We start from the raw sequence: 60,797 nt of genomic DNA on the forward strand, positions 1-60,797 counted from the left end.
TTATTTATTCTGTTTTTATTTATTATTATTATTTTTTTTTATATATATATTTACATTTTTAATTTATTTTTTAATGTAACATTTTTACTTATAATTTAAATGTATTATTAAATGTATTATTTATTTAATTTAACTATTACTTATATTTTTTAAATTTTAGTGTTCATATATTTGAATTAAATTTTTGTTATTTATATTTTTAATCTAATATTTTTCTCATTTATTTTAATAATTTTCCATTATTTATTTAAAGCTAATTTTTATTATTTATATAATAATATTTATAATATTATAATTCTAATATTATAATATTATTATATAAATAATAAAAGATATTAATATTACAATAATATTAATAATATATAATATAATAATATTATATTATATAATATTATAATATAATATTTATTTTATAATTTAAATATTTTTTTATTATTTGTTTTATTTTATTTATCATTTGTACTAATTACAACTATTAACATATTTTCCCATTATGTACCAATATCTATTAATTTCAAAAAAAAAAAAAAAAATATGTTTCTATTATTTATTTTAATCTTTTTGTATAATTTGTATCTATTTATTTTAATTGTATTATTTATATTTTAACGTATTTTTCATATTTATTTATTTTTGTATATTTTCCCATTATTTATTTCTTTATTTTAATACATTTTATATATATTTTTTTTATTGTTTTTTTTATTTTTTTTTATTATATATATATATTTTTTTTATTTAAAGCTTCTGAAACTAATTTCTGAAATGTTTATGGTACAATATAATACACTAAAATAATGTTATGTACCATAGTTATATTATAATATATCTAATATACTATGTTGTTATGTAATTATTTATGACTTGACAGTTATATGATGTGACAGAAAGAGTTTGCTGTGGGAGAACACTATAGCGATGCTCTCTGAGCACTGAGACTTCAGCAGAAACACACACACAGTCAGTCCATTCTCTCAGACTGTGGCTCTGTGTTAGTGTGTCTGTCTGACCGTGGTGGATTTGGTGCTGGAGGCCGACGCAGGACGAGTGCTCTCTGTGTTCGGTGACAGCGATCGGCTTTGCTCTTCAGCTTCATCATCATCTTCCTCGCTGGCCTCGTCGTAGTTCATGCTGCCAGACAGTCCTGAGAGAAACAGAGTTTATTGAGCTGGAGATGAGAAACAACAGCTGCTGCGCCGAGACGAGGACTGCCATTTACACACAATCTCCTGAGACACACACACACACACACACACACACACACACACACACACACACACACACACACACACCAGACTGTGTGTGCTGTTCTTGACATTTTTAAAAATGTCCCCAGTAGACATTCAGTAATATAATTTATAGTAATGAACTCTATTATTGTTCTTTATAGTTTTGTGTTTTTTACACTGTTTAATTTATACATTTTGTGTGATGTTCAGCATATAAATGTCCAAAGTCCTTTTTGTTATGTTAAAAAAAAGTTTCTGTAACTTCCGTAATAAAAGCTTTAGCAATTATCATGATATGAAAAGTCCCCAGTCTCTAGCAGTGTTGTTTTAGTATCATCGATATACTATTATAGGTTTTGTTAAAAAAATTTCATTAATTTAATTCTTCTATTTTCTTTTTCCACTTTAATTTAAATAAAATTTTTGATTATTTTGTTGTATGTTTTTATTTTTTATTATTATTTTATTCTAAAGTATTTTTATTATCATCATTAAAATAAGTATTCATTTTTTTTTATTTGTTGTAGTTTAAGTAGTTTTAGATTTTAACAAAAAGGAGAAATGTTGTCTTGGCAACCAGCTGAATTTTTTTTTTCATATTTTAATTATTTCTATATTTAAATCTAATTATCGTTTAGTTATTAATTTATTTATTTTAATCAAATATTGTATGTTTATTTATTTTCATCTTTTTTATTATTCATTTATTTTAATAATTTTTTAATATTTATTAAGATTTTTTATATTTTATTTTATTTCAGTTAACATTTATTTCAAGTAACATTTTTAAAATAATAAAAAAAATTTTAAGGTTTTATTTTTAGTTAACGTTAGTTTTATAGTCCCCAGAAAAGAAAAAAAAATCAGTATTTGAAAAAATGTCCTGAAGTCTATGCAAATTAAAAAATATATCTAAAAATGCCAAAACATATTTTATTTATGTATTTATTGACTTGAATTAAACATTATTATAGACCCCTTTTTATAGTCCCCTTTTTCAAGTATTATTTATTTATGTTAACATTTTAATTATTCATTTTTTTTTATGTTTTATTTTAGTTCAGTTATTTATTTTATTTTTTTTTATGTTTTATTTTAGTTCAGTTATTTATTTTATTTCAAGAAATGAAAATGTTTTTATGGTTTTATTTTTAGTTACTGCCCAGAAAAAAGGTGCCTTATAAACCGTGTGTGTGTGTGTGTGTGTGTGTGTGTGTGTGTGTGTGTCTTACCGCGTCTCTGCAGCAGTGTGTGTATGTCAGTTTTGGGCTCCAGCAGTGTGTCGGTGTCGGCGTCTGTCTCCGGCTCTTCTGCGGCGGGCGGCGAGGGCTGCTGCGGTGGACTGACCGACAGAACCTGGATCTTACTGCCCAGATCTGGAGCTTCTGAACCCAGCAGAGCCGCAGGCCCATCGATACCTGACGGACAAACACACACATGTTAAATCATTCACACACAAAACACACAAACAGCCGCAGGGCGAGATAATGAATGCAAATCAAAGCACAATATTCAATTCTAGATCTATTCAGCAGGCGGAGAGATCATTTTAGTTTGATACTGGAAACTAAAAAAAGCCTGACTGCAAATGAACGAAAAACCTTCTCAGAGAGAGTGAAGGACGAACAGCAGATATGAGTCCTGAGAAACAGATAAGAGAAGGCAAAACTATTACACAAACGACATTGAAGCAAAACAGTGAGATGAATAACAAGCATACTGAGGAGAGTCATGATTTAAAGACATAGTTCGCCTAAAAAATAAAAAACCTTCACGCCATCCAAGATGTAGCTGACTTTTTTTTTCTTCAGTAGAACAGATAAGAAGATTTTTAGCAGAAACCGTGCTCCTTGGTGATTCATATAATGCAAGTCAATGGGTGCCGGCACATTGAGAGTCAAAAAAAGCAAGTACAGGCAACATAAGATTAATCCCTGTGGCTCCTGATGATATATTGAGGTCTGTGCAAGAAACTGAACATCATTTACAACATTATTACCAGTAATCCAGAGCCTCAGGGCAATTGGGAAGTACGATTCTTTTCTGTGAACTGCTTGTTTTAGACAGTTCATTTCAATAAACTGGTTCAATTCACTAGTTTGTTTATATGATCATGCAATGGTGTCACATATATGCAATTACATTATTAAAGCACCCAATAATGATGTGTCTAAGGCATATAAAGTGAATAAACTAGTTTTAATCAGCTCACCTTTTTACATAAACCATGTTAAACCATAAAAATGTTCATTTCACTGGAGCACTGAATGAGTTCATACATCATAGGATCAGATATGCTGCTATTTTGGCTCATTTTGAGTCAGGCATCTGAAAATTAGTTTTAATTGAGTAATTAGTAGATCTGTGCTGCTCGAGCTGTGACCTGATTCAGATGCTCTGATGAGTCTGATTCGATGAACTGGTTCATTCAGTTCACTAAAAAGAATCGTTTTAAAAGAATGATTCTTGTGAGCCGGACATCACTCCGGAGGCTCTGGATTGCAGGGAATAATGCTGTAAATAATGTATGACTCGCAAAAGACCATTTTTTTGCACAGATGGTTCGTTTAGACCTCAATATATAAAAATTATCCACAACTATAAATTACTCTCAGCTACTCATGAACTCCCATGACTCATGACTTGCATTTTATGAATCACCCAAGACCAGTTATCAGCTAAAAATCTTCTTTACTGTTTTCCTGAAGAAAAAGGGTCACCTCAATCTTGAGTGGCCTGAGAGTGAGTAAATTAACAGCAGATTATCCCTGGACCATATGGCAAAAAATTCAAATCCTGTTTTTTTTTTTCAAAACTTTCCCTTTTTTTTTTTTTACGATTTTTAACTAGTCAACTTGAAAATGTAACTACAACATGATTCAAGTAACTTTTTCTTTATTAACCCTCTAGCTACAGAAAATTCTGTTCCAAGCGCAGCACACATGAAGTTGTCAACATGATGTAAATGTTAAACAAATCACTTGTTAAAGGGGTCATGTGATGCGATTTCAAGTTTTCCTTTCTCTTTGGAGTGTTACAAGCTCTTGGTGCATGAAGAAGATCTGTAAAGTTGCAAAGACTAAAGTCTCAAACCCAAAGAGATATTCTTTATAAAAGTTAAGAGTCTTCCACGTCCTCCTAAAACGGCTCGTTCTAACACGCCCCACATCTCTACATCAGTATGTGGGAAGATTTGACCCCTTTAAATATCTTTGCAGGAAAGATCCATAAACTACAACTACATCTTGTACAAACTTGTCTTATAGGTATGTTCAGAAATAATTTGAGAAAAAAATGATTTCAATAATTTGAAAAAAATCTCAAAACTCAAGGTAATTCAAATTCAAAACGACTGAAGGTATGACACCAGGAGACTATTATTAACTATAAATGTTCTGTAAAAACAATGAACAGCATGATGCAAACATGAAATATCAGACGTACACTAGTAGTTCTCCACAGGTTTTTTTATTCGATTGTGCTGCTTTTCCATTGTTTTTGGGCGTGGGCGTGTTTGACTGTTGCGCTCGTGTCACGAATGAAGTTTTGCATGTTTTTCCTATTCCACAAAAGCACATTTTCTGTGTGATATGAGCGTGTCACACATGAGCGGTTAATCACGAGCGCCGACATGTGGTTGGATTGATCTTTTCTCTTTACTGTCATCATTGGCACAATATCAAAGTGTCTAATTCTAACGCTTGGTAATATTTCTATTAAAAAATCCAGATTCCATGATTTCTAAAAAACAAAATCGTGGCAAAACATTACATTCGATTGAATCGATAAAAATGGGAAAAATCGCCCGGCCCTACAGCAAACTTCATTTTTGGGTGTACTGTCCCTTTAAAGCCTCACCGTCCAGGATGATGTCACTGGCAGTGCTGAGGTGCGTCTCCACGAGCGGCGCTTGTTCTTCACTGCGGCGGGGCCGCGAGCGCCGCGGACGTCCCTCTGAGTTCGGCTGGACCATCAGCGGCTCCTGACGCTTCCGCCGCTGCTTCTGCTCCAGCAGCGCCCTCTGCAGACACAATAACACCATTAACACTCAGACCATTCATTATACATACAGTGCATTTAATAGAGGGTCAAACCATTAGAGCAAGTATAAAACGAGGGTATTGTCTGTTAATGTGGCTTTTATGCAATCAGATCATGAGACACTTGGAGCTACTTACTAAACAGGAATCATCATTCTGCTGTTGTGTTTCTTTTCAAGAGTTGTTATTGTTAACTAAAACTACTAAAAATCATTATAAAATAAAGATGAAAATATAAAAATATATAAATGTTATAAGAAAAACTTTTTACTTTATTATTCCAGTGTTACTATAGTTAACTAATATTTTGGAAATTGAAATAAAATGATAAAAATATTATTTAAATATATAATATATATAAATATTAAATATAAAAAATTGAAATGTTGTTTCTATTCCAGTATTGTTATTCTGAACTATTAAAAATTATTTGTAAATCATAAATCTTACATAAAAACATAAACCTATAAAAACATGAACATTAACTTAAAATGTTACTTATATTCAGTGTTTTTATTGTCAACTAAAACTATTAAAAAATGTTTTTAATGAAATAAAATATAAAATAAAATAAACCTGTAAAGCTTAAAATGTTGTTTCTATTCCAGTATTGTTATTTTTAGCTAAAACTACTAAAAATTATTTATGGTTGTTGAAATGAAGCTGAAATAAAATAAAATATAAATATTAGATAGAAAACTTAAACTTATAAAACTTGAATGAAAACTAGAAATAATGTTCTGGCAACTAGGTTGAAGTACTAAAATGACTAAAACTGAGAGCAAAATTAAACAAAGCTAAATGCAATTAAAAAAAATAGTAACATTAAAATGAAAACTGGCAATATTAAAAAAGCTGATTCAAAATATTAATAAATACTAGTACATTAATAATACTAAAATAACACTATTCTATTCAGCTATGCAAGTAATTTAAGCTACAACATTTTGTCCACTACATCATCCTCATACTTCCATTTCTTGATGATTATAAAAGTGAAAAACATTCATACGAAATAGTAAGTAGGAGTATCCAGACATGTGACAGCTATTGTGATACAAAGACAATCTACTAGAGCTGAGATAAAAACAGCACAGGAAGTGAACGATAAGAGTCAAGGATCAGGAGGATGAGCAGAAAACACACACAATACTTCCCAGAAACAAAACACTCACAGAAAGATTAAGAAGTTGACGCATACTCGCTAGAATCATCCTTACAACAGCAGAACCGAACAGTGTGTGTGTGTGTGTGTGTGTGTGAGAGAGAAGTAGGATGAAATGACAGTAGATGACAGACAGGAAGAGAGATGTGGGCTGCTGACACAATTAAAGTTTCACTTAAAGTCAGACGATGCTGAGAGACAGAAACAAAGGAAACAATAAAACGCTTCACAATGGAAAGTAACATCCATACTGTGTATTGTGTGCTATTGTGTGTTATTGTGTTTTTTTATGCGTTTTATAATGCTTTGATGTGTTGCCATGTATTATTTTGTGTTTCAAAGCAAGTTATTGTGTATTATTCTGTTATCACATGTGTTACTTTGCATTGTGTTTTTTTTATGCATATTATTGTGCATTATTGTGGTTTGATGTGTTTTTTATGCATAATATTGTTTATTATTGTGGTTTGATGTGGGTTTTGTGCTTTATTGTGTTTTGTTGCATGTTAATGCATATTATTGTGCATTATTGTGGTTTGATGTGGGTTTTGTGCTTTATTGTGTTTTGTTGCATGTTATGTTTTATTGTGTTTTGATGCATATTATTGTGTATTTTTGTGTTTTGAAAAGTATTATAGTGCAGTGTATTTTTGGTGGTTTGACACATTATTGTGTATTATTGTTTTATTGTGTTTTGATGCATATTATTGTGTATTATTGTTTTATTGTGTTTTGATGCATATTATTGTGTATTATTGTTTTATTGTGTTTTGATGCATATTATTGTGTATTTTTGTGTTTTGAAAAGTATTATTGTGTAGTGTATTTTTGGTGGTTCGACACATTATTGTGTATTATTGTTTTATAACTTTTTTTTTTGATATACTTTATTGTAATACAAATTTCTGCCATTTAATTACTAACAATTTTCAATATAAATATGTATTATCCAACTTCTACATACACAGTTTCATACTATCTGTGTTTTGGCATGTTATTGTTTTGATGTGTTTTTGTGTTTTGATGATTGTGTTATGTCTTGTGTAAATGAGTCTCACCTGTTTCTCCAGTTTCTGCTGTCTGAGGTTCAGACTGTCGTCCTCCAGCGTACTGAAACACAACAAACAACATTAAAAACCCATTAACACACACAAACAAACACTTATACCATCCCATTCAGTAGATATAAGTTCATTATATTCACCAGCGGCTGAATCTAAATCTAAAACACATCATTTGACATGTTGAGACTAGAGAATGAATGCTGAGTGTTTTAACAACCATCAGCCATCTGTCAGTCATTGCGTTGCTAGACAACCGACAGACACCCAAACGAAAGAAAATCAATTTCTCGCAAACATCCTCACGTACACACATCTATACATGACTGTGTGTCTAAAATACACACACACCCACATAAAAACACTCACACCGCAGACACTGGAGAAACATTTCAGATCTGCGTTAAAAGAATAAATATGAAGCTTGTTCTTTTTTTTGTTTTGTTTAAAGCATCACAGCATACAGTAGTGAGTTTGTTGTACCTGGTCATGGCGGCGGACGCGAAGCTGGAAGAACTGGAGGCTCTTTGTTTCCAAGGTGATGACAGACAGAGAGAGAGAGAGGAGAGAAACACGAGAGAGGAAGAGTCAGTGATGATGAAGATGACGAACGAACACACACCTGAATGAATGTTTCATGCTCACGGAGGTAAGGTGACACACAAGCTGTCTGATATGACACCTGTGTCGCCGTGGTTACCAGCGTCAACATGACAACTTGAGGTAACATCCCACAAACACACACACACACACACACACACACACACACACACACACACACACACACACGCGCACACACACACACACACAATCCATGTCACACACACACACACACATCACACACACACACACACACACTCACACACACGCTCGCACACTCACACACAAACACACACAAACACACACACACACACACACACACACACACACACACACTAACAGATGCTCTCCAGTAAGAAAGAAAGAAAGAAAGAACACACCTATTTCTTACATGAATTGAGTAAAATGAAGTTCATTATCTACAACACATCACAGCACCCCTACAGAACACCAAACATTTCAGTACAGGACGCAGCTTTATAAAAACTAAAATCAATCAACAGTCTTGACTTTACAATGGCATTAAAAACTGATACAAGATTACATTCCTGATTCTGTTCTGCTAGTCATGCATATGGCCATTTCACTTTTAGCCAATATTTAACACCAAAAATAAAAGTTTGCACTGAAAATTTTCACAAACAATTTCAAACAAATTAGAAAGAAATAAAGAAAGACAGAAAGAAGGATCAAATGGATGAAATCTATCTATCTATCTATCTATCTATCTATCTATCCATTTGTACCAAATATCTAATGTTTTTAGGAATCAATCACAGCAAACCATGTTTTCCCATCAATGTTTATGATGTCAATAAATGTCATTAACCCTGCATCTGTCCATCCATTACTTGTCCTCACGTGAATCCAAACCACACACTCTATTATACGAAACACTAAACCTCTGTTCTGTCTCTACAGCAGTGTCATTCAAGAACTGAAACACTGTGAACTTAATGAGTGCAAACACACAACAGAGTAAAACCACACACTCTAATACAAAAAACACAAAACATCATACCAAACACTAAACCTCTTTTCTGTCTGTGTGTGTGTGTGTGTGTTTAACCTGTACGACCAGCGGCTGTAAGCGGGCTGAGAAGAGCTCTTCACCGTCTCCATGTCGAGTGTGTGTGTGTGTGTGTGTGTGTGTGTCTGGGGCGTCTCTACCTGTGCAGGTCATGAGGGAACACACACATGACAGCCGCAGGTGAGCCCTGAGGGCTGCTGCTGTTACTATGGCAACAACATCCCACAGACGCCCTTTGAAAAGCGTGACGCTGCCGAGCGTTTGGTGTCACTCTGAAGTGTGAACTCTTCTCCACGTGAAACCCGCCAGCCAAAAACTACACACACGACTGCAGAAATGCATGTTTTGACATTTGCGATATAACATAATGTAAAACTTTTTAACTCTAATGTGGTTTTATTGTTCTCCTCAATCGAGTTGGCTCATTTTAAAAACAGTCCTAACCGTTTTATGGGACATCACATCTATATTGCATGCATGCATAACTCACCTAAAACATCTACAGTTTTTCTCAGGTTTCCTCGCTTTGGCTCAAATGAGAATTTTGTTTCTCAAAACAAGACGCTCAGATTTCTGAACAATTTCTTTCTTTTTCTAAATAGCTTTATATTTCTAATGCAGATTTGTCTACAATTTACATAAATGCACATGGCTTGTGGATCAAAACTCTCAGTGCAAAATCTCCAAACATGTTTCAAAATCTATCCGAAATACGTGTATATTTCATAAATATACGATTATGATTGTGATGTCCGCTAAATTTAAAAATGTTTGTGTGTGCTACAGTATTGCTTTTCCCAGTTTTTACCTACTGTTGAAATCTGTATCTAAAAAGCTGAACAGCCAGACAACTTAATATAACTTTATAGACTAAATATATCATTAGTGAGCAGTCAGTGCAAACAAAAGAGAAGAAAAAATATAGATATTGTTATACAACAAACATTTCCAGAATTGACTGCCATGCTGAAAACATTTAGACCAACTTTTCATTTTGGTGCCATTGGCCAATTTATGACATAATAACCAGGTTTTGAAGCATGTGTTTAATGTTTTGGCTGAGTAACAAAAATGACAAATATGGCCAAAAATGAGCCAAAGAATTTGAGGAAAAACTGGAAAAAAAAACCTCTTTGCTTAAAGTGTGCAAAATATAGAAAGTTGTACTTGCTCTTTTATTCAAATGGGCCAAAATATGTGCAATTTGCTTGAAATAATAAAAAATGTAAATCTGGTTTGAACAAGAAGCTAATTGTTCAGCTATGTGAACACTGTTTTGAGAAAAACATTGAGGTGAACAGAAAAACTATTCAACTATTAAACAATCATTTTGCACCCTTTCTCTGAAATAATACTTGAAAAAGTTTTGCAGTGATTTTAATGCATTTTAATGCATCTAATTGTCATAAATTGTCATAAAATTATCAGACAAAATCCTTTATAGGAATAATGATCTCCATTTGACTTCCTCCTTTTTAATCTCATTGTGTCTGGATGGAAGTGTCTGATTATCGTGTGGACATCATTGAGATGACACCGTGTCAGAGTAAACAAGATGTATCTGCTGTTTCATTTCAATCAAGGTTTTTTTTTTTTGGACTGAAGAGGAAGTTCTTAAACTCTTGTTTTAAAAAGAAGAAAATTTGCTACTTTAATACTTTAATGCTCTAAAACCCAGACTGCTGTGTAAGTCGCTTTGGCAAGGAAATGTCTGTTATGTAAATTATTATGAATGTAAACGCAAACCACGATCATCTCATCTGCAGCGTGTCATTTCCTCTCACGGCTCTGATAATGATGCCAATCTCAGGCTGTGCTGTACTTCCACGTTCATCTAATGGCTACCGAACAGACCGTAATTGCGCCACAATGACACTCTCAGACGTATTCATCAGGTCTGCGAGTGGATGGACCATTTTCTAGCTTTGTGAATGTACTCGTTGAAAATGCACGCTGCGGTATGTGAATACAGGCCAGCTGCACTCATCAAAAGAGATCTAGGAGACACACATGTGCAAATAGACATATAAACATGCCAACATGCAAACACACACACAGCACGCCTAATGCATTCTGCGTCTCAGTGCTGTTGGTTATAACAGACCACAACAGTCGGGGTCTAGAAGTAAAAAACATTTATTTTTCCAATTTTCCCCAAAATTAAAGCTTTCAAGACAGATCCAACATGAGCTTTGAGAAATCTGACAACATACAGTGAATGGGTGCCGTCAGAATGAGAGTCCACAGCACTCCAGTCCAGCAGTTAATGTCTTGTGAAGCCAAGAGAAACAAATCCATTATTAAGACTTTAACAACAAACAACTACTTCACACCAAAACAAAATGCCACCCAACACAAAACCAGTCTTAAGTCTCAATTTTTCAAAAGCTGAATTAATAATCTTTCCATTGATGTATGGTTTATTAGGATCAGACAATATTTGTCAGAGATACAACTATTTGAAAATCTGGAATCTGAGGGTGCAAAAAAATCAAAATATTGAGAAAATCATCTTTAAAGTTGTTCAAATGAATTCTTAGCAATGCATATCACTAATCAAAAATTAAGTTTTGATATATTTACAGTAGAAAATGAACAAAATATCTTAATGGAACATGATCTTTACTTAATATCCTAATGATTTTTGGCATAAAAGAAAAATCGATAATTTTGACCCATACAATGTTTTTTTTTACTATTGCTACAAATATACCCCAGAGACTGAAGACTGGTTTTGTTGTCCAGGGTCACAAATATGAAACCATAATTCATAATAACGCTTCCTCCAGTGTAAAAAAGTCCATCTCCTGTTGTCCTCTCATATCAAAATCCAGTGCTTGATCTGTGCATATTCCTCTCCTGATTCAGACCAGACAAAACATACAACATATAAAATGTTAATAATGGACTAAAAATTCAGACATAAAAAACATTAAAAAATTAAATCACGGATTTGTTTTTTTTTTTTTTACAAACACAGCTTTTGTCTTCTCCAGATTCTAACTAATATACTATAATGTCTTTATAATATTGTGATATATTTATCAGCTGTTTGGACTCTCATTCTGACGGCACCCATTCACTGCAGAGCATCCATTGATGAGACACTGATGCAATGCTACATTTCTATGAATCTGATGAAGAAACAAACTCATCCTAATCTTGGATGGACTGGGGGTTAGACATTTTTAGCAAATTTCTATTTTTGGATGAACTATTCCTTTAATCTTGAAGCAAATCCACCAATTACAGAAGTCATAGTAACCATAGAAACAGGAATCACAGCAGAAAGGTTGTGTAATGATCGCCCACGCCAGTGAAGCAATGCAAATGATGTAATGGATTCAGTCTCCTTACAATCTCAAACAACTTATATATTCGCCTCCTTTGTTTGTTTGTTTACAATCTTTAAGTTATAGTTTCATATTGTACGGTCCTTTCGGATTATGTAATATGCAGACGAGCAGTTCATCACCTCTAAAAGATATTTTACCTTTATCTTTAAAATAGATTTTGCTTTGGATAAATTTTGTGGCTTATCTCAAAGCTGGCTGGTTTGAGAAAATGTAAACATTTACTACACTGAATCTAAATGTAAACAAGAACTACACTGAAAAAAAAAATGGACAACTTTCAATTAAAAATTGCTTGTAAATTTCACAATCTACAAAATGTAAAAAGAAAAGTATTTTTTGGCAGTGCAGAGAATTTGTCTAATAGAACAAAACTAAGGCACTCTTAGAAAAAATAATAGTATGAAGTATAAATATATAATCAATATATTTAAGTGAGTAGTTTGTGTTTATGTTATAAGTGAAAATATTTAAATTAACACCTTTAATAATAATTTACTATATTAGTACTTTGCTATCATCAAAATCACGTTGTTTACTTATGGTTGTCCAAACCTAATCCTAAAATTCATGCAAAGTCCTGAGGATAAAACTGATAGATGTTGTCACTTGGATAGATCTGTGATATTATATTATTAGTATAACACTTCAGCAATTTTCCCCCTCGAATTGTAACGATTCTAAATTATGACGTAAAATTTGGACACACTGCATATTATTATTTTTTTTAAAATCTGTGAAAATGTAAAGGATTTGAAACAAACACCTGATTAGCGAATAAACACTTCAAAATTAAAATAATAATAAATCATTTCGACATTGCAACAATTAGAAAGGGGGCGTAACTGTTATGAAAACAATGTAAAAATGCCAGAGACCTCACAGATGCGACTATAAACTCTGTGTAAACTCAAAACAGATGTAAAAGTCCAGTTCTCTGCGGCTGTTATGACGTCACAGCCATATAGTAATTACGTACCAATGACATCACATGACCACGTCACGGCAATTTGATGATATGTATATGTATTGGTTACAATTACGCATACTCTCATTTGAGTGACTGTTAATTAATTACAGCCTATTCCCATTCATAAAGAGAAATTCAGATGAGTGGCTGATCATCATATTTATAAATTTAGCACTTTAGTGTCGATCATACAGCGATATTTTATCTGTTTTCCCTGCTATCATCCTCCAGCAGCTAGCCGCTGCTCCACCGTTACACACATCACACCCAGCTGACTGCGTTCATTCACTCTCTCCTGCTTCATTTGTACCTTGTTTCTGTTCATAATTCAGCTGTTTGGTTGGGATTTGTGTGTTTCTTCAGAGTCTGCGTGTGTTGTTTTGTGTTTTTAGCTCGGGCTGATGTTACAGCACGCGCGAAACGCAACAGGACCCACCGCAAAAACACAGCAAAGTTACGAAAGACACGAATGTAAGCACACATGCCCCGAGCACGCAGTGCTCCCCAAACGGACGTCACTTTTGGATCATTTCTGAGAATTATGTTTCCATCGATGTCTCTTACCTGCTGTAGTAACTCATGTTTATCCGCCGTTGCTATGGATTCCTCCGCTGCTGTCGCGTCCCCGTGCGCAAAACCCGCAGCGGCCGCAGGCGCATGCGCACACGATTACGCGTCAAATGACGATCCTTCCTCAAGGGGGCGCGTGATAGCTCACAAAATCCATTCCCCAACGTACGAAAAAAAAAAAAAAAAAAAAAAAAAAAAATATATATATATAATATATATATATATATATATATATATATATATATATATATATATATATATATATATATATATTTAAATCTATATTTAAAATCGATTGGTATTTCATACAAATGTAAACCCCCTCTGAAATCTCTATAAAATCATCTAAAAAATAAAACTCATCATAAACGACTGTGATTGGTCCATCTTTGAAATGCGCAGTGAAAAGTAACATATATCATGTGACAGCGCCGCTTATTCTCTCTGAACAAGATTACACTGGAGTAATGACACTAATAAAATTTCACATCCAATGAAGATATAAAATAAATCCTTAAAGTGGGAGAATTGTTTTTATAACCATTTTATGATAAAGTAGATTTTCTTTCCAGCTTACGCTGTATGATTGGTCAAGTGTTGCCAAGTCAAATAAAATCCCCGATTTTACTTGTCCCACACACACAGTTATAAAACAAGCTAGATATATGACAGATGTCACACGTACCTTCAATGAACAATATAAAACACAATTCAGCCTGTTCCTGAATTATTGTGGGAGGTATACGCCCTCTTCTGGTGATTTACTTTAAATACAACTGCTTTGGCTGGTCACTGGTCTTCCAGCTATAACTCAGAACTTATTTAGCAAACGTTCTCAACAAAATTGAGAAAAAAAGTTCTTCCAGCGTTAACAGAAAAATCGTTCAAAGCTATCTGGTTTTTAATGATGTTCCCAAAATGTTAGCACAAAAACGGGATCTGTCATGGAACATATTTCCTGAAATTTTTTTTTTTTTTTAATTTAGTTACTAGGCTACTTGTTTCAAAAATTTTAAAAATATAATTCCCATTTGTTGCTAAATTATAAAATTGAATGTTCCCTTAACAAACATTCATACAGGCCTATATATAGGTCGAACCAAGAACAAATAAATAAATAAATAAATAATAATAATAAACTGGACTTTTTGGAGGTTTAGGGAACATTAAAAAAAAACAATATTTTCGTATCTTAATGGGAAGGTTAGCAAAAAGTTCTTAGAACAGATTTTTGGGTTTGGTAGATCTGGTTGACTAAGGAAGATTTACTGATTATGTTAAAATAAGTACAGTATGTGCACTTTAACAAATGAATGACATATTATGTTTAATATATATATTTAAAATGAATACTAAAACCTTTGATACTAAAACCTCTACTAGATGTCAGTATAGAGTGATTTTTCCTGTTCTTCTCAGCTTTCATTAACCTACACTTGCTCTCATCTGCCATAAGGTTTGTAACAAAGTTCTAACAGTGATGGTTTTGAATCTTAAACATACAAGTATACAGGAGAAAGACTGAGAATCCGATAGAAAACAGGCTGTCATTTAATATTTTGGTCGTCTCACCACTCAACAACTGTTGAAACTGTCTTTACAGTACACTACTTTTAAGAACTTTGATTAGCAGTCCAGAAAACAGCTCTTCAATAGCAGCACCTGTGTACACATATTGCTTGTAAAATAGCCCAAAATAGGGGCACACCGGGGGTCTCTGGCATTGGTGTTTCTGAACCCTTCATTCTCCATCAACCACAAGAACATGAGAGAAGACATGAAGCTGGATGAGGTAACGCTGAGAAAAACACAGCTGCTCATCCATCTGACCGCTACGTGGACATACATGAGATTATTTATACAGATCATCTGAAAGAAACAGCCGGAAAAAACCATCCCTCCTCCACAAACAAACACTATCTGACTGTGAACAGGAAGAACGTGATAAAATGAGGCGAATAAAACCTTTGGGAACGTCATGATGCTTGCATTGCGCATTTTTTAGATGCATAAACATAATTAGTACAAAAATCGTTTTGATGGAGCAACTCTGACAGAAAGCAACAAACAGACTAAGTGTGTTATGGCTAGACATTTAGGAGACGTTTTGCTCTGCACACACTGTAAAGATCATATGATTAATAAGTCATACTGTATGTTTTTTCCATTACTCTAACTATTCAAAATAATTAAACCCATTTAAACTTCATTGGTTAAATTATGACATATGACAAATTATATTTAAAGGGATAGTTCACCCAAAAATAACAATTCTGTCCTCATTTACTCAAGTTGTTCCAAACCTGTGAGAGCCTTTTACATCTTTTTAGCACAAAATAATAAACACAAAAGAATATATTTTGAAAAACAAACGTGGTAAACCAAACAGTTGACAGTAGCCACCAACTTATGAAAAAAATACAATTGAAGACTATGGCTGCTTTCAACTTTTTGTTTACAAAACATTCTTCGAAATATCTTCTTTTGTGCTCAACAGAAGAAAGAAACTATCCCTTTAAAAGCTTAAACTGAACTTTAAATTACAGTAGGTGGCTTTGTCAAATGCAGATACAAATTCTGGCCATGCAAAAGGCCTTTTTCGCAGTGTTTTTGTGCGTCTTCATCGTGTCTACCTGTCTTTAAGCACGCATACATTCGTGAGTTTCTGCTGGATGTCGACAGAACCACATTTTTAGAGTTAAACTCCGCACACGCGGAAGAGCTGCAGGACCTCGGTCTGCTCCAGAGGCCTACACCATCATCGACCCCCACTACTGCATCTCGCCCACAGTAGAGATGCCAAAAGCGGCATGAGAGGAAGCAGAAGAGGGGTAAGTGCGGAGGTATCCGGGCTAGGCTAACGGCTAACCCACACAAGCCAGCTATCCCCACCATCGTACAGGCTAACGTACGCTTTTTGGACAATAAACTGGACTACATCTGACTACTACGCTCAACTCTGAGGACTGTAAGAGACTGTTGTGTTTTTGTGTTCACGGAAACATGGCACAGCAACAATGTTCTAGACTGCACTATTCAGCTCGATCAGCTGACATGCTATCGAGCGGACAGAGCTCTCGTTGCGGGAGGTAAAACCTGCGACAGCGGGCTTTGTGTTTACATCAAAGACGCATGGTGCTGCGAACACTTCTAACCCCTCAAACACTTTATGATTATTAAGTGCCAGCCATTCTATCTATATACAGTATACAGCCTGTATACATTCCTCCGAACTCCAACAACAGGAACGATGCACTAAATGAACTGTACCAGCACATATGTATCTGTACACACATCAGTAAATGAACTGTCATCATAGCTGGGATTTCCACCATGCACATCAAAGAGTTGTGTTTCCGAAAATACACCAACACATTTAACAGTAATACATTTCAGAGAGTTACACCACACAGAGAGACTGTCAATGCCTACACCGGGGTGCCTCGACCACATCACTGTCATGATGATGTAACAGACTGCATTAAAGTCGCCAAAACCAGTTCACAAACAAATGTCAAGTGTGGCCGAACCAGCACGCGCTCTGAATGACAGGGACTGGAAAGTTTTCTAAGCAGACTGCCACATGAATAACGCCACAGACCCTCAAGAGTACTCAGAGCTGTCACTGCCTTCATCAGCTGTATTGAGATGTAGGTCATAAAGACCCTGTCCTGGGAACCAGCCCGTGAATGCCAACCTCTACTGACAGACCTGAGACGCAGAACGCTGCCTTCAGAGCTGGAGATGACTGGCCAGGAGGATAGGCCAACCTATCCTGCGGCAGCAGACAGGCTAAGATAGATAGCCCATCGTTTTCAGCCTGTTACAGACACTCAGGCCTGTGGCACAATACCCATTACGGACTACAACCCCCCACCGCAGACCTGTGACAGCAACATCTCTCTGCTGAACGAGCTGAACACCTTCTTTCGCTCGCTTTGAGGCACAAAACAGTACCAATGCACAGAAGACTTCACCCCCTCCCGGCAACCAGGTGATGACGCTGACCCCAGACAGCGTGAGGAGATCCCTCAGCAGGATCAACGCACACGAAAAGCTCTGGGTCCTGACAACATTCCTGGGCGTGTACTGAGAGACTGTGCTGCGGAACTCACTGATGTCTTCACAGACATTTTCAACATCTCGATTAGTCAGGCTGTTGTTCCCACATGCTTCAAAGCTACCACCATCATCATTCCAGTCCCGAAAAAGCTGTCTCCACCCTGCTTCAATGACTACCGTCCTGTTGCACTTACTCCTATTCTCATGAAGTGCTTTGAAAGGCTAGTCATGCACCACATCAAGTCTGCCCCCCCCCCCCTCCCTGGACCCCTTTCAGTTTGCATATCGGTCCAACCTCGCTCGCTCGACCGATGATGCCATCGCAACTGCCCTCCACTCAGCACTCACACATATAGAGACAAAAAGGACTCATACGTCAGAATGCTGTTCATTCAGACTTCAGTTCAGCATTCAGCACAATCATACCTCAACAGCTCAGTTTACAAACTGGTCCAGCTGGGGCTCAAAAACACTTCGCTGTGCAACTGGCTGTTGGACTTTCTGACTGGAAGACCTCAGGCAGTACGGGTCGGTAGCAACACATCCAGCACCATCACACTGAACACTGGGGCCCCCCTCTTCACTCTGCTGACCCACGACTGCACACCGTCACACAACTCCAACCTCTTCATTAAGTTTGCGGATGATATGACTGTGGTGGGTCTCATTAGCAACAGAGGTGAGACAAACTACAGGAGCGAGGTGAGCCACCTGGCCGGGTGGTGCGCAGTGACAACAATCTCTCTCTGAATGTGGAGGAGACGAAGGAGATTGTTGTTGACTTCAGGAGAGCGCACACTCAGCATGTTCCTCTGACCATCAACGGTGCGACTGTGGAGAGAGTGAGCTTGGGTTCTTGGGTGTGCACATCACAGAGGACCTCTCCTGAACTGAAAACACAGCAGCACTGGCCAAGAAAGCACAGCAGCGCCTCTACTTCCTCCGCAAACTGAGAATATCTAGAGCCCCAGCCCCCATCATTTGCAACTTCAACAGAGGCACCTTAGAGAGCATCCTGACTAGCTGCATCACTGTGTGGTATGGCGCCTGCAACGCGTCCTGCCGGAAGACTCTTCAACGCATAGTGAGAGCAGCTGAGAAGATCGTTGGTGTCTCTATCCCCTCCCTCCAGGACATTTACGGAACCCGTCTCACTCGAAAAGCCCTCTGCATAGCAGGTGATCCCACTCACCAGTCACACAGCTTCTTCAGTCTGCTGCCATCAGGGAGGAGACTGTGGAGTCTCCAGGCCAGGACCAGCAGACTGAAGGACAGCTTCATCCATCAGGCTGTCAGGAAGCTGAACTCGCTCCCGAACTTGCCCCCCCTTCCCACATCCCCAGGTCCTTCCACTCCCCCCTCCCACTAACATCCCACGATGACATGCACCAGTCACTTTGTGCAGCATTGGTCTGCTCACTACCTCATTCAGAATAGAACTGACGTCATTCTACTACCTTTTCAGTCAGTTTAAATAAAAGAACTGCTCTCTGAGCCCTTTGTAACTTTAACCAGACTCAATAAGCTTTTTTGCACTACAATCTTTTTATCTGCTCTGTTTGTTTACTTCACTGGTTTGCACTCTATCACTCATTTACCTAACACTCTTTTAATTAACTAACTTCAAATTTTTATTATTTTAGTATCTATCTGGATTTTTAGGCTTTACTGTTAGTGTTATCTGTATGCACCATGGATCTGAGAGTAATGCAATTTCAATTCTCTGTATGTATGTGCTGTACATGTGGAAGAATTGACAATAAAGCAGACTTGACTTGACTTGACTTGAAATGCATGAGTTCTTTACTCCCATCAGACGAGATGCTGCACGTCTGATCTGTGGCTTTGCCTCGGGCTCTGATTCTCGCCGCTGTTGATTCAGGGCAGTGTGGATTGATACGCTGGAAATAAAGCAGTGAATTTCTCGGGTCTGAGTGCCAGAAAGTTGTTTTTGAAACCACTGTGGGTGGACGGTGCATGAAGTCTCCGCTGCTCTGTGGAAAAATACAGGGAACACAAACAACAGCAAATGAGTGTTGTTTGTGCATCAGGAGCCGCTTGGAAAATGACTGGCACATGAATCACTGCCGCTGCTTCAGTCCTGAGGGATTCCGAGATCCTGCCATGCTTAAATTTCACATCACTTCATTACTGAGGCTTACAGACGTTTGTGGATCTGATGTCTCTCAAAACTGACCCAATGCATGCTGTTCTTGGTGTGATTGATTCAACAGTTATTCTAAATGACGTGTTTGTCTTCATAATCTTTCATCAAAAAGAAATACGTTTTTCCACTTCTTAAGCTGCTTTCGTTATCAGCCATCACTTAAATATGTATTCATACATTTTGCAGATTCTTTCATCCAAAGCAAATTACATTACGCATAATGTATTCCCTGGGAATCGAACCCAAGGCCTCAGTGTTGCGAGCACCATCACAGGTGACAAATTTAGGTTATAAAAACGTTGTGGGAACATTGTTTTGAATTGTTTCTAAAAAAGAAAATGTTCAGTTTTCTTGCCATGATTGGAACATTATCTTAAGTTTACAAAAATGTTTCTCACAACATTCTACTAACTTTATTTCACCCAAAATATAACGGTATTCCAACAGTTATTTTTAATATTCTCACATTTTAAAATATCAAGTTTTCTTGCAGTGATAAGGATACAAAAATGTTTCTTAGTATGTTCAAGTACAAATATGTTTTGAGAATGTGTTTGTAAGAATGTTTTCTCTTAGCATTATGAGTATATCAGATATTGATAAAGTTATAAGAAGGTTCCATAAGCATTACTTTAAGAATACTTTGTCCTAACTTTCAACTTTCAAAAAAAACTGCCCTGCTTTTTAAGCCATGCAACAAGTCAGTTGTATTTGTGCTTTTCACAATCATAATTTTAATGTTTATATTATTATCCACATGCCTTATAGTTGTGTTTAGCAGATCAGAGCTGGGCGACAATATAGTTTACATTTTGATATGAACAGTCACATAGTTACATACTGTACTGTAGCCTATAAGATATTATGTTTAGCGACGTGGGGAAGTTTCTAATGAGAGCTTCTCGGTGTATTTAAAATGCATTTGTTGAGTAAAGGACAATGTTTCTGCTGAATGGCATGCTCTTTGATATTTTGCATCAATGACATTCAGATATTTTTAAGTGCCACTTAAGCGACTGTTGTTTGGGGGTCACTGAATGTTCAGTTCCAGCTCTGCAGTGTGTTTTCACGAGTACATTCATGTTCTCATTGGGGCCCATCACACTATCGGGTGGGCTCTGTTTTGGATGTGATGATTGATTGAATCAGTGTGTGTGTGTTTGCGGGACAAAATGGAATGTGAACAGCAACATTCCCGCTGTGCAGGGCCTGATGGGACGGCTGTTTTTACTGTCCAGTGTAATTATTACTGGACATTCAGTCATCCAGACATCCAGCAGCAAAACCTGATTAGACCAGATCTCTCATTCAATCCATTCACTGAAATCAACCCAGCCAACAAATTTAGCTTCTTAAAATGTTGTGGGCACAATGTTTCTAAAATATTAAAATTTACAGTTTTCTTGTTGTTGAAAGGTTACAAAAACTTCTCATTTTTAAAATTCTATGAATGTTACAATTTTGTTGTGTTTGTAATGTTATTTAAATGTGTTCTAAGACCGTTTTGCCAACATTTCCATTAGGTTATGAAAATGTTATTTCTGAATGTGCTGTGAACGTTCAGAACATCTTGTTTTTTTGAATGTTTTAAACTAGTTTTTTCTTGGTTATGCAAATTTTAAGGAAACATTCCATTTGATCATTTTACAAATGTAATGCAAACGTTACATTTGAACGTTCTCTGAACATTCCGAAACAAGTAACATTTAAAAGATGAACGTCCAACTAAAACATTCCATGCCTGATGTAGAAATAGTGTTTTTGTGCTAACATTTTGAGAACATTATTAAAATACCTAAAAACAAACATTTTATTAACATTACTGGCAGATCATTCAAACAAAAAAAAAGTTAATATAATAATTACAAAAAAATGGCTAGTAACACATTTAATTAAACAAACACATTTAATTAAACACACATATTAGTATCAAAAACCGAACTGTCACCCCCATTGTTTGAAAATGGCATTAGTGCACTATAAACTATGTTGTGTATTTTTACTTGTGCTTCACCTTTGGAATATGACCTTAGGTTGGTCTCTTTTTAAAGAAGAAATGATGAGCCGTCTGCCATCACACCGATTTTCAAAAGACACACAAGTGGAATTGCCGTTTCAAAAATAAAAGAAAGTGGAGCAGAAGAATCTGAAAAAGTTATAGAAGTTTAAATGTACTGTAATATGATCCAAAATACGCTAATATTCATGATTTTCATTTAGACTTTCTGCTGCTTATTATAAATATTTTACATACAGGTTTTTACCTAAAATTTGGCATAAAATAAAGCCTCGTGGTCTCATTATAAGTTATGTGCACAACACACTTTGAAGTTGATATGAAAAAAAATTGAGGTTCCTGTGAGATTTTATTAGGGCGTCATACCACAAACATCCACCGGGAGCCATCACACTCCTTTGAATTTTGTTTAATGAATTTTTCCCTAGATTGGTTGTCAAATTTTACTTCAAAACTCAAAATAACCACCAAAATATGGAATCTGAGACTCCAGACCTTTTCCAATGATTAGTTTTTGCCAAAGATTATAAAACGTTTTGATTCTCTTTACCGTAGCTTTTGTAATTGGTGACACATAAGGGGGAGGAGACCGCCATAAAGATTTTAAGTACCATTTCCATGGTCACGCAATGTCCGATTTCAAAATGGTTTTCACAGGATGAATCTTGGCTTTATTTCTAGTTTCAAATGGTAGGACTTGTATGATGATTACTAAAGATGTTATAGTGAGAAAAAGGAGGACAACAAAAAAAAGAGCGCCAAGCTTCCCAGGTAACACATTTAATTAAACACACATCTTGATTGCAGCTCTTTTGTAGTGTCCATAACCACTGTTGAGTTGATGTTTGTGCACCACCTCAAACCATAACCACAGTTCCAGCTTAAGATTGTCGACTTCTTCAAACAGGGAGTTAATGAGCCTAACTATCTTAACATCACACCGAAACACCCCCGTTTCTTCACACAGGGAGTTAATGAGCGTCCGTCTGTGACCATCACACCGAAACACCCCTCAAAAGACACCCACAAACGCCCTAAACATGTTACATAAGCCGTTACGTAACAACTATAAAGACATCAGTGGAGCAGAAGAATCTGACAATTACATGAGACAAAACGACACACTGTAAGATGATCCATAAATACCCAAATATCTGATTCATGACCTTCATTACACTGATTCCTGCTGCTGGACATGAAAATCAATCGAATGCTCTGATTAAAATTGGAATGTATTTTATTTGCAAACTCATATCCGGTCTCATGATACAGGGATATGTGCACAGACACACTTCACCTCACCTAAATAAAATACACAACTCAAAAATACACAAACAGATCCTAATGATATTCATCTCCAACAAGCACAAACACACATGTGATTTCTGCACAAAGAAAAGTGCAATTTTTCACAGCCATTTACATGATGTACAGTACTTCATCAGCATTTCTCCTTTACTGTTTCTCTATGAGAAATTGATTAGTTTGATAGAAAGTGGGTTATATTTTTAATATATCAAAATAGTTATTGCTATCAATTAATGTTATTTTAGATGCTATATTTTTTTAATAAATTAGTTTTTATTTTTACATTTTCTGTTTTTATTTTCAATTTAGTTAAAGTTTTAGTAATTTGTTGTATTTTTTTCTTTTTTCTTTCATTTTTCAGTGTCTATAGTTTTAGTTAAATAGCTAATATAATTGAAACAAAAAAAAAAATATAACACTTTTTTTATTTTAGTTTTAGTTAAATAGCTGATATCAGGGACACTGAAAAAAAAATATTGAATTGAATTGAATTAACTATGACATTTTGAAGTAATGTTTTCTTGTAAAACATATTCTAATCTTTGTTTTATTTACAACTTTGAAAAAAAAATCATTTTGTCAGTAGCACAGATATAGCACAGATTTGCTAATAAATGATGTTCTCAAATAGCTTCCTCAGGTGAAGAGGACGTGGTCCGTCTGTGTGTTTGGTGCAGGATCTGTGATCGTCTTTATGTTGTGCTACAGAACATGTTTTGCATCCATCTGTGTCAACACCCACCGGTGAGCGGGACAGGGCAGATGTTTCCACACACTCCAGTGTCCTAATAAAACGAGGAGCAGGAAAGTACATGCAGCTGGAGCATCACCTCTGGACCTGAAGAAAACACATTCAGCGCCGTCCATGATTCTGCCTTTATCCAGTGTTCAGATTTCTATTCTGGAAATACACTTGATTAAAATCAAGGTTCTTTATTGGCATCAGTGGCTCCACAAAGAACCTTTACCATCCATGGAACCTTTTCATTCCACAAAAGGTTCTTTACAGTGGAAAAGGGTTCTTTAGATTAATAAAATGTTCTTCACACTAAGAACAAAATGGTCCTTTTAAGAACAAACAACTCAAGCTCCTTCATTAACCAAAAAACCCCATCTGCGGCATTGCTGTGAAAACCCCCTTTTGGAACCTATGCAAAACAATGCAAATCAAAATAATTAATAAAGCCCTCATTTGCATATTTAGACAAAAAAAATCCTTAATGCATTGCAATTAATCAAGCGATTATGTTTAGTGAAAACTTTGACCCTATTCACTTGGCTTAAAATAATTAACCACAATTAATCTCAAGTTAAACAACAACAACAGAGCAGATTAATGTTTATGATTTATGTTTAACCCATTTTCTTCAGGCAAACCCATGAAGTGCCTTACCAAAAAGTAGTTATACTTCAAGTTTATTTTATTAAGTATACTTAAGTAAAGTTAAAGTATATTTGACGCCCTACCTGAGACTTTTTGTAAGTATAAGTCAAGTATACTAAATGTCATTTTAAGTATATTTCTGAGGAGTACATAAAGCCCATTTCTGAGAAGTACATAAAAAGTAAAACTAAAAGCATACTTTCCTCACTTTACCCATTTTCTTCAGGCAAACCCATTAAAAAAATATTTCTAATATAAATTTTAAAACAGAGCATGTTGCTGATGTGTGTTTTAGGACTGAATTGTACAACTGATATGGCTGTGATGAGTCATTTTTAACATATTTTGATAGAAAATTATTTGGAAGAGAAAGTGGGAATGAGATCAAAACAAATAAAAGGCCAGTTCAAACATGAGCACCACGACTCAACATGTCTGGACGATGAGCGCAAACACCAGACCAACACAAAAACACATTTATACTAATATATCTGGAGCATTTATAACGGAGCATTTTCCTCCCGGAAGATAAAGATAAAGATATTTTAAATCAATCAACTGCACTTATATATGTTAAATAAAATCCTTGAAATATTTTATATATTCTATTTATGAATTTTACGTTCAAACGCCTAGTTTTTAATGTTTTAAAAATGTTTACGCTCGGTTATATGAACGTTAAAAGAACATTCCATTTTATTATTTAGCAAACACTATGAGAATGTTACTTTTGAATGCGAACGTCCAACTAAAATGTTTCAGAAAAACTTTCCATAAACAATTTTTGTGCTAACATTTTGAGAACGTTATTAAAGACCAGATAACTTTGAAATTTGAGTGTTCTGTTATCATTACCGAAAGGATGTTTGTTCAAGGCTATTATATAACAATATATTCAAACAACTTTTCGATCAACAGCACTGAAATGTTTGACTCAAATCCTGCTGCTCTCGGCCCGACATATGCAAGTATCTAAAGGGTAAATCATTTGTCTGCTGTTTGTTTTAGTAAACAATGTCAGGAGTTGAAGGTTGATCTCATTATATAAGAGAGGCATTACCCACAAATCTCTGACCTCATTTTCTGTAAGAACAGAAGAGAACTGAGCAGAATACAGTGTGTTGAGACACATACCTGTGCGGTGAGATCAACACCTTCACACTCGTATACTCATATAAAGCCTGATTGATGGCACTTCACGGTCAGAACAGAACATACCAGAACCTCAAACAGGCTCCGAGAGAATTCATTACAGCTGAGACTGATGATGATATTGTGCTCATAATATCCAGCATGAAACATAATTACTCCAGAGAGACAAAGGTCAAAGTCATCAGACTCTGTTCCAAAAACCAAGAGTGCTGCCTACCTAGAGATACCTTATCAGGGAGCACTGGAACTATAATGCTTAAGACAACTCATAGTTGCAAAAAAAGAAAGTTTTCCTTAAGTTATGAAAACATTATTTCACAACATCCAGCTTCTTATCTGTTTTTTATTTATTTATTCTCGGTTATGCAAGTTTTAAAACAACATTCCATTTTATCATTTAGCAAACATTATTAGAACGTAACTTTTGAATGTTCTCTAAACATTCTGAATCAAGTAGTATAACATTTAGACGAACGTTAGACTAAACCGTTTTAGAAAAATAATGATGTGAATGATTTGCATGAATGATGTAGAAATAATGTTTTTGTGCTAACATTATTAAAGACCAGATACTTTGAGCAAATGTTCTATTAATGTTGCTGGAAAAACATTTGTCCATAACCTTGAGAGAACCCAGCCAGAATGGTTTGTGTTAGCTGTAATAATGCAATGTCATGGAAAAATTCATCCAAGAAGCAAGTGAAATGTTGTTTTTAAATATGCAATTAGTGTTTTGAATTAGTATATCTGAACGTTATCTATCTGGCCTTCAAGAATGTTTTTTTAAATGTTGCTACTTGTTTCAGAATGTTCAGAGAACATTTAAATGTAACATTCCAATAATGTTTTTAAACTGATGAAATGGAATGTTCTCTTACGTTTGCAAAACCAAGGAAAAACTCATTTAAAACATTTAAAAAAAAAAACAATTTTGGATGTTCAGAGAACATTCATTTTAAAGAACTTAATGGGAATGTTAACAAAACACATTTTGGTGATTATACCATAGATGGTGGACTCTCAATCTGATCCACAACAGTCATGTCTGTCTGTCAGTGCTTAACGCAGAACAAACATCTATTTCTGCTATGTGGGTCACGTCCATCCAAAAATACCTGCAGTCCCTTCCAGTATGGCTCATCTCCACAGATACGGAAACACACGTCTGCGCTCCGCTGCGTTTGGAACAGCATACTACTGTACTGCTATTTATGCAGTATGTGTTCTTGCAGTGAAAATGTGCTTGATGTTCATTTGCTAAAATATGCAGCATGCAGAGAGAGCACACTGCATCCCACAATGCAATGCACTCAACCTCACACTGCATTTCCAAATCTATACATTAGCATGATTTGAATTTTGCAATTTCTGCATTTTATCTCAGGTCGGGTGCAGAAGCTTTGCATGCACTTCAGTCAGGAGGAGTGAGTTTGATTTTGCTCAAGGACACGCACATGTATTCTCATGAGTGAAGCTGGCAGAGAGATCAGTTCACTCATAGAAATGCAAAGTCATCTGAATCCATTTGGCAGCATGTAAATGTCCTTCTCTAAACAAACTAAACATGATCATCACTCAGCAATAAAAAAAAAGGTTTCAGAAACCTTGTGATTTATGAATATGACACATTAATGAGATTTGAGATTGATAAATTGGATCAGTCAGTTCTGGTCTGATGTTGATCTACAGCTGGTCGATGAAAAAACAGAATAGAATTAAGTTAGAATTTATAATCAGATATGTTACACCTGTGATCAGAGACAGTTCAGCATTAAACTAAATAAATGTGCAAGAGTACTAAACTAAAAGAAAAAAAAAAAAATTCAAAAAAAAAAAATTCAAAATAACAATTATTGGAATGACATTTTTATGTTGCCAACAATATTGCTAAAGCAGTACTGTAAAAAAAAAATTGTGAAATTTTCTAGCAATTTCTGAGTAAAAACATTAAACAAAATTTAAAACCAAAAAAATAAAAAAAAAAAAAAAAAACAACAATATAGTTCAACTAAAAAAAAATCAAAACACAAATGTAAAAATAAAAAATAAAAATAACAAGGTTCTATATACAAGGAGGTCAAATAAAATTAATTGAAGCAAATTAAGATAAATCCAATAAAGAAAATTTATAAAATAAAATAAAATAAAATATAAAGTTAAATAAAGCAATTTAATTAGAACAAAAACAGTTATAAAAAAAAAAACAAAATCCCGAAGTCATTGTTAAAAAAACCTTTAAAAAAAAAAAAAAACCCTAAATAAAAATAAAAAAAAAAAAAAACAAAATAAAATAAAATAAAATAAAATAAAATAAAATAAAATAAAATAAAAGCAAGAACACAAACTGCCCAAACACCCTTGAGGACCACACCCTCACGAAGCCCCTCATGAAGAACTTCTCATGAAAACCGCTTGTGTGTGTTGTTGCTGTAATTTGATGCTCGTGGAGGGTCTGCCATCATCACATGGTGGAAATTTCCACGCGCTCCTCCTCCTCCCAGTCAAACGGGTTTGATCTCGAGGAGCGCCGCCAGTTTCTCTCCATCCTGCGAGCCCTGCGCTGATTCCCTGAAGGATCCAGGTGGGTTCAAACACACACTGACACACATTTATTTCCAGAATGAAAGTGAAACATTGATGTTGCGACTCTGTAGCATCGCGGTTTGGCGCTGGCGCGAGATAGAAATGATACATTTAGAAGCATCTCTAAACTACTCTGAATTGCTATTATAATAACATACTGATTGCTTTATATATATATATATATATATATATATATATAATATATATATATATATATATATATATATATATATATATTCATGGAATTTAAACATACTAATTATTTCAAGGCTGCTAAACGACAAAACGTAGTAACGTTTGCATGTATTTTCTGTGCAAATCACAAACTGAGTTACTTCATGCACGCGCGTGCTAACGTGAAAGCAACATGTAGCCTATATATATCACAAAACTGCTTTTGAAACGTGCATTTTGAATATTTTGGTGAACAGTATTGTGTCGGTTTCTCGCACACAAAGCGTTTGTGTTTGGCGCGCGCCGGAGCTCGTGCATCAGTCGATCAAACCTGCAGCTTTAGAGGCTTTAAACACACACACACAAGGCGCGTTTACTCTCACATCAAGAGTTCTACCCTGTTCCATTTGCATTCACATGTACACATTTAGCAGACACTCTTATTCTTTATGCATTTAGCAGACGCTTTTGAAAACAGGAAGAAAATCCACCTATTCACTGATGAGTATTTCTGAGAAGTTTTAGTAAATCCTCTCTCTTGATTGCAAACTACATTTAAAACACTAAATTGACAAAGAAGCAAATCATAAGAATGAGAATGAGTGATTCCATGTGCTGCAGTTGTATTGTGTATGCTAATCCAGAACATTCTGTATGTGTGAACCGCCCACCAGTGCTCAACTCATTCTCTCTCACACACACACACACACACACACTACACTGGGTGGAGCTTTAATAATTCATGAGCACTAGCATTAATTATTGGAATTGCATGCATGCATCTAACTCTTATTAATTTAGAGTCCGAGCTATAAAGCTCTAAAGTTACTAATGTTAGTAGGTTCATTTTGTTCTTTTGACTGTCTTTCAATGTGATGAAAACATTACTTATGTGCATCAAAACATGTTTTAACAGTTCAAAACATCAAAACAGTTTATGATCAATCTCCCTCTCCAAACACATCATGGCGCCGCGCTGTCTGTCATATTCATGAACTCTCTGTGCGTTCGCTCCGGGTTGTTTGAGACCCAGCATATTAAAACTGGTAAAAGTAAACTTTCCCTTGTTCACTTACACAACTTAAACAGTGACTCTGCAATGTCATGATTCTGAACTGTAATAACCTGCTTGCCAGGTTTCAGTCACAGATGAATGATTGCTGGCAATTATTTGAGTCAGAAAGAGTACTCTGTTGTTCATAATATTAGAAATCATTCTAATATTCTGATTTGCTGCTCAATAAAATTTGTTTATAATAAAAAAAATATATATTATTATTATGTTGAAAACAGCTGAGTAGAATTTTTCCAGGATTATTTTATGAATTGAAAGTTCACGAGAACAGCATTTATCTGAAATAGAAATATTTTGTAAGATTATACATGTCTTTGTCATCACTTTAGATCATTTTAAATCATCCTTGCTAAATAAAAGTATACATTTCTATTTATTTTCCAAAAAAAAAAAAAAAAAAAAAAAATATATATATATATATATATATATATATACTGACACCAGGCTTTTGAATGGTATAGTGAATAATGTTAAATGTCAAAAGCTTTTTATTTCAGATAAATGTTGGTCTTTGGATCTATCTATTCATCAAAGAATCCTGGAAAAAAATATACTAAACTGTTTTAAATATTAGACTGATTTCTGAAGATCATGTGACACTGAAGACTGGAGTAATGATGCTGAAAATACAGCTGCGCATCACAGAAATAAATTACAGTTTAATTATACATTTATATACATATATTCAAATAGTTAAAATATTTGACAATATTACTGCTTTTGCTGTACTTTGGATCAAATAAATGCAGGCTTGGTGAGCAGAAGAGAATTCTTTAAAAAACATAAAAAACATTCCATTTTATAATTCTGCAGCCGTTAGGGGAACGTTTCTTTTGAATGTTCTCTGAACGTTCTAAAGCAAGTAGCAACATTTAAAAAGCGAACTTCCAACTAAAACATTTCAGGTAAAAAATGTTCCATGAATGCTGTATAAATAATGTTTTTATGCTAACACTCCTGAGAACATTATCAAAGACCAGATCACTTCAAGCAGTGTTACTGAAAGAACGTTTGTTCATAACCTTGCCAGAACGTTATGAGAACATTCCCTATTAGTTTGCTTATTTTTACATTCAGAAATGTAGCTTAGTTTTATTTAAAGAGAAACTGAAGCTAGCGATGTGTGTGAAATGCGCTGTGCTCATAAACTTCTGTCATTCTGCATGAGTCTTAACGTTTTGCGTGCTTGATGTAAACTGCATTATATATGTTGCAGTACATTTCAGATCATAGAAAAGCAACTTTCATTCCAGTAAATATGGTATTTTTTCTCACAATAACTGTGCATATCACAGTGTAGTTATTTTTGATGGCAGTTCAAAGAATGAATGGTTTAATATAATGGGAATCATTAGGTTCAGTGTTTTTTTCAATAATGAAAGTGCTTCAGAAAAATAACTGATTCTTGGACCCAACTGTAATTTTGGCGCAAACTCAAAGACTGAAATAAACTCAAAGAACAAACACAGATGAAGCCACAATGTTCCTGTCATACCGAGCCAGAGCAGAGACGCCCAAAATTTCACCTTTCCAGTATCGCCCTAATCGCCTTCATCTTTATGAAACTAGATTTTTTTTTAAAGAACATGAGTGCACCTGGAAAACCCACCGCAACGCTACAGTGTTCTGGATGGTTGCCAGAACGTTGATATATGGTTACTTATTGGTTTTTAGCACAACACTAGAGTTGTCTGGGTGGTTTCTGACTGCCACATGTGAAAATAGTCCATCACGTTTCTAGATATGACTTTGCCGTCATTCATCCTCATCTTTCGTTATTTTCAACGTGAGCAGCTCAGGTCAGTCCATTATGTGTTCTGCAATGAGCAAATCAATAGACTGATAAGATGTTGGACAGAGAGATGAACCAAGGACATGACAGCCAGAAAATAAACATCTGGAACTCTTTGTCAGGCTTTTGTATTTGCAATCTATTTTTTTTATTCAGTCAAGTAGTTTTTTAGAGGTGTGTAGCAACATATTTTCTGTTTGTTTCTACCATTTCTGCTGGCGGTAAATCTGCAGAAGCCCAAAGATTTTACGATTAAAAGTTGTGAAATTTGGCACGTTGATCGAGCAGCATCTCAGCTACTGTTATGCCAAATTTGGGGGTTTTATCTCAAACTGTGTAGATCAACCAAAAGCTCAAATAACAATTAACATAACAATTAACAATTCATCTTATATCTGATTCTTACATGTGAAGCATTTACAAAATTTCTAAGCCAACTAGATTTTTCATCATTTTGAAGTCAAAAACATTATTTTAAACATTTCTTATTGGATTATTCAAGAATTGATCAATTTGATATTCAATCCGTTTGCATGTGAAGCATTTACAAATGTATATAAACAAAAAAAATCCAAAATTAAATCATGGAAAAAAAAAAATAAATAAAAAATATAAAAATGAAATAATAAAAATCAGATTTTATGGAGCAAAGTATATATATATATATAATGAAATAATATAAAGAAAGAAATATGTTGAAAATGGAAGTATGAGAGTCAGATTTTATGGAGCAAAGGTGAAGCCACGTTGTGAGATGGTGGAGGTTCCTGGTGTCTGTCTCTCTGCTGCCTGATATATTTGTGTAATGTAATCTAGAGCTGTACAGAGGGTCGGGCTGGATAATCTTAGAGCTGAAGGAGAACATGAGTCCTGCTATGAGCACTCAGAGAAATAATAGTGCTAAGAGCGTGCAGGTGGAGAGCTGAATATCTAACAAATGTAAATCGTGTGTTGTTTGGGACGGTTTGTCCAGTTTTTGTGTTGCTGGTCTCGGGCGGGAGTGTGGAATGTTGCTTCCCAGTGTGGCATCTTTCTCATCGTTCCTCTGTTTCTATGGCAACCACTCCCACATCGACGACAGCGCAGACGGTGATCTTTTGCATGTATATGCTGCTCCAGGATACCCTGTCCTAGAAGCCACGATAATACCATGAGAATTTGGGCCGGGTTTCCCATCCCTGTTCCTGGAAGCACATCAGCAGTACACATTTTGGACGTCTCTCCTATCTGACCCGTCTATTTCAGGTCTTGGAGTCTTTACTAATGAGCTGATGAGTTGAATCCGATATGTTTGATGGACGCTTTTCATATTTCTAGGGCTCTTAGAAGCAGAAGTCATTATGAACTGTGGGTAGCACAGGTTTGGTAAACTTATATAGTGTTCAAGCTACAAACTACACCAAAAATATTTTTTGTGCTCCAATTTGAAATTTGGGAAAAAATCTAAGATAGTGCTGCTGTGCCTTTTCAAAAGAGGAAAAAACATCAAGAGGTTGATTACATTGGTCAGAGGAGAGAAAAATGTCAAATGTGAAAATAAAAATGTTCAAATTGTGAAAACTTTTAAATTGTGAAAATTTTCAAATTTCAAATTTAGAAACACAAAGCAGTGTTAACTAGTTTTCTGAAACTGAATGCTAAGGAAATATAACACAAAGTATGGTGTTATAAATCTATATTCATTTATTTTAAATGTAAATATAAAAAAAACTTTGCTACACTTTAAAAATGAATGTTAAATCTAGCAAAGAGTCTATTATGAAGAGTTTGAAGAGTGTACTGTTGGTGCACATCCAGAAAAAGGCTTGGAAATACTGGTTAGAGCACATTTTTGTTGTTGTTATTGGCTCTCATCCTTATAAGAAATAGCGTCTAAATAACAAACTGATGGGTTAATTTGTGGGACACTAGCTGAATGTTTATTTTAGAGCTTGTCTGAACTGTTTGAGGGTGAGAGATTTGGACTAATTTTGCAAATTAGTAATTTAATTTATTATACAGTACTCTGTGAGTGTGAGGTAGAGGTGTTGTGTTTCTGTGGAGCGTTGTGTGTTTGACCCTTGAGCCGGAGCTGCTGATTGGCTCGTGGTGTTAAGGTGTCTCTGTATAAGGAAAGGCATCTTGGGACAGGAAGGCTCTTTCTCCTTGAGACTGGAGCACCTGCATCAAGACAGTAAGATTGGCTTTTTGCTATGACCAGCATTTTACAGTCAATAACGTGATGGCATTCAGACGCAGTCATGATGTAGGAGCTGTTTCATTTATTGGACTCTTACTTTCAATGAAAAAGTCACTGTCTGTAATTTGTATTTTTTGTGGGTAGCAAGTTTTTTAAATGCCTCACCTTGAATGGCTGGATTGGTTTGACTGGGATCATTTGTTTGGTAGGTCGTGACGTACTGGTTAACCCTCTGGGGCCTGAGGGTGTTTTGGGGGCCTAGAGAAGTTTTGACATGCACTGATATTTGTGTTTTTTCAGTTGCTTATAAACACATAAATGGCTAAACTCTAATAACACTGTAATCAGCACAAACTGGGCTACAATAATATGTGAGCAGCATGTATGTACATTATTGTGTTTTTGAGAAAGCGACGTTTATGCATGGTTAGTGAAAACTAAAATTTTGAAGTCACTGAAATAAGACAATAAAACACCTAGAGAACAAGGCATCCACTATCGTGCATTATGCTGTGATTCACACCTGAGAAGACAAAGGCCTGCATAATGAGCCGCATAATGAGCCTTTCAGCCAGGTGTGTGACTGAGAGAGAAGAGTTACAAGAAAGACTCTGAGGACAAATTTTTTGAAACTACATTATTAACATTATTGTTATGGTCACTGATACTAGTACTAATTTATAAAAAAAAGAACACAATTACCACATAGCACACATATTATCAGTGATATTTACAGCTTACTTGATACATTTACACCTCAGAGGATCCCGGGTATAACACATTCAAAATACTTACACCAGAGTAGATATTTATGAACAGAAGCTTAGTTACATTCATAAACACAAGCATGCTTTGTGTGTAGGCCTATACAATATATATATAGTTATAAACATATTTGGCTATATTCGTGAACAGAGAATAGCCTATCTCAGTAAAGTTTTGTCTAACCATGCTTACTGATATTAGGCTAACAAAAATAGTTTTTTTTATATCGTATTGCTGTTTATGTTATATAACATTAAAAAAAAACATCCTGGCATGGTGAGACATTTAGATGCAGTGAATGAAAGTGAAAAAGTGAAACTTTATAATTTTCACTTGATTATACATTTAGTCAGGAATTATAGCTTGAAAAAAGTCTAACTAGTAAAATGTGTAGGTGAATTCTTTCTTGTTTGGCACAGCAGGATAATAAAAAAAAAAGACCTCATGTTTAGGATCTCTGCTTGATCAAGCCGCTGCATCAACAATCCAAAAGTAATCCAAAACTTACTGAGGTGAATTCTTTCTTGTTTGGCACAGCAAGTCTTTTCTGCGGTGAATTCAGTCTCATTTCTCTCAACGTGCAAAGTGAAATGTAAAAAAACTCGCTGCTTTGTTTGTTGTTGTTATGTTGTTACGAGCTTCACGTGGACTATTATAATCTCAATAGCACGCTCGGCGCGGGGGCGTGGTCACATTAGATATAATGAATTGAGACGTGAAAGACGGACATCGCGTTGGTTTCATATGGATTACTTCATCACTGAATATTTGTTTTTGGTAGCACTTGCTCAGTTTAAAAGTAGACATGTCAGGCTTTCTATAGATATATCTCTCATGTCTCTGTGTTGAGTATTCACTGAGTTCCAGTTCATTTTAATGACGTGTTTCTGAATAAAGATCACCGCAGACCAAGGCTGCAGACAGCGCACTCTGTTTGTTTTCCTTATTTTATAAATGCACAAAGTTTTGTTGTTATTATGTGTGTATACAAATAAAAGTAGACCCTTTACAGATTCAATTTACAATTTACAGTACAACTTCTATAAAACTAAGTATTTCAGTTGGCACTGACATATTTTTCAATGGCCAATATTAATATCTAGAAGTGCAGTATCTGATATAATGTAGATAACTACATAATACAAGAAATTGGCCGAACACATTTTACACAATATTTAGATGGCACTTATGGATTTCTTAATGGCCAACATGGATAGGCTTCTAGAGTGCTGGTATTGGATATAATGTTGATGCTGAAAACATTTTACAAATATTTCCATAATAAAGAATTCACCAATAACACCAAAACATGAGCTGATATTGATATCTGGAGATCTGGAGTGCAGGTATCTGATGTTATGATGATCAATAACTACTTAATAATAATAGTAATTAAAAAATAATATGTATTTTACTCAATATTTACTTTAATATTTAACAAAATATCCCAATAATTGTGAAAGAAGCATGCCTTTTAATCTGTCAAGTGGACGGGGTTGTTGGCCGATATCTGCCAATAGGATTTCTGATGGGAGTTGAGTGAATTTTCTGTTCATCTCTGGGTTTTTGATCAGTGACCCCAGAGTGTGTGTCTGTATATGTGTTTGTACAAGCCTCAGTCGCGTATGCAGATTGGCGGCTGCTGGTTGGTGTCCCAGAGCGTCCGTGAGGCCGAGCGACCCCAGATTCTTGCCCCAGTGCAAACAGAAGTTGATGCAACGCGTCGCCTTATCTCAAACTCATTTCTGGAAGCACGTGTGCCCTTCAGTGACGCAGGTGGAGCTTCCTGATTGGCTGAGGTGGGCCCTCCTTACGCTCTTTAAAGCTTCCACTCACCTCCAGGGCTAAAAAACTAAGCTCATCCTTGATCTGTGAGTACATCTAGTGTCCTGCGTCTGACCGGCTCTCATTGTGAGTAACCAAACCACTATTAATACATTATAATTGGGTTAAAGCTAGAGTAGATCTGTGGGTTTTGCATTTAGTTGGTGCTTCTGTGTGTGTGTGTGTGTGGTCTGCGTCCGGCCGGCAGATTGAAGAATGCTGGTCAAGCACAAACACAGACATTCCCTTTGAAGGGCGAGTGTGTTTTCGTCGTAAAACACTCAGGTCAGCTCAAGCTGCTTGGAGGCATTCACGACGACAGCACAACTAACTTGCGGCACTTTTCCACTGAATGGTACGACTCAGCTCGGTTTCCACTGCAGTTTAGTACTGCTTTAAGTGAGCGGGATTATACATGTCGCGGCCAAGAGTTGAGCGACCTCCAGAAAAACTTTTTCATTCTGCGTTGCACCATCAATATCCCTTTGGATCCGCTCCTCGGCTAACAATGAGTGGAACGTCTATACTTCCTCAACAGACCATGAAACTTTGATTGTTTAAAAAAGATGCGCTTGTTCAAAACAGTTGCATTCATTCAAAAAAAAAAAAGTTGCACCCGATCCTTGTTGGCTGTGCTGATTTAAATCTAGCGGGTCTAGAGTCTTGTATCACAAGTTCAATGACGCAGGTAGTGACGATTCTCTCAGCCAATCAGTGATCAGCGGGGTTTACACGTCACATTTTGGTAACAGTATGGCTCGCTTGGAACCTCAGCCGAGGTGGTACTGAAAAAAGTAGCAGGTACTGTAGAAAACCCCCCAAAAGTGAGCCGTACTGAACCATACCGTGTCGTATCATGCATTTGAAAAGCGCCATTAGACCGGTTTAAAGCCGGTCTGCACAGGTTTTACTCAAACTGCATCTGCACAGTTTGGTTTAGATGGTTTATTTTGTCATTACTCAAAAACGCTGCTGAAGCTCTAGAGGAGATGCATGAGATTACTGGCGAAAAGCCTGAGATGCAGAGGTTCTCTGTTTAATGTCTTTGCTGTCAAAGACAAATGATTGAGGTATTTCATCTACTGTTTTTCTGCTTCTGCTTTCAGTCGTAAATCTAAAAGAGTTATATTGTGTTGAGAGCTGCTGCAATTAAAGCTGCATTAGTCATGTGTGTTATGAGACTGTCAGATCTCAGTGTTTCTCAATGTGTACTGAAGATAAAGTTGTGGTCGTGTTTCATTAAGTCTGTTTGGGTTTGATACATCAGCTTTATCTGCTCTCCGCTGGTTAGGCTGGTTTTACAAGGCTGGAGTTTGTTCTTAGACTTGATGTCTTACAGCTGAAGTGTCATGAATGGTGTTTAAAAGCTTAGTTCAGACTAATGAACCAGGATCTTCTATTACGCTATGCTGCAATCTCAGAAAAATGGTACAAAAGTTCTTGTGGTACCTTTTTAAAAGCGACCAGTAAGGTAAGTTTAAGTGATAATATAAACCTTTAGCACACTAACACACACCCTTTTGAGGAAAAAAATGTGCCTTTTTAAAAGGTTTCGCCCCAGTGACAGCTTTTGTACCTTTTTTTTCTTAGAGTGTATGAGTCATGGTAACATTATATACAGTACATGTATTCATATAGGATAAGATCTAAAGCGACTTACAGTTGAGAATATGTAATATATATTAATAAATAGTTTTTTTTAACAACTGTGAAGATTAATTTTTTTTACATTGTGCTTCACAAAGCATCAGATTATTCATATTATTAAAAATCAAAACAGTTGAGCTAAGATTATAAAACTGCTCATTCAGACTCTAATTTCTGATTGGATTAGATACACTGTTGTTCTAAATTACAGTTTTTTATAGACGCTAGGACACATTTCTCAATACTTAGGTCACTTTTGCAAAACTCTTCACACAGTTCTCCTAACCAACGTTCAGCTTGGCAAAGCAGTTCATTTCACATTCAAAATGCACTACAACTACCAAAACACTTTATTCAGGTCTCAAATCAACTCATTCTTCCAGAACACTAGCAAAGGTTGACAGCCGACAAACACACTTTGTCACCCACAAAACAATGACCTAAAAAACACTAACAACATGTAGCATTATACAGTGTTTTCTTGTGTAAAACAAGGACACATCTCTGTTTATAATTCACTGCAATATATGTTACTGGAATGAATCAGACATGTTAACATCACAATACAAAACTATTCAGCAGTTGTCTCCTTTTGTAATGCAATTGAAAGAGTAACACCTGCGTAGATGTTCATCTACAATGAGAATCAGCTGTGGCTGGTCCAATTGTCTTTATAGCATTTAATTTTAAGATTTAAAATATATTTCATTCAAATATTAATGTAGAAATGTAGCAAATTGCTGTCTTATCCAGTTATGTATTATGTTATTGTTTTGAACATAAGTTTAACAGTTTTGAAAACAGTATGTAAGCATGTGCAAGTTGGCCTGTACGTACAAAGAGTTTTGGCAGATGTAGTCATTGAATGCATTTTGTGCCGAAGCAATGATAACTGATCCTCAGTTTAGCCCACATAGACTTCTGTTGTGCTCACTGTGTGAAGAGTTCTGCAAAAGTGACCTAAGTATTGAGAAATGTGTCCTAGCGTCTGTAAAAAACTGTAATGCATCGAGGTGCAATCATTAACAGACAAATTAATGAATTAATGAATGGCATTACTTGGCAGAAGTGTTTATTCTGACTTGCATTAATATTAGTTTTAGCATATTGCTGTTGTTTACCAGTCCAGCTGTAGTATGAACGCACAGTAAAAATGGTTTACTTTCTGTAAAACTGTTCTTGTGTGTAAATCCAGTAAATGTAGCACATCTGCGTCTGTTCCCAGTCCTGTGGAATATTTCCATGAGTCTATAGTTCAGCAGTTTTTCTGGCCGTGTTTATGAATCCTATCAATGAGGGCTTTGTGTCTGTGAAGAGGAGCATTGTGGGTAATTGGGTGTAAGAATGGTTTGGTGGTGTTTTGGCTTATTAAATGGCTCGCCGGAGTCTTATGTAATGTTCTCCGTCTTGCTGGATGCTCAGGAAATGGTTTTCAGGATGGTTTGTGCCTTGCATGGGCTGAAAATAGCTGACCTGAGGCCAGTGTGCGGTGTGCGCTCGTAACAGGTGTGTGCCTGAGCGCGGCTAAACGCAGCTGATTCCAGAGCTAGTGCGTCATGGAGCGGATCAGACACAGATACATGAGTCCTCAACCCAAACACTGAACAAACACAGCCTTTATGTGGAGCTGGAGCAAAACACTGAGTCCTGCTGCAGCACTCAGCCGGGAATAAATGCTGAATCCAGCAACAGATAATGATTAAATATCACTGCCACTGTCTGTTAAAGATCTGAGCTGCTAACTACAGACTCTAGGTTCAAACCATGTTATTTTAGTATCACTGAGAGAATGTTATAATTTTTATTAATATACAATAGTCAACATTTGAAGTGGATCAAAACCTTTTATCCAAGTTGTTCTAAAACCTAAAACCAAAGTGCGTTCTTGTCTTAGGACAACTTTGATTAACTTTTTTGGTCCACTTCAAATGTCTACTGTATTTTCTGTTTTTGTTTTAATTTAAGTTATTTGTTATGTCTGCATAGTTTAAAAAAAAAATCAGGATTTGTTTATTTTGGTATCATTTTATCAACTAGCTGAAATAAAGTACTTTACTATTTAACATTGATTTTATTTCAGTTAAAGTTTAATTTCAAGTAGCAAAAAAAAAAAAAGGTTATCATGAAAGGCCAGTTTATTAGTATTATTGTGTATTTTTCATGGTTGTTGTGCTGTAGTAAACCGTGCTATAAATTGTCTAAAAAAGTATCTTATATTTGAAAAGTAATATTACCATGTCTCTGAAATTATTCTAACAACTGTTTTCTATGATTTTAGCTAATAAAGGCTGTTAATATTGCAACAACAACAACAAGAAGATGAAAAGTTAAAACAGTCATGGAATGAAAACTGAAATAGTGAATAAAAATTGGACTAAAAATGTATAGAAAAAATATATAATATTTTTAATATTTATGCATGTATATATATATATACAAAAAGTAAAAACTTAGAAATAAAAAATAGGACTTCCGGGTTTTGCGTTATAGTGATAGGCACGCACTGCACGACGCCTCCAAAAATAAAAAACATTGTCAAACTCCTCTTCAGCAGTGAACATTGATAAAATTAGTCCTCGCATCTGGAAGCTACTAGACGACTTTAGGATTTAATTTGGTTCAGTTTTCTAAACATGCCGGGCAAATCTCGGAAATCCGGCTCTAATGTTGAAGAAGCGCCCGAAGAAGAAATATGCAGTCATCCTCAACGCGATCTCGTCCCTTCGTGTCGGAACTTCTTTCAATCAAATCAGACATTAAAATAAGACTCAAAAAACAACCTCGCTTCGCTACAGAGGAGAACTTGCGGCGAAAAACGAGGCCATCACTCTGAATCTCTCTTAAGTAACTCTTTTGCGAAATTCGTAAATGTGCAAAGTTATGCAGTTCCACTTCTTCTGATAAGTGGCTAAGTAGCTCAAAGCTAAAGCGTACAAGTGGGCGAAAAATGAACCTAGAAAGCCGCAGCTTTCCTGAGGCGCCGAATCCGGAATAAGCCTAGGAGATTTCGTTGATAAAGAGGCCCTATCAGAAGATCTAGACCGTCTACTTTGGTAAATGAACCACCATGATGTGTGGATTTGTGCCATGCATTATCAGATTTTGCAAAAGCTCCAAGATCTGGCTTTCTCTTCAGAGTAGCATTTAATTATTTTGTATTCATCTGTGTCTCGACGCGCACTTTTAAAGGGAATGTTGTATTGTCCAAATGCCCCCTAAGTGCCACAACGGCCGCTTCTATTTCACCGATCCAGGCGTGACGTCGCAAAGCTGTTCGGAATTGTCCACAACCAGTGAAAGATCATGTTTGCTGGCAAAGTAAGTCCTAATGAAACTGCTGGTGAGCAAAGAGCACAAGGACTGTTTACATGTCAATATATGTAGCACTAACTTTATCTGACCTGTGTTTGAACGAAATTTTATTTGATTTTTGCCCAATTTGTAGATTGTCAAAAGAAAACATTACGGCGATGGTTGATTGCTTTTTTAAAGTTAAAATGACAGAACAACCACAAAATTATATGAAAACAAAACCTAAAAAATTGGTGGAAAACAAAATTATGACGTGTTTTACCTCTAGAACAGGCCAGATTTGTTTTGTGTTGAGGTTATATTGACTGATTTATCACAGCATGTTTAGAGTCCCAGTCAATATATTTGGCTCCAAATGTGGTTATGTTGACTTGTTTCTAGCGGATCAGTTCAGGGTCAGTTGGCATAAAAACACGAATAGTTAAGCTGCCAAAATTTTGATTTATTTACTCATTTTTCATGATTAAAAAATGAATAAGTCATGAAGACACTGGGAATAATGTATCGACAGTTGGTAGAGATTTTTGACTATCGTCTTTTCAGCAGTTATGCACTCGCTCACTTCACAGTTTGCACACTGCACCCGTTTGATTTTTTTTTAGTCGACTCACTTCACAGTTTGCACACCCATTTCATTTGAAGCATTGCAATTTAAAAATGGAGTTGATTTTAAAAGCCTGGTTTAATGCAAACAACGATGGTGCTATCATGCGCACTGTCTGTGAGTTACTGATACGCATGAATAAATTTTTAACTGGTTTTAGCAAATTATTGGCTGTGAGCCAGTTAAATGCCACATACACTTATATTTATAAGGTATGAAAAGATAGTCCTCTTTGCAAGTTTTCTTGTTTGAACATAAATTACAGTCATTTAGGTCTTAAGTGAAAGTAGAAAAAGCATGTGTAACAGTAACAGTGTACAGTTATTTGGAAATCTGGATGTTCGGTAATTAAAGTTTGACAGCAGTCTAATATTCCTGCTGTCTGTCATTCAATGTTAATCAAAGGAATTAAAGCAGAGAGAGAAAATCCTCTTGACTATAAATAAGAAATTGAATATACGCACTGAAAATGATAACTTCAATAATAATAAATTAAACAAACTAACTAAAAATTATGCATATATACCTATGGTGATTAGTTACTTATCTTCAGAGAGCTTGAGTTTTTTCTCAATAAATTCTTTCTATTACTTACTTATCCCCATATTTAAAGGCAGCCGAGACAATTTGAGTTTTTTTGCAGTGACCAAAGTTTTTTGTTTGTTCCTTTTTTGATTCCTATCGTGATATGAAATTGCTCATATCTTTTCTGTGATATTGACAGTGGTGACAAGAATTATGAAATTATCTATGTATCAAAAACTTTGATGTCATAAAAACGTTATTAAAAGCAAATATAGCGTTATCGTGATATGAAATTGCTCATATCGTGATATAATGTTGTAGTCTTATCGCCTGCCCTAATTCTAGCTCTAACCAGACTTCTCTGGTTCTTCTTTCAGTTCGACGAAATCCTAAGCTGTAAACATGGAGCGTATGGAGCTGAAGAAAGTGAACACGGAGGCGGATGATGAAAGCAGCGTGGACGAACGCTTCACGCCCATCGAATCAGAGAAGGCCACCATTAACAGGTCAGAGACACTGTTGTGTGTTTAACCCTGACGCTGTTTGACGTCCACATCTAGAACAACAGCAAAAAAAAACAACCTATGAGAAAACTCCAAACACATTGATTCATTCGTCGAAACAGCAAATAAAAATAACCGATGAGAAAGACGCAGATAAACATAATTTCCTCACCAACGACGGCAGCTCACTTCTGGAGGAGGACGACGCAGAGAGTCAGAAGTTCCTCACCAATGGCATCATGAAGAAGAAGAAATATGAGGAAGAAGAACATGTAAGATGCTTGTTCTGAAACACATTAGCATATTCATATTCTCTCTCTGGAGCTGTTGGTTAACTCTGTCTCTCTGTCTCGCAGCACCCGGGTCACGCTTCGTTTGGGATGTCCGTCTTTAATCTCAGTAACGCCATGGCCAACACTGGCATCATACTGTTTGTGTGAGTATCTGTGCTCAGAATGATGTGGAAAGTGGGAGGGACTTATCAGCTTGGATTCTTTATCAGCTTGGCTCATGAATATTAACAACCAACCCTAACCCTAAACCAATAAAAACACTAGCTACTTAAATTAAGAGACTACTTCTATCATAAAAAAACAAATCCTAGTTGCTGAAAGGCAGTGGCTAGTTGTATTAGGAGAGTACTTCTTTCTTAAATAAATATTAATTAATATAATCAATTCATTTTTGTTTTGTTTTTGGTTTTTTATTAAAATTAAAAAATAAAATAAATTAAAATAAATTAACTATTATAATAGTAAGTGATTATTGTAAGGTTTTTTATTAAAAAAATTAAAAAGGCAAAAAAAAAATTAAAATAGATAATACGTGGCCTAACTGTATAAATTATTATATATTTAATGATTTCAAAAAATTAAATAAAATCATAATTTGAACTAACATAATAAATTAATAAATAAATTAATACTATAATGTTTCAAAAGTTTCATTATAAACTGAAAGAATGAATGTCAATTAATACTACAAAATATGTTTTTGCAAAATTGTCAAAATAAAACAACGGCGTATAATGTTTCAAAAGTTATATATATATGGAGTTTTTTTTTTTTTTTTTTTATTATATATATATGGAGTTTTTTTTTTTTTTTTTTAACAATTAGGCCCAGTCACTCCAAATGTAGGCATTCAAAATTTTAAACCTAAATGAAAGAATGAATATATTAATATTTAATGATATAGTTATTTTTACTTAAAAAGAAATAAACAAAATAAACAAATACAAATTACATTTTCCAACAAAAAAACAAAAAACTGAAATAAAAATGAATAAGTGATAAAAAACAGTGGTGCTATATGCGACATATATATGAATTCCAGAAAGCCTCGGAGAGGTTCTTATCAAAGAATGTGCTTTAATGTTTGCTACAGCCCTGTTTGTAGCCAAAGTGATACTTCCAGAAAGCCCCGGAGAGGTTCTTATCAAAGAATGTGCTGGCGATCGCTCTGTCGGGACGGCAGGATTTCTGTGACACGCTACACCGCGCATATCGCTAATGAGCTATATGACTATATTTAGCTCAGCGTCTGATGTTCAGTGAGGGGTTAAAGTGTGTGGTGCCTGTTCTTGTGTGTTGTGTGTTGAGATGTTGTTTGATATAGTTACACAAATGAACATTTATTAATGGATGTAGGTTAATAATATTTGTTTTTGAATCACTCTCTGTGTGTGTGAGTGTGTGTGTGTGTGTGTGTGTCTGTGTGTGTTAGTCTGTGTGTGTGTGTGTTTGTGTGAGTCTGTGTGTGTGTGTGTGTGTGTGTGATGGACAGCAGTCATCTGTAAAGGCCAGCAGGAGGAAGCAGTGGATGCACACCTTCAGTGCTAACGGTCACCTGAGCGCTCAGAGCTCAACCTCGCATCACCAGACCATTATGTCTCTACATAACAAAGATTATTTCTGTTCGGTGAGCCGCGGGAGGCCGGTGTCGAGTGACCAAACCATCATTACCTGATTCTCTCAGGTCACTCAGTTTGTGGGTCGCTTTATATATCATTCAGACGGTCTCTTCCTGCCCAAGCTGGTGGTTCTTGGCCAAAATAAGCTGAATTGTGGACTAGATTTGCTGATAATTAAAAATCTTGCTTTAGAAAAGCTGTAAATGTTATCAATGCATATCTTTGACTTTAACATCCAATGTTGTTGCGCAATATTTGGAGTCTGGTCTGTAAGTCAGATGTTCTTCAGCACGTCTGGGATCGTCTTCTATCGCCTGTTAAATAACATGCTGGGACATTAACTGCGGTTTATTTTTGAAGCACGTTCTAAATGCAGACTGCACATATATGTGTCTGTGCATTGACCACACACAGCGCTAATGCTAACACACTAATGTTAACATGCTAATGCTAACGATCCTCTCAAAATAAAGTGAGCAGATTTCTGAAATGGAAACCATCTCACATGTACTACTATCAAAATGAATAATTATGATCTTTGCGGCTCAGACTGACCCTAACTGGTTTTAATACAAATCACCAATCACCACATCAAAAGGGTATTTTTTATTTTTTTTTGTATGGTTTTCAAAAGTTTACATGAAAACAAAATAATGACCGTACAAAACTGTTTCTGTGAAAAAATATGATAAATACTATATGAGATCAGCGTCTGTTTATATAGCTTTATTTTAATCTAGTTTTCTTGTCATGATTTAAGGTTACAAAGCTAATATTTCTTACAGCATTCAAATAACACCATACTATTAATACCCAAAATATATCACCAAAAAAATAGTGTGTGTGTGTGTGTGGGTGTGTGTGTGTGTGAGGGATCAGCAGTCATCTGTTTAAAGGCCAGCAGGAGGGAAGCGTTCACCTCAACCTCGCATCGCTTTATTCTAATGTTTATTTCTGTTCGGGGTGATTGTCGAGTGACCAAACCCATCATGTGATTAATTCCTCATTTTGTGGTCGCTTTATAATCATTCATACGGGTCTCTTCCTGTCCAAGCTGGCGGTTCTAAAATAAGCTGAATCCGTGGACTAGATTTGCTTATAATTAAAAATCTTGCTTTAAAAAGCTAGAAATGTTATGCATTCTTTGACTTTAACATCCACTGTTTTTCGCAATATTTACAAACACTCTGTAAGTCCCACAAAACATGTGATTAACTGCGGTTTATTTTTGAAGCACGTTATTTAAATAATGTGTAAAACAAGCGCTACATGCTTTGCTACAACATTTCTACTAACTTATCATTATTTGACCGGCTCAACTGACCTAACTGGTTTTCTAATCAAATCCCAATCACCACATCAAAAGGCTATTTTTATGAAAACAAAATAATGACCGTACCTTGTTTCAACAAATAAATTTAATGAATAAAAATATTTAACATAAGAATGTTAAAATGTCTAGTTTTCCCTTGTCAGTTTCATGTTACAACAGCTTGTTATTTGATATATGTTTATTTTTAATATTTAAAAATTTTAATATGAAATAATTAATTTTTAAATTTAAAAATATATTTAATTATTATAATTATAATTATTATAAACATTAAATCTGATATATTTTATTATAAATATATTTTTTTAAAAATTTAAAATTTCAATCAGATATGTTCAGTTTTGATTTGAACGTTTAAACGTTACAAAAAAAATGTTTCTTAGAATGTTCATCAAATAGAAATAACATCATAAGAACATTCCGAGAATGTTGATCTCAAAACGTTTCCTCAGTGTTATGAGAACATATCAGATATTAATCAAGTTACAAGAATGTTCCGTAAACATTAAGAATGTTTAGTTGTAACGTTTATATAACATTGTTGTGAGAACGTTCCCTATTAGCTGGCTAGCTCTCTGTATTTGAACACATGATAGGAAGAGTTTCTAAAGTTTCCTTCTGTTTTTGCAGCATTCTCCTGCTTGGAGTCGCTGTCCTGTCGCTGTACTCTGTTCATCTGTTACTAGTGACGGCCAAAGAAGGAGGTGAGCTTGTCGAGAGATCGTAAACACATGTTAACATATGAAACGTGCGTTTGATGCTATAATATCCTCTGGCTACAGGCTCGCTGATCTACGAGAAGCTCGGGGAAAGAGCGTTTGGATGGCCGGGAAAAATGGCAGCTTTTGGATCGATAACTCTGCAGAATATAGGAGGTAATGATGCTATATTTAAAAGTAGCTTGAGTTTTTGGCGCGAGTGATGTGATATTAATGTGTTTGGCTCGTCTTCAGCCATGTCCAGCTACCTGTTCATAGTCAAATACGAGCTGCCGGAGGTGATTCGAGCTTTTCTGGGGCTGGAGGAGAACTCTGGGTAAGACTCGGTGATGTTTAATGAGTGTTTGTGTCTGCAGATAAAAGCATAACTGATTTATGATGGAAATTTGTAGCAGTGTGAGTGTCTGTGATTGATTGGAGAGAAATCTGGATCAAAGCATCAATCAAACATGTAAAAAATTGATACATGTATTTAAGATTTAATTATTTGTATATTATTTAACAAAAACTAAAATGTGTTATTGTTGTGGATGTCCCGATCAGGATACATGATTTGCACTTTTCAATTAAATGTTGAAGCAATTGTGAGTTGTTTAAAGCTACATTGCAAAATTGATAACTTGTCAATTCAATGCCAATTCATCAATCAATCAATCATCTTGAAGTCTTGATTTCTGAAAAGTGTATTAAAATGAAGTGTTATTTTTTTTAAAGATATGATAATTTAAGTACACATTTGTTTATGTTAATGAAATTAATATTTACATTTTATATTTATTTTTTAAAGGATTAGAATAATTTAATTTGTATATGTATTATTGTTATACTTTAGAATATATTTAAATAAAATATTACAATAAAATAAAATATATACTAATTAATACAAAACAAATAAATAATATATTACTACAATCATAAACAAAAAAAAAACTTATCAAAATCAAATAAAACATTTATGCTTAAATATTTTTCTGACCCCATTGGCAGATATTTTGTCTTGTTTTAATCATAAACAAACTCCATTCTTATGTATTTCCAAGAAAACAGGTTTTAATATCTGATGTCATTTTGCTTCTCATGTAAATGCATCCTGATGTAAGGATGTTTAGATCGGAAAATAAGACAAAATACTAAATACTGACACTTTTGTCTTATGTAGAGCTTCTTTAAAGCTGAAATTGAATCAATTTATAATTTTTGACATTTGTGACCCTGGAGCACAAAACCAGTCTTAAGTCTCTGGGGTATATTTGTAGCAATAGCCAAAAATACATTGTATGGGTCAAAATTATTATTATTTTTCTTTTATGCCAAAAATCATTAGGATATTAAGTAAAGATCATGTTGCATTAAGATATTTAGTAAATTTCCTACTGTAAATATATCAAAACTATATTTTTGCTCAGTAATATGCCTTGCTATGAATTCATTTGGACAACTTTTAAGGCAATTTTCTCAATATTTAGATTTTTTTTGCACCCTCAGATTCCAAATTTTCAAATAATTGTATCTCAGAAAAATATTGTCCTCCTAACAAACCATACACCAATGGAAAGATGATTTATTCAGCCTACAGATGTTGTATAAATCTCAATTTGGAAAAATTGACACTTCAGACACTTCAGTTTTGTGGTCCAGCGTCACATTTTATAACAGTGCTTTTTTACTGAAGCAACTTTTAAAAACAATCTATATTGTTGCATCTGCTAAATCACTAAATGTAAATGTATAGCGCTATAGAAATCAATATAATCCCAATGTGATATCAGCACTGCTGTGAGATCTGTATCATTGTATGTGCTCGTTCTCTGTGCAGTGAGTGGTATCTGAACGGGAATTACGCGGTGGTGTTGGTGTCCATCGGCATCATTCTGCCACTGTCTCTGCTGAAAAACCTGGGTAAGACTTGGCTCTAAGTGTCAGAGCGGTGTTTGAGTTTGTGAAGTGTGTGTAACTCTCGTTGTCGTCTCTCACATCAGGGTATCTCGGGTACACCAGCGGCTTCTCTCTCTCATGCATGGTGTTCTTCCTGGGAGTGGTACGTTTCTCTTCATTTGCTGTGAATGTTTAATAGCAGCTTTACATGCCGTATGAGGTTACAGCATTTCTGTGCGAGTAAGAATAGTTCAGTAAAAGTGAAAATCATTTACTCGCCCTCACGCTGTTCCAAACCAGTGCTCATTTACTATTATTGAGATGTTTTTTTTTTAATTGAAAATAAAGTATATTTATTGAACTTTTTTTAATGCAAAGCATGAGAGAACAGACTTCACTATTATAGTTTTTATTAACATTTTAAATTAGTTTTTATTTTGATATTTTTTATTTGAATTTTAGTTGACATTTTAGTGTGTTTTAATGTCTTTTTATTTTTATTTTACTTTTTAGGACATCAATTTAAACTAAATTAAAATAAATCGAAAGGATTTTATTTTATTGCTAGTAATGAAAATTATTTTATGCTTTTAGTGAACTATAATATATTTTTTTCCATTGTAGTAGTTATTCTATATAAATATACAAGTTATTTTAGTACATCAAGAAGTTACATTTTTTTATATTTTTATTTCAAGCAACGAAAATTTGTTTTTAGCTTTAGTAAAATGTTTTAAGTTTTAGTAAACTATAATTACTCTGTTCAAAACCTTTATAAATTTTAGTTGACATTTTAGGTTTTTTCTTTAATTATAATTTTTTTCTTTTTATTTTAGTTTTAGTTATTTTGAGAACATCAAGCTAAACTAAAAAAAAAAAAACGTGTTTATTATATTTTATTTAATTACCATTTATTTTATTTCAGGTAACAAAAATGTTTTTTTTAATGCTTTTAGTTTTAGATGATGATGAAAACCCTGTTCAAAACCTGTTGAGTAACTTTTATTCTGACAGGACTTTCTCTCTCGGTTGAACTATTTCTCACTCATTGTTTGGTGACACTCTCTTGTGCATTGGTTTGATTCTCAGCTGATCTATAAGAAGACGATCCTGCCCTGTCCTCTGCCGTTCTTCTACCAGCACGAGTCAAACATGAGCGTGAACGGCTCGGAGGCTCTGGGTCTGTACTCGCTGCAGAACGCCTCGGCGCTGGCGTATATCTCTGAAGCTCAGCCGGATCGTCACGCTCCGCTGCACGACCCGCTCCACAGCGCCGTCCAGTTCACGCCTCACCCCCAGGACCACCAGGACATGTGCACACCCAAATACTTTGTGTTCAACTCACAGGTGATGCTGCAAACACGTGACTGAGTCTGTCAGACTGGACGCTGCGTGTGGACAGAGCCTCACGGCGTTTGCTGTGTTTGTCTTTCAGACCGCTTACACCATTCCCATCCTCGCCTTTGCCTTCGTCTGTCATCCTGAAGTTCTGCCCATCTACAGCGAACTCAAAGAGTGAGAAAAACTATGTACTTATGCAAAATAAAACAAAAATAAAAATAAGAAAGCATCAGTGTAGTCAGATTTATACTGTCCAATAAATTAAAGACTAAAACATAATGCACCAGTGTAGAAAACTGCCTAATTACAGGTGATTATTAAAATAGTGTGTGTGTGTGTGTTTGTGTGTGTGTGTGTGAGTGTTTGTGTGTGTGTGTGTGTGTACACTACTGTTCAAAAATGTTTGATCAGAACGATTTTTAACGTTTTTTACAGGAGTTTCTTCTGCTCATAAAAGCTGCATTTATTTGATAAAAAAAATATAGGAAAAAATTTAATATTGCGAAATATTATTGCGATGTAAAATAATGTTTTTCTATTTTAATATACATTCAAATCTAATTTATTTCAGCTAAACTCACATCAACATTAATCATAATTACACATAATCTCAAAAAATCATCATAAAACACTCAAATATTATCATATATTAAAACAGCTTCAAATCCTTCATTTGTTTTTTTGGATTTTTTTTTTTTTTTTTTTGGAGCCCATGAGACTTTTTTTCAGGATTCTTTGATGAATAAAAAGTTAAAAAGAAGAGCATTTATTTAAAATAGAAATCTTTTCTTACAATATACACTACTGTTGAAAATTTTGGGGTCAGTAAATTTTTATTATTTCTTTTTTGAAAGAAATTAAAACTTTTGTTCGGCAAGGATGTGTTAAATTGTTAAGAAGTGATAGCACAGATTTATATTGTTGGAAACTATTTCTATTTTGAATAAATGCTGTTCTTTTTATTTTTTTATTCATCAAAGAATCCTGAAAAAAGTATCGCAGTTTCCAAAAAAAAATATTTGGCAGCACAACTGTTGATACATTGATAATTCTAATAATAAATCAACATATTAGAATGATTTCCGAAGGATCATGTGATACTTTATACTGGAGTAATGATGATGGAAATTCAGCTTTGCGTCACAGAAATAAATTATATCTTAAAGGATATTAAAATAAAAAACATTTTTTTTATATCGTAATAACATTTTGCAAGATTACAGTTTTTTTTCTTTATTTTTAATCAAATAAATGCAGCCTCGATGAGCAGAAGAGACTTCTTTAAAAACATTACAAGTCTTTCTGATCACAAACTTTTGAACGGTAGTGCATATACATTAAAAAAATTATTATTAGTATTATTATTATTTTCAAATAGCATCAGTTCCAGTAACAAAAAAAAGTGATTTATATTATAATATGTGTGTTCCTCAGTCGCTCTCGGAGGAAGATGCAGAAGGTATCAAACCTGTCGATCCTGGCGATGCTGGTGATGTACCTGCTCTCCGCTCTGTTCGGTTACCTGACGTTTTATGGTACGTTACAAACACACTCTTCTCATGCACAGCTTCAGCGCTCTTCCGTCACAACACGCTTCACACTCTCTGTCTGTCTGTGTCAGATCATGTCGAGGCAGAGCTGCTCCACACCTTCACAAAGGTCTACAAGTTTGACACGATGCTTCTTCTGGTTCGTTTGGCTGTGCTGACGGCGGTGACGCTGACCGTTCCCATAGTGCTGTTCCCCGTGAGTAACTAAACACACCCTCTGAACATGCGTTATGTTGTTGTATTCATGTACTCTTATTAAGGTTGTAAATGTCCACCAGAGGGCGCTGCTCTATTAAGATTATTCGTTTTGGCAGCCTTCTCTGAGAAAAATATTTTTTAATACAAGTGTAGTTCATTTCCACAGTTTTAGTGCATGCTACCATTAATTAATGCCACCATATTAATCAGTATCTTATTGGGCATCGGTCACCCTGTTCATTAGCTATCAGAACCAGCAACACCTATTGAAATATTGGGTAACTGCTAGTAGTTTCAACTCTATTTACAAATCATATTTTGCACATTTCAACCTTGATTCAGCACAGAAAAAAGAGTTACAAGCTGGATTGGTCCAGGGTTGTTATAGTTAACTAAAACTAAAACCATAAAAAAAATCCTTACTTGAAAAAAAAAAGAAAAGAAACAATGTTAAGTGAAATAAAATATAAAATATATCAACTATCATACAATTAAAAATTAAATCTTTTCTTTTTATTTTTAGTGTAACTTTATTTACTAAAATAACTAAAACTAAAAACAAATAAAATGACAAAAAAACAACAAATTAAGCAAGAAAATTTTAGTGAAAACAGAAAAACATAATATAATCAATGATACTAAAACCATTAGAAAATACATAACAAATAAAATGAACGTTAACTGAAATAAAATATAAAACACCTAAACTTATTTTATTTCAGCTAGTTTCTAAGGCAACATTTCTCATTCTCAACTTGATGTATTAAAATTACTAAAATAAATAATAAAAACAAATAAAAAAAGAAATGTATTAATTAAAAGAATTAAAATATATAAAAACTTAAATTTAAAAAAATTCAAAATTCAAAATATTAGCAAACTATAGTATATCAATGATACTAAAACCATAACATGACTTGAAATAAAAGAAACGTTAACTGAAATGAAATATATTAACACTTAAAAAAATAAAATTGCTGAGGCAATATCTCACATTTAAAATAAAATCATGAATTAACAAAAAAAAATAATACAAAAAAAAAAAAAAATTTAGGGAAAGAAATAAATAAATAATAAAAATGGCAAAAACACAAAAAAAAATTAAAACCTTAAATAAAATTAGTGAAAATAAAAATAAAATCCACTTCCAAATGTTAACAAACTACAATAGTATATCAGTGACGCTAAAATAACACTGATTTGTTAAATTATGAATGTCATGTGTCAGGCAGAGGGCGATGGAGAGCTTCTTTCACTCAAGCCCCGCCCCATCTCTCTCTCTCTCTCCCTCTCTCTCTCTCTCTCTCTCACTCACACACACACACTCTCACACAACAATGAAGGAGCGACCAAAAACACAGTAAGATTACCTGATGCAGTGCAGTGAGCTTGCAAAAGCCGCAGTTACAGCATGTGGCCACCGGAGGCGCTATAAACACACAACACTCCTGCAGCTCCCAGAGTCAGATCAGCGTTTCCGTGAAGACTGACATGTGCTGGTGTTGTTTGATTAGTTTGTCGCAAGTGATTTCATGTGGACCGGTGAAAGCGCTTCGGCGTCAGGCAGCCTGTGTAAAAGAGCACAGTTGAGCTGAGGCCTGCTCAGGGGTCGCAGAGTTTCGCCGTGTGACATTTCATGTTTCCAAGGAGTTCTTGGCCTTCAAGTCGCTCTTAAATGTCACGGCCTTTGTGCGCGAGATTTCTTTTGTTTTGTCTGAGGGCCAACGGAGACCTTGAGTCAGACGCGCAGACGACACTCGCTAACAGAAACAAGACGAGCGGCGATGCGAGCGAGCGAGCTGTTTTATTCTGAATGAGGCTAAACCAGGCTCCTCATGGAGTCTGATGAGCTCAGAGCGATGATGATTATATAAAACTCATTCAATCTCAAACACCTTCGAACAGTAGAATCACTGAGATCATGGGACTCATGCGCTGATGAAGTCATTCAGACTCTAATAAGCTCAAAGGCGTGCAGAATTCTGGATTTTTGTGTGAATGATCAGTTTAAATTGGAAAATTAGCATTATTTGCTCATCTTATTTTTTTTTTTTTTAAGTCAGTAGGGACCTCACTTGCATTGTGTGCATAATAAACATGGTTCTTTTAAGGAATCCTTTTCAGGGTTGTTGTCATTAACTAATATTAATATCATAAATATATATATATATATATATAAAAAACTCCCTTTATAGTCATATAAGCAAATGTGTAAAATGATTGGCAGGCCCAGGGTGTTTCTGATTGGCTGAGACAGAGCTCTTTAAAGCTCTGTTATGAACTCAGGACTGTAGCAGAGTTTTCTCAGGACACATCTTGGATTGATATCTGATGCATGCTGTTTCCAAAACTCTCACGCAGCGCTCAGAATCAAGGCTCTTGGGCATCAGCAGCACATTTGCTACACGAGCAGTGCCAGGTGCGCCGCTTCTGTGCCCTTATAAGGGACCCCGGGGCCCTTCAGCGCCGGTTTCTCTTGTATCTGATGCTTGATTCACTTCTCCTGATGAACACATCTGTAGATGGACAGATTGATTTTTAAGTTTTATTTATTTTTTGTTATATATGTATTATGTTAGTTGGTGCTCTGACCCTGTGATTAGGCCGGTCTGTCTCTCATGTGAGGTCAGTGCAGCCTGGGGTCAAAGGTCAGGTCAGAGCCTGTGAGGGTCAGTGAGCATCCCTCACATGATCACGTACGTTAGTTTGCACCCGGCTGAGAGAAACACTACAGCTCCATACAGGAGACAGAGGTTGTGGCTTTACTTGAGTGTGTTCCTCCCCCAGAACCACGTGGGTTTCTCTGAAAAGCTCTTTGTGTTGTTGCTCGCAGTGACACTCGTCTTCATCTGGTTTTGTGGTTTATGACTGATCTCTCCACTTCTGTCTTTGTGATCTCTGCAACTATTTTTAGAGCAGTTTCTTTGAAACTAGCACGTTAAGCTACTTATTTCAAGTAATTAAACAACACGAGGCTGAATGTGTAGTTATCTGCACTACAAACAACAAGCAGATAACACTGAAGATATTCAGGACAACAGCATCTTACAGACTTCTCTTAGATTACAGTATTTGTAAAAAAGCAGAAGTGGTCTGTTTTCATGCTATAAATACAATGACATGAACATGCAAATTAACACAGCATACTACTGTATTATATTATTATATACTATAGTAATACAAGTAACTCAAATACTGCATTGAAAACTACTTTTGATTAATTTAATGCATCCTTGCTGAATGAAAGCAGTCGTTTCTATCAGCTTGCTTGAGTTTAACCATCTAAACCAACTGAGACGAGTTGAACATCACTTTAAAGAGTGTGTGAAAACAGCTGAGCTGTTGTTAAGTCAAAATGTCTCAAATGCTTACAGCCAGAAAACAAGGCTTTAGGTCTCTGTTAAAGGACTGTCAGATCAGAGACGCTTCCGCAACACTATCGCTCTTTAATGAACCAAGGGCCAGAAAGTACTATTTTAACAGCAAAAGACGGTAAATTCCAGACAGTCAGGCTATTTGCAGGCCTTTTCAGTCGGCTATAAACAGACCAAACAACCTCTACACACTAAGCGCTGGTGCAAGCTGTTAGTTAAACTGTCCCCAGGTCTGCTCTACACTTCTTTAGTGATGTGTTATGAACCCCGAGGTGTTTTGAGAGGCTACAGATGAACCAACCTGTACTTATTAAACCATGTCGGAGAAATCAATTAATCAGCTTTGTCTGCAAAAGCTCTTCTGATGAAATAAAATTGCACTCAAATGAGTACACTCAAAAGAACCAGCATATTTTACTGGACTACAGTTTATAATGGAAATATACTGTTTTATATATTTTTACTCACAAATATGACTGACTGATGTAATTAAAAAATATTTTAAATGTTTAATATAGTTTTTTTTGTTAATTGTATGATGCCATGAATATAACATTGAGTCTTGCTGCTATCATGATGTAAATAAATAAATAAATAAATAGACTGCAGCAAGAGTTTAGAGGTATACATGTATATCTACAGTAAAATATCTGAACAATCTTAAATCAAGATACTTTTACTAGTGAAGCAAAATGACATAAGATATTAAGTCTTATTTTCTGAAAAATTCATTTAAAAAAAATCTGCTAGTGGGGTCAGAAAAATAAAACTTTAAAACAATACAATATTAAAAAATTATATAATTTAATATTTATTTTTTTTAATATGATAATATTAAAATATATAAATACATATTTTAATATAAGATTTTTTAACTATATATTATATTATTAGAAGCAGTAGTATGTTTAATTAATTGTTTTATTGTTAATAAATTAAGAATATTTTAATTAATATATTTCTCAATTTGTTCATATTATTTAATGTACATTTACTTTTTACGTTTACAAATGTTTTTACAAACATTTTAATATTTGCTTCTTAATTAAATGTATTTTGATATAAGAATGTTTAGATATTTATATTGTAAAACATGTCAAAAATCTTAAGAATTGTTTTTTTTTTTTTTTTTTTTTTTTTTTTTGCAGTGTGAACTTGTGGACAGCACTAGTCAGACAGAGGAAAACTGTGAATTTGAAAGTTTATTTAGCTCATGTGTCAGGAGTACTAGTGTATAGTGTATATGTGCTCAACATGAACTGAAAGCAAGTAAACAGTTAGTTTCAGAGGATCTTAAAAGGCTCTTCCTATCATTCGAGGTACATCTGCTCTCTGTTCAGGGGCTACGCTGAAAGTGTATCTTTAGAAGCTGAAATCCAGTCTGGTTTAATGTGATCTCTGCTCGAGTGATCTGTGTCAAGAGCTCAGTCAGACGCTTATCCTGCTGCTGGCTTATGCAACTCTACCTCACGCTTACACTGGTAACCCCGTCTCAGCCCACCTTGTGTGTGTGTGTGTGTGTGTGTGTGTGTGTGTGTGTGTGTGTGTGTGTGTGTGTGTGTGTGTGAACTTTGGCCCAGTGTGAGCTGGTTCTCATGCTCTTAGCAGATCAGTCCGGGTCCTGTGACCTGCACTCAAATAATTCACTCACCTGCTCAGGGTCGTACAATTCTGCTCCATTCAGACTTCTGTGTGTGTGTGTGTGTGTGTGTGTGTGAGTTTGCAGTGCTAGAATAACTTTATAACAAAATATTAGTTCTCCAAGGCAGCGGTCCACAACCTTTTTAGCGCCAAGGACCGGTTTAATGCCAGACAATATTTTCACGGACCGGGCCTTAAGGTGTGACGGATAAATACAACAAAATAAAATGATACGACTGGCATAAAAACTGTGGTATATTGTAAATATAATAATAAACATGAATCCACTGTGTATTCGTATGCAACTTTTTTAGCAGCGTACTCGTAACATCGCGCCAACAACATAACATGAATAGCATCCTCTCTGCCCCCTAACCCTAACGCTCACTTTGTTTATATATAAAAAATATATATAATGAGCGAGTACATCATGAATCCATTTTCCAAACCGTGTTTTTGTACACCTATAATAAGTGTTTATATTCAGACTATTTTAGTCTGGTTGGGGTCGGCAACGCTGCAGCACAGTAGCTGCGTGACTCGCCATAGATGTAAACAGAGAGAAGTAGCTCCGGCTACAATGTTCTTCCGCCAGACGCGAGCCCCAAAAGTTACCGACTGCAGCTTTAATGTAAGTTATTTATTCTTTCTTGTGCGGCCCAGTACCAAATGACGCACGGACCGGTACCGGTCCGCGGCCCGGGGGTTGGGGACCACTGCTCAAATTTGAATAAATCTAAACAGAAAATCGTGTTCATTTATGAAGCTGCTTGCTTTTCATTTGTTTCAAATCATAAGGCGCAGGACGGTTGTTCTGGAACAGACTGGAGCTGTATTTCTGATGCAGATTTAGCATTTCATGGTGCAAAGGCTTTCGATTACAGTTTTAATGTGGTCTTAGAGTTTTGGATCACAAAAAATGATGTGTATTATCCCTGCAGAGAACAATATTTATTACAACAACCACCACCCACATTACCTAGTTTTTTTATAATTTAGAAAAGTTTATAAAATACTGGATGTAGAATTTATATATATATATATATATATATATATATATATATATATATATTAGCCGCTCCTTTAAGCAACCAATTAAGCAACCAATATAAGTTTTTTTTTTTTTTATTTAATTTACTGCTATATCTGTGTATACATTTCTGTGTGGTATGTGTAATATATATATATATATATATATAGTATATATATTATATAGATATATATATATATATATATATATAAAATGATTGTCGTAAAATATATATATATATATATATATATATATATAGATATATATATATATAATATAATTTATATATTTGTAACAATAAATATAATTACAAAAATTATATAGGCCTATATATAATATATATATATATTGGTAAAACTAATATAAATTGAAAAGTTAGAATTTATATATACATATAAACACTATATGTAAACAATAATAGTGTTTGTATTTCATTGTATTTTGTATTTCAACTGTGTGCTTTTGTTAAAAAGTGTGAAAGGTTTAGTGGTCTTTTTCTAAATGATGATGTGTGTTAATCTGTGTTTTCAGATCCGTTCTTCAGTCATCACGCTGTGTTTCGCTGGAAAAGAGTTCAGCTGGATCCGACACATCCTCATCGCCGCCGCTATACTGGCCTTCAACAACCTCCTGGTGATCTTCGTCCCCACCATCAGAGACATCTTTGGCTTCATCGGTCAGTGCTTTCTCCAAACAGCGCTTGTCAGTAGAAATAGGAGAAATAAACCTGATCTCACACATATTTCTTCCTCCTGTAGGTTCGTCTGCAGCCACCATGCTCATCTAGAGTTTACCCTTCAGATCACCTCAGAAAATATCTGTAAGTATAGAAGGGAAAAATAATCTGATCCCCTCTGGTCTATAGTGACTATTAAAATATCATGTACAATTCAAGGGGGTTTGTGAATTGATAAAAAGCTAATTAATTAAATCCTAAAAATAAAAACATGAAGTTGAGGTTTCCTAAACTGGGGGGAACTGCAAGGGGGTTTGTGAATTGATAAAAAGCTAATGAATTAAATCCTAAAAATGTAAACTTTAGTAAAAATTAAAAAAACAATAATTAATAATAATAATTAAAATATTAACTTAAAATCTCAGGGGGACTTCAAGTAAATGATGTGTAAAAATGTAATCATGTAATCCATAAAGAAAGTAAATGTAATTTAATTAAAAACATTTTTAAATGTTATATTTTATATTTCATTTTGTTATAATATCATATATATTAAATATTAACTTAAAAGTCTCAGGAGCACTTCAAGTTTTACTTTAATGTGTGAATAATATGTAATCTTGTAATCCATTAAAATTTAACTTTAATCTGATTATTTTAAGCAAATTAAAAAAGGTAATATAATGTAATTACAAGTGTTTCATTTTAGGAATTTGATTATGTAATACAGATTACATTTAATCAGTTACTACCTAGCAATTATTATATTATATTATATTATATTATATTATATTATATTATATTATATTATATTATATTATATTATATATTTTCAGGAATTATTTTACTGTATGTAATAAATTAAATTAAAAATTATATATATATATATATATATATATATATATATATATATATATTATATTTTTTTTTTTTTTTTTCATAATTACTATGTTATATTATGTTATGTTTTTTTATTTTATTTAATTTGATTTGATCTACAGGCAACCATTTTCCTGGTGGTGGGCATCTTCTTCATGATCAGCAGCTTGTCTCTGATCGTCTTGGACTGGATTCACAACCCGCCGGGCTCAAAAGGTGCTCATTAAAGCTCCGGCGGTCGTCTGCTGAAGCCGTTTCATCCCAGAGATCATCTCTGGACACGGACGAACCCTGTGCCTCTACCTCTCTCTCCTCTCACGAGCTCTCGTTCGTTGTCTGAACTTCTCCCAGCTCTCACATCACTGCGTTCACGAGACTCGCTCATCACGAAAGATGGAGAGAGAGAGAGCTGGGCAGAAGGGTTCATCGAATAAGCACTTGGGGATTTTTATCAAGACATGCCAACAATCACGTTTTCTTCCTGTTTGCCTTCATTAGCTGGTCGGAGATAGTTAGTTAGTTTGTTTGTTATTATTAATTCACTCAAAGATGGCATTTCAGTCGCTTTCTCCTCACGTATGCTGAGGAAGATCTTCCACGTACAAAATGAAGGCAACTAAACGGAGCTGATTTCCATTTCTGAGTGAACTCTTTGTTTAATGCTATCACTTGAATCAGATTTCCTCTTTGAGAGGGGGAAGTCCAATTATTGCATTTTTGTACTAAAATGAAGTACAGTTGGTCCACAAAAGCTCAGCTTTTTCCTCTCAAACGGATCCATAAGCATCGATTAGAAGATTTTGAGCCGGTCAGTTCATCGCAGGATGTCTCGACAACTGCATTCAGCTTTCTAAAGCAGTTCAGATGATATCTAACCACACCAAACGTTTCTGTCTCAGTAATGACCGTTTAGTCATCGCACACAGGTCCTGACCTGACCGCTGGGCTTCGCTTTCCATTAGCAGAACGCGGTCCGTTCGAATCAGCGTTTACTGTCGAGATCTGTGCCTTCTTTCTGTGCCTCGCTAAGCTCTAAAACAGCTTTCTGCATGTGCCGGTCCAGCCAAAGTGGACGATATTTAAAGATCATTTGGTGATCTATTTACTCATAAAGCAAGTGAATATTTCAAATGAAATGGTTATGATATTTTTGCATGTTTTGAATCACAAACATGGTC

The 60,797-nt window shown here is 35.0% G+C and overlaps 2 protein-coding genes across 4 annotated transcripts in view; one reads left to right on the forward strand and one right to left on the reverse strand.

Moving 5' to 3' along the window:
* LOC109107875 (tubby-related protein 3-like) overlaps positions 1-14,141 on the reverse strand; it is a 16,372-nt gene extending 2,231 nt beyond the window's left edge. The window contains exons 1-6 of one of the 3 annotated variants that reach the window (XM_042721579.1): positions 14,013-14,141; positions 7,979-8,020; positions 7,493-7,544; positions 5,088-5,250; positions 2,462-2,647; positions 1,011-1,144 (exon numbers count right to left, since the gene is read on the reverse strand). In XM_042721579.1, the coding sequence (XP_042577513.1) occupies positions 1,011-1,144; positions 2,462-2,647; positions 5,088-5,250; positions 7,493-7,544; positions 7,979-8,020; positions 14,013-14,029 (594 nt within the window). In that variant the 5' untranslated portion in view covers positions 14,030-14,141. Of the gene's footprint in view, positions 1-1,010; positions 1,145-2,461; positions 2,648-5,087; positions 5,251-7,492; positions 7,545-7,978; positions 8,021-9,164; positions 9,481-14,012 lie in introns of those variants that run through there. The other 2 variants (XM_042721578.1, XM_042721580.1) reach the window with 2 other exon arrangements.
* A 22,325-nt stretch (positions 14,142-36,466) lies between these two features.
* slc38a4 (solute carrier family 38 member 4) lies at positions 36,467-58,851 on the forward strand. The gene is made up of 15 exons (XM_042721581.1): positions 36,467-36,587; positions 42,966-43,094; positions 43,276-43,363; positions 43,448-43,527; positions 46,967-47,040; positions 47,119-47,211; positions 47,290-47,371; positions 48,872-48,954; positions 49,035-49,093; positions 50,020-50,277; positions 50,366-50,445; positions 51,706-51,806; positions 51,893-52,017; positions 58,596-58,740; positions 58,823-58,851. Exons 2-15 carry the CDS (start codon positions 42,991-42,993, stop codon positions 58,849-58,851), a joined length of 1,401 nt encoding a protein of 466 aa, XP_042577515.1. The 5' UTR covers positions 36,467-36,587; positions 42,966-42,990.
* Positions 58,852-60,797: the final 1,946 nt, after the last annotated feature.

The sequence above is a fragment of the Cyprinus carpio genome, chromosome B4 (assembly GCF_018340385.1).
Source record: "Cyprinus carpio isolate SPL01 chromosome B4, ASM1834038v1, whole genome shotgun sequence".
Taxonomy (NCBI): Eukaryota; Metazoa; Chordata; class Actinopteri; order Cypriniformes; family Cyprinidae; genus Cyprinus; species Cyprinus carpio.

Coding starts and splice junctions, on each gene's coding strand:
- slc38a4 (XM_042721581.1), top strand. CDS start 42,991: ATGGAGCGTATGGAGCTGAAGAAAGTGAACACGGAGGCGGATGATGAA. Junction 52,018..58,595: donor TTCCCATAGTGCTGTTCCCC/GTGAGTAACTAA, acceptor CTGTGTTTTCAG/ATCCGTTCTTCAGTCATCAC. Junction 58,741..58,822: donor AGACATCTTTGGCTTCATCG/GTCAGTGCTTTC, acceptor TTCCTCCTGTAG/GTTCGTCTGCAGCCACCATG.